The following is a 71,795-nucleotide window of genomic DNA, read 5'->3' on the forward strand; positions in this document are numbered from 1 at the left end:
GTGGTACTGGGGATTGAATTTAAGGACTCACATGTGCTAGCCAAGTGCTCTACCACTGAGCTACACCCTCAGGACCCTGATGTCTCTCTTTAAACAACTGCCTTCCTTAGTTTCTCTAACAAGATAGTAATGCCACTCTCTCATTTCCTCATACCTCTCTGCCCTCCCCCCTTTTCCCTTCTTTGTACATCTTCCTCTGACTATCCCTTAACTAAGCCTGTTGGGCAGATAACTATTTATGCTGGCAGTTATAGGAAGAGCTTAACTGTAGTACAGGCCCAAGACATGATGCTGCTTCAAGAAACCAAGATGGCTTCTCATAAGGTGGGGGGTAGAGTTTCTCAGGATTCAGGCATGGGTCTAGCTTGCTTCCTAACATGATTCAACACTAAGAACACTATTTCTGTTTTGTTGTTTTTGTTTTGCTACCGGGGATCGAACTTGAGTCCTTGCACTTGTGCAGCAGGTGGTGAAACCACTGAGCTAAATCCCTGGCCTACTAAGAACACTATTTCAAGGAACAGCTAAGCAATATGGAAGTGTTAAACTGAGTGAAAGGCATTTAACACAGTGAATAAAGCAAACATGGTCACTTCCCTAAGAGAATTTACTTGACAATTCAGAGACATGACTCACTTAAAAAGACAATAAGAACACATTATGAAACAGTAAAAAAAACATACACCAAATTGTGGGAAATAGGCTATCAATGCCATTGGACTTCAAGGAAGCCCCCTTAGTGAATTTACCACTAAAAGGAATCACTAGAAGTAGAACTTGAACCTAGCATTCAGGGAAGCATGTTTGATCACTGAAGGATACAAAAGCCTAGGGCAGTGATGGTGAACCTTTTAGAGCTTTCAGTGATGCCATAGGTTTGCCACCACTGGCCTAGGGTCAGGCAGGGCCACAAGACTGGATTGTGAATCTAACAGGCTCAGAGACTAATGCCAGACATACTCTGTAAGTTTAAGGCCCATTTCTAACCTCAGGTAATTGAAGACTAACTAAAATTTGGACCTTAGTTATAGGAGTAAGCTGGAGTGAAGAAGGTTATGTTATATTCTTCTTCCTTGATCTCAAGAAATAATTGAAAACAACTAAAGTGGGAGGCTCAAGCAAGAGTGGGGCAGAGCCAAGGGAAAAAGAGATGTATAATCTCTTTAGGTTCTGGCTCTACTCTGGACCTTAGGGAAATGAGTAGAAGCTTGAAATGATTCTTATGGTTCCTAAGGGCCTTAATCTTCCAGCTCAGAACATAAGGGCAGGCCAGAGATTTGGTGTTGAAAGCCCTGCTAGTGATACAGAACATGAATGTGCCTGAAGAGTCATTTAGTTGGAAGCTCCAGGGACAGAAGCCCAGTAGGAGTTTCAAGAGATATAAAAACCAGCTTTTTTGGGGTGATGCATGCCAGTAATCCCAGCACTCTGGGAGGCTGAGGCAGGAGGACTGCAAATTCGAACCAAGCCTGGACAACTTAGTAACTTAGCAAGAACCTGTCTCAAAAGGGGGGTGCGTGTCTGGAGCTGTAGCTCAGAGCACAGGTCCTATGTTCAATCTCAGTATGGGAGAGAGGGAAAGGTAAAGGGCAGAGGGGAGAAAGGAGGAAAGGAGAGAGGGAAGGAGAAAGGGAGGGGAGTGAGAAAAAAACCAAATCCCTAAGTCTTTATAACATCTTTCAACTCTCATAGGCCTTATTTGCAGGCAGATGCCATTTTGTCCTCATTTGAGGTTGGCATATTAGACCAACTTTATTTTATAGACTTTTGTTTGGCAAGTTGCAGGATTCAGTTGAGGAATGAACAGCTGAGCCTAGAAGAATAGCCTTAAATATTCAAAGTACCATTTTCTCTCCAGAGGATAATGTTCTAATGGTCCTGATCCAAACAGGCCCTCTCAGTGTCCCAAGCAAAGCTCCACACAGAAAGAAATAAGGCTCCACCCAAAAGCTCTACTCTGGGCTCACATGCTTCAAAGATCTTTGGACAAAATGGTCTCTACACACAGGTGGGGTTAAAACACTGAGATATAAGAGGATAGAGGCACAATACCAAGATTGAACTTGGACTATTTTCTAGAGAACAACATCTGGACCTAAAACTGTGTTCTCAAAGATTCATTTGAGACCACGGGGCGTGGTGGTACACACTTCTAATTCCAGCACTTGGGAGGCTGAGGCATGAGGATTGCCATGAGTTTGAGGCCAGCCTGAACTACATAGGGGGTTCAAGGCCAGCCTGAACTACATAGCAAGATCTTGTCTCAAAAAAAAAAAAAATCATTTGAAACAGACTAGTTGCACGATTCATTGGACTTTTACTCATTAAAGCTCTGCCCTTGGCAGTCTCTATTCCTCTCAAACCTCACCTGAAAAATATCTCCCATTGGGAAAATGAAACCCAAAATACATCAACATCAAGCGGGGTGGGCCCTGCTATGCTCGCTGCTTCTTTGCTGCTTTACTGCCTTCTGCCTGCCATGAACTGTTTCTCCCCTGCAATGTCCCTCTGCAAAGCCAGCTTGCCTTGGAGCCAGCCAACTATGAACTGAAACCTCTACAAACCATGAGATACAAAAAACCTTCATTTCTTTAATTTTGTGTGTCAGGTATTTTGTCTCAGCAATGAGAAAAGTAACCAAGACAATTGAGTACCCTTGAGAACATTGTAAAGGCTTCAGGATTCTTCTTCCTCTTTAGTTCCACTTAACTAGGAGTTTGTGCACACGATCACCTGGAAGGTCCAGCCCTCCCCTTTCTCCCAGCAAAGCAGCACTCAGAGCCTCTCTGCACTAGCTTGTGGCATGCTTGGAGGGTCATCTATGCTTTGGAGATCAACTGCAATGCAAGTAGACATTGCTTCCACCTCCCCTCTCAGCCTAGACCATTAAACATGGTACTTGTGCAGCTTGAGAGCAGAAAAGCATCCTGGCCTCTGAGGCTCTGGAGCCCAGATATAAGTCTCTGTAGCTGAGTAGTCATTACGCTTTCAATATAGGCTTGTCCTCAGGTTTCATGGTTTGAGTCCCTTTTATTTACAATATTGCTTTCCTCTTTCCCTACAACTCTAACTCCTTCTCTTTCCCACTTGCCTACCTGGTCTCCCTGCTTCCTTATGGACTGGTTTTATACCATGACTCTCCCACCAGGATAGAGAGAAGAGAGAGACACTGAATCCTGTGCTCTGGGTGGCTAGATGGTAGCAGGTGCAAAGGGGACATCTGTAGACTGGTTTACTGCACCCTTCAGCCACTAAGATATCTTGTGCACAAGGTCAGAGGCAAGAAAATATGGCAGTTTGGTGATCAGTTAGTAACAGATATGCTTACAATACCTTCAGTTCACTTGGGCTCAAAAAACATTCACTGAATGTCAGTAATGTGCAGAGATTGAAAAGAGCCCCTAATTCCTAGGTGTAAATGACTACTGTTTTGGTTTTCAACTCTGGCTCCACTTGAGAATCCTAGCAGCTTGAAAGACAGAAAAAGGAGACAGAACAAAAACAATGTCTAGCAGCCACCTCAGAGATTCAGATTTAACTGCTATGGAGAGGGGTATGGGCACCAGTATCTCTTTGAAAGTTCCCTAGATATTTAAAAGTATAGACATGGGTAAGAAACTTATGTGGCCCCTAAGAGGAAAGTTCTGAATAAAGGCTAAATTTAGATTTTAGCAGATAGAAATCACTGTAGGTTTCTGAGCAAGAGAGGAAATGTGAGGATGACTGTAATGTGTAGCACGTACTAGAACAAACACTGAACACAAAGAGACCTAATAAAAGCCTACTGCAATGGTCCAAGCAAAAGGTAATATAACCCCAAACTAAGTAGTTCCTGGAGAAGTGCCTGAAGAAAGGGATAGAATTCCTAGAAAGCACAGGACTGGGCAATTTCTGGACTGCTCGGGACAAAAAGGAATAGCCAAGCTAACTCTGGGTCACAGCCAGGGAGTCAAGCCCAGTTGGGGCCCCATTCCAACCTACACCAAAAACTTCAGAAGAAAGAATTCCTGATATCTTGGGAGTTAAGAATTGAAATGAAGAAGAAGAATATAAAGATTTGATTCTTCCAGGCAAAAAGTTTAATGACCAGTAACTTAAGAAATAAAGACTATTGCAAGCGCAAGGTCCTGAGTTCAATTTCTGGTACCAAAAGAAAGAAAGAAAGAAAGACAGACAGACAGACTAGACACATAGACACATTAAGGACACAAAACTTTAAGATGAAGCAAAATTTCATATATTCACCCCCCCCCACCATTCTGATATAGAAATAAATCATTTTTTACTCAAGATATTTACTGTAGTACCCTTACGTTACACATGAGGTGTCACAGTGTCAACATTATTTCTAGGCTATCTTAGAACACTAGGCTCAGCTCACAGAAAAAAAGAAATAGAATCAACTATAGCTTCACACACATTCCTAAGTGTTGCCCAAGTCAGAAAAGAATAGGCACCACAACGGAATTTGTGAGGTGAGGTGGCTAGGGGATGTTACCATTTAGTTGGAGTGTAATCTGGTGCTCCAGATAAAGGCTCTACTACCCTCAACTGAAAGCTTGTGGGGCATAGGCGGAAGCAAAGGGGTAACCCACTTGAGACAGCACCAGAAGACAAGACAGGACTTCATGCCCGTGGAAGACAGCAGCAGAGCAAAAACAATGAACAATTAAAAGTGAAGTGGGACACACCTCAATGTTGGCACATCTCAAATTCCTTTTCCCTTCATCTTTCCCAGAACAACCAGATCTTTCATTCAACTTGTTTATATGAGGCTTGATCAAATGGATCACTCTAGAGCCTAATAAAATAAGTTAAGTGTTACTTTATTACAGAGCAAAAATATCCTGAAGTATTTGTTAAATAACATAATTCCTGATAACATCATTCTTCAGGGTTTCTGAGCCTCACCATCTGCTCAGACATAGTGAGCTGCCCCTCACCCTTGTAATCAATGCCATTAATATTGCCTAAACCAAAGGAAAATCCCAAAGAGTTTCTAATTTTCCAAATTTCTGTATAGATGCCCTCATTTAGTCAAAAGGTAGATAATAACAAGTTGGCAGATAAATTAGAAGATAGCTGAGAGCAATGAAAGGTTAACAATTTGTGAATCTAGAAAGAAGGGTATGTGAGTGTTCATTATACCCTTTTAAAAATTTAATTTTGGAGTTAATTGCTTTAGTATTATCATGCTTATTTCAAGATTTTCCTAAAAAATATATCCAATTCTTTCATTTCAAACCAGATACAGAAAAATCAGTTCTTCCCCAGGTGATGCCCCTTTCCTGTTCTGTCTTAAAAAGCTCTGAAAGCTTTCCGGAAAGCTCATATTAAGGGGCTACAGTACACTGACATGATTTTTTAGTTTTCAGGTGTGTGAGTCAAATTCTCATCGAAGATCTGTGATGATCACTGCTCTGTCCACAACAGTCACATGGTTACAGCTCTGCAACAGAGAAAATGAAAAGTGAAGACCTGGAAAATTCTGAAAAGTCATTTTTTAAAGACTCCTCATTTAAAATACTCATTAGAGGATCTGGAAGCCAGACTGCACCTTAAGTGGCAGTGATGATAAAGGGTCTGGGAATCACTGCTTCCATCAAGTCCTATTTCTAGATTGAACCAATGTCTGCCCACAAATCTTTATTTTTCAAATGTACATATATTCTAGAGTTGTTTGCAAAATATACATTTATTTACAAGAATTAGTAGAGTCATTGTAGTTTTTTGGGTCATTATTTTAATTATAATAATAAAGTACACTTAACATCACATAGAAAAATGCTCACTTTGGGCATACAAAAGGGGTCTTTGTAACTGAAAACCTGTGCATTGGTGTCTCAGACTTTTTTTCTGAGTGTGTAGTCTCTATTTCAACATCCTTGTACCTACATATTCATTATAAATTTTGAACAGATCTGTTAGAAAGTTCTTCCTTTTATTCAACTGAAAGCTATCATTCCCTGAGGCCTTAGTTTTAGTGCTGGGAGTGGTATGAAGTATACCCAATACTGTTTTTTGGTTTTTTTTCGGTGCCAGGGATCGAACTCGGGTCCTTCTGCTTCGCAGCAGGTGGTGAAACCACTGAGCTAAATCCCCAACCCCCCCAATATATTTTTTATACATCAGCTCTCTACTACTTGAAGTTAGCCCTTAGATCCTTTCTGGGGTTTTTTCATTTTTTCCTTTTTTGTTTTTTTTTTAAATATATTTAGTACCGGGGATTGAACCTAGGGCCATCACACTGAGCTATCTTTTTTCTTTTCTTTTTCTTGTGTGTGTATGTGTGTGTGTTTTCTTTTTTCCTTTTTTTTGGTACTGGGGATCGAACTCGGGTCCTTGCGCTTGCAAGGCAGGCGGCAAAACCACAAAGCTAAATCCCCAGCCCATCTTTTTTCTTTCTTTTAGACAGGTTCTCACTAAGTTGCTAAGCTGCCCAGGCTGGGCTTGAACTTGTGACCCAGTTCTTTTTTCATGACAGGGTTCTGAGTCTCTTTTTCATATTGGTCACTTTTCTCTGAAACCAAAAAGAAGTAGCAATAATCCAGGGCAATGTGGAGAAAAGCAAAACTATCACATTTGATCTTGGGGTAAATTGAAACATAGTGTTCTTATCCACTAAACTTGTTATTCACAGAATAGAATTTAGGGGACGAAAACAACTTCCTAGAAGGGTCCTAAAATCCTCATTATCTAAGCAAAGTTCCAGAATCAAATCTATTTACTTTTCACTTACGTGGCTTTTCCCCTGTAAATTCAGATCTCTTAATGAAGTACAAGCTTACCAATGGCCATTGATGAAGAACAGAACTAACATTTAATAAGCCAGTTACCACCTTAGGTACTTTATACATATTACTGGGGGTGAGGGGCCGTACCAGGGACTGAGCCCAGGGCCTCACACATGGTAAGTATACATTCTACTGCTGAGCTGCACCTTCATTTAACATATTCACAGTGGGGCCATATATGCACGACTAGCCCACTGGGAAGCTTATACCACTCAATGAGACTGTCCCATGTCGCCCAATGGGACACTCATGCTTGTACCACAGATGGTTCAAGCTGCCTAATGGGGAAGTCATGCATGTACCACTGGTGGTTCAAGCGAGTAATTCTCTTCACTACTGTATAAAGAATGAATTATTTACAGATGAGAAAGATGAGGCACTAGAAGGGTAAGTAGCCTCAAAGGTAGACAGATATCTATATATCTATCTCTCTATCTATCACCATTAAGTGGCAGAGCCATGACTCAAATCTATTTTTATCCCACACTACTTTCCATGTACATACATCTTTATTATAGAGACCTGGAAAGGTAAGTGACAGGCTGATTTTCAATGTGGGTCAGAAAAGATGATGCACCTCATTGGATGACTGTTTCCTTGGCTTAAAATGCAGCCCAATGGGCCAGGGATTTAGCTCAGTGGTTCCGCCGCCTGCCTCACAAGCGCAAGGTTCTGAGTTTCATCCCCAGTAACAACAACAAAAAAAATACAGCCCAAATTTCTCCTCCATAGATACATACACAGAACAGAGGTGGATCTTTGCTGTGTGGATGAAATCCTTTCTGGCGACAGGAAGAAATCTCCTCTAGTCCATGATCAGTTAATTTAAAGAATCCAGTTCTGAAATAAGAAAAGGCAGGCTCAGAGTTGAGCAATGGTGTCCCGCATCCCTATCACATGCATGCATACACACATACACACACACATACAACTGCACATGAACACATATACACAGCAGGGGAGAGCTCTTTATGAGACAACTTCCACAGGATGCTGGCTTTACAGGCTTAGTGGTGAACAAGTCACAGTTAAAAGATGATTCATTACTGCTACCACATAAGTGTTGCTAAGAATTTGCAGTAAATAAACAGGAATTGGAATGAAAAAGAATTGAAAACTCTGAGATAATTTGTTTGATTTGAAATTCTTTAAGCCAACATCAAACTCTTGATCACTTCAAATTTCTTGTGAACTTTTTTTTTGAAAAGCAACAAAGTTGCTACTTGGGTATCTTTTAAAATAAGCAAGTTAGATATTTTAGAATATGTTGCCTAAAGGAAGCCTTCTAGAACAGCCAATTAACAGTATAACCTATGTAGTTTATAAAGAAGCATGATCTCAAGAACAGAGACCTTTTGCTCTGAGGCTTTCTTCCCTACTACCTCCTTGTAACCGCCAAAACTACATCCCGGGTACTCACTCCTGGAACTTGGGGGAGCAGACAATGGCTATTGACTCTGGCAACATCATCTGGTAGGAGCAGTGAGTGTGTAGGTCAACACTGGAAAGAAAGGCGGTCTGTGTGGGATGAGTCTGAGAAGAGAAAAGAAGCTGAGAACCCTCGGTGAATACAAACATCTACACCTGGTCCACAAAGGAAGGCCCAAGGAATTTCCAACAGCTGGCCTCAACCTCCTTTTCAAGTATGTACAAGGACATTTGCAATTATGAGGGATACCCTTGAAGTTCACAATAAGGAAATAAGTTCCTTTCCAGCTTTGTAAACAAATATAACATATGAAGAGACACTTATGTTTTTGTTTCAAAACACCAAGTTGTACATCATATATATATATATATATATATATATATATATATATATACACACACAATTTTTGTCAAAAAGAAAAAGATATGCTCCAATTATAAAGTCCTAGAAAACAAGGAATAAAATGAATAAGAGTTTACAGAATAAGAGGAATAAGCAAATTTTGGAAGCTGGAAGAATTTTTTGTAGTGAGGAATGCAGTGAGCAAGGGCAAGGGGATGAAAGTGACTAAGAAAATGAAGTAACTTAGATTTAATCCATTGGACAGAATAGCAGCTAAATAGGTGGGGATTTTTCTGGAAAGCAATGTGGGGAGATGCCATTTCAGTTTTTGGGTAGCTGGATATATTAGAGATCCCCTCACATACATTGAGCAGAACCCTACCTTGAGATTTCATGGAGATTTACGTCTGACAGAAAGAAATGTAGTGCTAAGGCCAGAAAAGTACATATATCATCCTCAGTTATAGACAAGATATGAAATAACACAGCTCATTTCATTTAATTCACTCATATGACCTGAGGAAGAATAGAATAAACTAAGAAGCAAGAATAAACTGAGGACCAAGAAGACTGAAAGTGTCTTGCTTTTCATTTGAAGGCAGCTTGAACTCTTGGTGGTGCTGGTAGTGGGGACAAAAATGAGGAGAGAAAACAGAAAGGGGAAAACTTTTCTCTCTGTACTATTCATAATGGGAACTCTGATCTCACTGGTTTATGCAATCTAATGGGTTCTGGAATTTTTGGTTGAGTGGTAAGCTGTAGGCTACAGAGATTGGAGAGGGGAGGTATCAAAGCAAAAGGCAAATGGGAAGCCATTAAACTAACAGGGTATGGAGAGGGTCCAGCTCAAGCCTTCCATGTGGGGGCTTGTGAGGGAAATATATATTGATATGTAATGTTGACATTTGAAGACTATTGCAAAGTGGAGATGAACTGAAGGGACAAGGCATAAGTCAACATTGTGGTCCACATGCCTGGAAATTGGCTAGGAGGCCCACGCTAGGTTATGTGTGTTGGACATTCACACCCATGCTGGCGCTTAGGTGTGGATTCTGATGAGATGACCTCTGTCTGGCCTGTGAAAGGCATCATGAGTACAGAGACACATGAGGAGAGAGGTACATATGTGTGGGGGTGTCAATACCGACATCAAAGAGGCAGAGCTGTACGAGACCGGAGTTGCAGACTTAGTTGGCCAAGAACTGCCTCTTCTGCAGGAGAACAGGAGATAGGCCAGGGATTGCAGGCATCTAGGATATGGAGACTGGCTTTGTGGAAGTCAAGAGTGTAGAGACCTGAATATGCTGTGCCTCAGGTGTGGCAGGCATGGGGGGCGGTGTCAGGTGTCAGAGGGAGAAGACAAGTGACAGTAACTGCCTCCCTTGGGTGTGAAGATAAGAGGTGAGCCCAGTATGGTGGTGGGGCAAGCAGGGACAACCAAGGATACCTGTAGAGCAAAGATCACAGGTACAGCAGGAGTGGAGAACTACAAAGGCATCTATGCTTGAGGGTTGGAGATAGGAGAAGACTATCTATAGAAGACTTTTTTGCTCTGGCTTCCTGTTCTTTTTTTTTTTTTTCCAGGTACCAGGGATCGATCTTGGGTCCTTGCGGTTGTGAGGTAGGCAGCAGAACCATTGAGCTAAATCCCCAGCCCATGGCCTCCTGATCTTAAACCAAACAGAAAGAATTAAGGACTTTGATGCTGAATTCACCCTGAGATCCATAGTTGTTATCATGATGGGCATCCATGGACAAAGTAAGTAGGTGTCCTCAAAAATGGTGAATGGTAGCCAGGCATTGGTGGTGCAGGCCTATAATTCAGCACTTGAGAGGCTGAAGCAGGAGGATCAGCATGAATTCGAGGCCAGCATGGGCTACACAGTGAGTTCAAGGCCAGCCTGGACTACACAGTGAGACCCTGCCTCAAAAACCAAACAGAACGGGGGGAAAAAAAAAACTAATAGGGCATGAGAACAGCCCTAGGGACTTCTTTGTGAATTTCTTTTTATCTTCTTTTTTTTGGTACTGGGGATCGAACTTGGGATCTTGTGCTTGCTTATGAGACAGGCGACAGAACCACTGAGCTAAATCCCCGGCCCTCTTTTTATCTCCTTAAAGCAAGCAGTACAAACATCTCCGGGTGACTCAAGCTTTGGTTGTTCTACAGTTTCATTATTTCTAACTAGCTCCTGGTAAGCTCTCTTTATACCAATGGAGAGTCACCAATTTCAAGTACAGATGGAAAATGTTGCCCAATATTTCAACATGATTTAAGTCAAGGACTTAATAAACCACAGTTAGATGGATGGTTCTTCTTCTTGAGAGAGGTGTTGCTAAACGGTCAAGCAGAGACAGGCAGGTCTGCTCACGCCCTACTGAGGGAGCCAGTTGCTCGGAATGCGCCAAATCAGCAGACAGGCAGGTCTGCGCATGCCCTATCCAGGTTGCCAGTTGCGCGGAACATGCCGAATCAGCCCTTGCCCCGGCAACAATCCACTGGACCGCCCCCCCCCCCCACGCTCCTCTGTACAGCCACCTGGTTGGTTCCACACTACAAAGACGCAGAGGGCACCAGAACACTAGACCACCATACTGAGTCCCGCCACTCCCGGCCCAGAGGTAGGGGCTTCTGAGCCGCCATCCCACTGCTCCTGGTCCAGAGGAAGGGGCTTCCCGGCCACCATCCCTCTGGCTGCTCCTAGCCCACAGGAAAGGGCTTTTGGGCCACCATCCCTACGGCTGCTCCCCACCCCGTCCCACCTCTCCCAGCTCAGAGGAGGTAATCCCTGCAGGCGCCAACAGCCCCGCCTGCCCAGTCGAAATGAGAAAACACGTAAATAAGTCTCAAAACCAGACTTCCAGATCACCTACAGCAACCCCAAAGGGAAATGAGATGGAACACTCTGATACTTAACCACCTGGACTCACTCAACTGGCAACAAAAAGGGATCTGGAAAAAATGAAATCAGAAATAATTTCTCAGATAACAGGAGAAATTGTGCCCCTAGTGCAAGACATGGTTAATAAATCTAGAGAGGAGCTGAGGAACATGATGGAATCCCAACATAGGAAACAAATGGAATCCATAAAACATATGCAAATAGATGTCCAGGAGATGAAAAACTCCATTGAAAGTCTAAACAGCAGAATGAGCCACTGTGAGGACAGAATTTCAGATATAGAAGATAAGACTGCAATTAATGACGAGGAAAAGAAAAATTGCTTCAAAATTATAAGGGAACATGAGAAATCAATCCAACAGCTGCTAGATGATGCAAAGAAGAATAACATAAGACTGATTGGAGTCAATGAAGAAACAGGAGAGAGTGCAGAAGACATAAAAAATCTCTTCACAGAAATAATGGCAGAAAACATCCCAAGCAGGGGAAAAGAGCTTGACATGCAGATAAGTGAGGCATATAGGACTCCAAATAGCCTTGATCAAAAAAAATCTACACATAGGCATATAATTGTTAAGATTCTAGAAATCCAATGGAAGAACAAAGTTCTACAAGCAGTTAGAGAAAAGAAACAAATCACATACAAAGGAAAGCCCATCAGAATCACAGCACACTTCTCAACACAAACCATCAAGGCAAGAAGAGCTTGGAGTGACATATTCCAAGCCCCAAAGGAAAACAGACACCAACCCAGATTGATGTACCCTGCAAAACTATCTTTCAAAATTGATGGAGAAATAAGATACTTTCATGACAAAGAGCACCTTAGGAACTTTGTGAATACCAAACCAGCACTCCAAAGAATTTTACACAATATCCTAGGAACAGACATTGAGGATCATAACCCCAGGAAGCAAAGCAGAAGGAACCCATCTGGCACGACAAGAAATTAAATGTAAAGGGGGAGAACCCCAAAAAAGAAAAAGTCATGGCAATGACAAGTCAATACGTTTCAGTTACAACCATCAATGTTAATGGTCTCAATTCACCAATCAAAAGAAATAGACTGGCAGAATGGGTCAAAAAGCAAAATCCAACAATATGCTGCATACAAGAAACACACTTAATTCAAAAGGAAACTCATAGACTGAAACTTAAAGGGTGGAAAACAATACTCCATGCGACAGGAACCCGAAAAAAAGCAGGAGTAGCTATTCTCTTTGCAGATCCAGTCGATTTCAAACCAACACTGATTAAGAGAGACAAAGAAGGACACTACATCCTTGTAAAGGGAAGAATCCAAGAGGAAGAGATGACAATCATAAATATCTATGCACCAAACATTAGTGCGCCCAACTATATAAAACAAATACTAATGGACATGAAAAGTCATGTATGCACTAATACAACTGTAGTGGGGTACCTCAACACCCCACTGTCACAAATAGATAGATCAACTAGACAAAAAATAAGTAATGAAATACGAGAACTCAATCGAACTCTTGAACAAATGAACTTAACAGATGTTTACAGAGTCTTCCACCCCACAAAATCAGAATACACATTCTTCTCAGCTGCACATGGGTCATTCTCCAAAATAGACCACATACACACAGAACACGTTTAAGTAAATGCAAAGGAATTGAAGTTATCCCGCGTATATTATCAGAACATAGTGTGATGAAATTGGAGATCCATAGCAAAAGAAACTCGAAAAATTTCATAATCATGTGGAAATTGAACAACACACTTCCAAATAACCAATGGGTCACAGAGGAAATTAAAGAAGAAATCAGACAGTTCCTTCAATTAAATGACAATGACAATACAACATATCAGAATCTATGGGACACAGTGAAAGTAGTCTTATGAGGGAAATTCATAGCAGTGAATATGCATATTAGGAAAACAGAACGAGCCCAATTAAACAACCTGATGCTGCACCTCAAGCTTCTAGAAAAAGAAGAGCAGGACAAACCCAGAGCTCATACAAGGGAGGAAATTATAAAGATCAGAGGAGAAATCAATGCAATGGAGACTAAGAGAATGACACAAAAAAATCAATGAAGCCAAGAGTTGGTTCTTGAAAAGAATCAACAAAATTGACAAACCCTTAGCCAAGCTTATCAAAAAAAGGAAAGAAAAGGCCCAAATCCATGCAATCAGGAATGAAAAGGGTGAAATTACAACAGACCCAGCAGAAATCCAGAGGATCATCAATAGCTCCTTCCAGAACCTATATGCCAATAAGATGGACAACACAGAAGAAATGGACAGATTCCTAGATACATATGAATTACCAAAGTTGAACGAAGAAGACCTAAAAATTCTGAACAACCCAATATCAACCAATGAAATTGAAAATGTAATTAAAAACTTATCAACTAAGAAAAGCCTGGGCCCTGATGGCTTCACTGCTGAATTCTACAAGACATTTAGAGAGGAACTGCTGCCACTACTGTTTAAACTCTTCAATGAAGTTGAAAGGGAAGCAATACTCCCAAATTCATTCCTGGAAGCAAGCATCACCTTGATCCCCAAAGCAGAGAAAGATCCAACCGAAAAGGAGAACTACAGGCCAATCTCACTAATGAACACAGATGCAAAAATCCTTAATAAGATACTGGCAAACAGAATGCAGAAGATCATCAAGAAGATCATACACCCTGATCAAGTAGGAGTCATCCCAGGGATGCAGGGATGGTTCAATATACGAAAATCAATCAATGTAATACACTATATCAATAGAGCCAAGGACAAAAATCATATGATTATCTCCATAGACCCAGAAAAAGCATTTGACAAAATCCAACATGCATTTATGATAAAAACCCTACAAAAATTGGAATAGATGGTCTCTACCTCAAACTGATAGAAGCCATCTATGAAAAATCAATAGCCAATATCATACTAAATGGTCAAAAACTGAAATCCTTCACACTAAAATCAGGAACAAGACAAGGATGTCCACTATCACCACTCTTGTTCAATATAGATCTGGAAACATTAGCCACAGCAATTAGACAAGAGAAAGAAATAAAAGGAATAAAGATAGGAAATGAAGAAGTCAAATTGTCATTATTTGCAGATGACATGATACTCTATATAGAAGACCCCAAGAACTCCACCAAAAGTCTTCCAGACTTAATAACCAAATTCAGTCAAGTAGCTGGTTACAAGGTCAACACACAAAAATCAATACCTTTCCTCTACACGAATGACAGACTCACTGAGAGAGAAATAGGGTAAATACTTCCTTTCACAATAGCATGCAAAAAACTGAAATACCTAGGAATCAACCTAAGGAAAGAAATCAAAGACCTCTTCTCTGAAAACTATGACACTCTGAAAAGAGAGATTGAAGATGATATCAGAAAATGGACAGACATCCCCTGCTCCTGGGTAGGAAGGATTAATATAGTGAAAATGGCCATACTTCCAAAACTGCTATATAGATTTAATGCAATTCCAAATGAGATCCCAGCAGCATACTTCATGGACCTTGAGAAAACAATCCAAAAATTCATTTGGAACAAGAAGAGACCCAGAATAGCAAAAGCAATTCTAGGTAACAGAGACATGGCAGGGGCTATCACAATCCCCAACCTGCAACTCTACTACAAAGCTACTGTGATAAAAACAGCATGGTACTGGCAAAGAAACAGACCTGAGGACCAGTGGAACAGATCAGAAGATGCAGAAACAACGCCAGACACACTCAGCCATCTCATCTTCGATAAAGGAGCCAAACACCCTCACTGGAGGAAAGATAGCCTCTTTAATAAATGGTGCTGGAAAAATTGGGCTTCAACTTGCCAAAGATTAAAACTAGACCTGTATCGTTCACCATGCACTAAACTAAAATCAAAATGGATTAAAGATCTAAATATTAAAATAGAAACTCTGAACCAGTTGGAACAGAGGTTAGGTTGAACTCTTGAAGACATCGGTGTAGGAAAAGATTTTATGAACAAAACCTCAGTTGCCCGTGAACTAGCACAAACAATCAACAAGTGGGATCTCTTCTAATTGAAAAGCTTCTGCACAGCAAGAGAAACCACCAGCAGTGTGAAGAGACAACCCACAATGTGGGAAAAAATCTTCACCTGCTCTTTCTCAGACAAAGGTCTACTATCTCGAATCTATAAAGAACTTAAAAAGATCAGACCTCCCAAATTTAAAGACCCAATCTGAAAATGGGCATCTGAAATGAACAGACATTTCTCAGACAAGGAAGTAGAAACAGCAAATAAATATATGAAAAAATGTTCAACATCACTGGTCATTCGAGAGATGCAAATGAAAACAACGCTGAGATTCCATCTCACTCCAGAAAGAATGGCTGCTATCATGAAATCAACCAATAACAAAGGCTGGCGGGGCCGTGGGGAAAGAGGAACCCTGCTCCACTGCTGGTGCGAGTGTAGACTGGTGCAACCACTGTGGAAATCAGTATGGAGATACCTCAAAGAACTAGGACTGGAAGTCCCATTTGACCCCGCTATTCCACTACTGGGGATCTTCCCCAAAGAATTAAAAGAGTCATACCACAGTGATATATGTGTGCCCATGTTCATAGCAGCACAGTTTGTGATAGCTAAAACTTAGAAACAGCCCAAATGCCCATCAACTGGAGACTGGATAAAGAAAATGTGGTTTTTTTTATAAAATGAAGTACTACTCAGCCATAAAAAATGAGAAATTAGAGACATTTATAGCTAAGTGGATGCACATTGAGGCAATACTCTTAAGTGAAATAAATGGGACACACATGTATAAATACCGAATAGTTTCTCTGGTGTGAGAAACTGAAAGTGTAAATAAGGACTACAATGTATAATAGGTCATGTGAAATAGGAAGAAAAGGGGCAAAGGGGAAGGAAGTGGGAGGGCTAGGGGAAAGGACAGAAGGGAATGGGATTAATATGAGAAAATGGAAAAATAGGAACAAAATCTTTGTAAATAGGGAGGAATAGAGGGGTTGAAGGGAGGGCTGGGCAAGGGTGAAAAATAAGAACCAAGAGAGATTATGTAAAGGTGCAAATTTCCAATGATGAATGTCATTATATTCTATACCTAAAATGTACCAATGATTAGAATAAATAATCGATAATGCCAAATAGGAAGAAAAGGTCCAAAGGGGTAGGGGTAGTGGGAGGGGCAGGAGAACGGAAAGAAGGGAAGTGAAAAATGATGAGAAATGGAAAAAATGGAAATAAAGTCTTTGTAAACAGGGAAGGGTGGAGGGGGTGAAGGGAGGGCTAGAAATGGGGAAAAAATAAGAACCAAGATGCATTATGTAAAGGTACAATTCCCAATGAGAAATGTAATTGTATTGAATACCTACAATGTACCAATAAAAGTGTTTAACAAAAACAACAACAACAAAAAAGTCAAGCATAAGTGTAGAGGCAAAAGTTGCTCTGCGGTTAAAGCATCATCCAGGGAGGACATAGGAGGTAGCAGCTACTCAGATTTCAGGGGCTCATTAAATCAGGCAAAGGAGCTTGCTTCTTTGAAAGGAGAACAAGATGCTGAAATCTTAGCGTAATCAGTTAAAGCAACATCTAAATAGGCATTCGTTTTCTTTCATTCGTTTCCAAGTATTTATGTTTTATTAGGCACATGATGGACAAAACAGACAACTATATAGACTTACATTTGCCTTAGAGGGAGTGTGACTCTTGGTAAAAAGAATGGGAAAATTAAGATCCAATATGACTGAAAAAGGACACCAACCTTCACTGACACAAAAAGCATAGAAATCCTTTTAAATTCTGTAAAATCTGTGGTAATGTCTCCTAGATCTTAATATTGTAATTTAAAAAATGTATAACTGATATTGTGTAAGAGGAAGAAAAGGTCTAAAAGAGCAGGGTAATTGGGAGGGGTAGGGGAAGGGAAAAAAGGGAAAGGAAAAAATATGAGAAGAGAAAAAAAAATGGAAACAAGGTCTTTGCAAATAGGGAAGGGAGGGCAAGGGAAGGGGAAAAAAATAAGAACCAAGATACTCATGTAATGGTACAAGATCCCAATGATGAATGTAACTGTATTTTATACCTAAAATGTACCAATAAAGTTAATGGGGGGAAAAAAAACACAAAAAGCATAGAAAATAAACAGGTACAATTGACTAGTGTTTTCAAACATGCTGCGCAAAACTTGAATCTCCTGAGAAGCTTACCAAAAGCACAGACTCTTGTACCACTTCCTGGAAATATCATCATGAGAGTGAACACTTTTTAAAAGCTCAGTACATGGTTCTAATACGTAGTTTTATCTGTGAAGCACCACTCCATAGAATGCTGATACAAGCTTACGCAGTGTGGAAGAGGTCTGCAGAGCAAAAGAGTGTCAGCTGAGTGCTGGCAGCAGATCCACACGGCACCTCAGAGAGTGTGTAAGAGCTTTGGTGACCATGAAGAAAAACAGTTTCTACTTGACGGTAACGTACTCCTTTAGACTAGGGAGCAAGGCCTGAGCCAACACTGTTCACCTCACAGTTAGAGCCTGGGATTCAAGACGGAAGCAGACGAGACCTACACCAGGGCTGGGGGTTTAGCTCAGTGGCACCATGCCTGCCTGGCAAGCACAAGGCCATAAGTTCAACCCTGGTACGAAAAAAAAGAGGCCTACACCAGCTAATCAAGACCTCAAATCTAAAATTGGGTGGCTTGAAAAGATAATAAAAAGATACAACAGGGCTTTGGTAAATAACTGACACTAAATAAATAACCCTGTTTTGCTCCCCTACCCACCTCTAAGCTACTATAACTTCTCTCCCTCCTTCCTTTTCCAGTCAAGTTTCTTGAACAAGTAGTTTTATGTTCACTGTGTCTACTCTGCTGTGGATCAAGGAAGGCACTTTCATAAGGAAACAATATGCCAAAGCAGGGGAGTGAGCAAGCAGAGTGAATGCTGAGAGTGCCCTGCATGTCTGGATGGGGGCACAGCAGCCACAAGACAAAGCAGTGAGGACTAACAAGAGCTAAGACACAAGGAGGAAGACGAGGCCCTCAGTACTGGTGGTGGTGGAGTTGCCAATAGTTTACGATCATTATGTGATCATGCAATGTTTTTTTCCAAGGAAGCTGATTTATAGTTGGCAAGGTGTAGAAGGAGAACTGATCTTTTTGCATTCTCCTCCTGAAATTTTAAGATCTGAACAAAACTTACGGTCTGCTTTTTTTTTTTTTTAATCTCAAATTAGAAAGAAATGGTACAGAAATACCATGGGGGAAAATAACTGAACTACTATCAATTTACGTTCTAAATTTGTTCATAGCTGGGCCTTCAATGATATGTAGAAACCTTTATTCATTTGTGGCCAAGTTCTACCTAAATCTAAATAGTAATTATCCCAAGCTTTCCTCATCTCCTCCAGTTTCTAAATCTATTTCTAGCAGCAGACCTCGACTCTTAACTTTACCAAAATCAAGATTGTCTGAAATGAGTCTCCTTGACTTATCCAAATATTTCAAAACTCTCTGTATCTCTTTCTTCCTTTAATCTTGTCTTGGAGGAATAGGTGTTTTCTTTCCCATAGCAAGATGAAGCCCTTCTGTACTTCTGATTTGATACTTTCCTACTATCACACTACCTTGTTTCTCTTGCCCTTTTAACCTTCCTCCACTAGCTTACTGGAAATAAAAACACATTCAGACAACCACACCCCAGAATATGGGTGAACCTTCAAAAGGTTGAGCAAAACAAGAAACAAAAAATATGTATTGTATAGATCCATTTATAAAAAGGTCAAAACTGAGCAAAGCTAAACTATAGTTTTTAGGGATACACATGTAGGTGGTAATCTATAAATAAAGCAAGGAAAGAACGATGAGAAAAGCAGAAGGCTTTTTCCAAAAAGGAAATATGACTGGGTAGGAGCAGGTCCCTGACAGCATCCTATTTTCTCACTTAGGTAGGGTACACATAAATGTTATTTCCTGATTCATTAAAGTGCATGTTTAGTTTAGGTTCAAGTCATCATGTCATTCTTCTCCACTGCTCTAGAACTAAGCTTCTTAAAATGGCAGTGCCCACTTCACTACTGCCACAACTTCAAACCCCATGACTTCTTAAACTTTACAGTCTATCCCCACCACTGCCCAAAACCCACTAAACCAATATCCTCAATGATTTCACCAAATGTAACAGGCTGATCCAATTCTACACCATGCTGGAGTTCTCTATATTACGTGGCACAGTTAGTATACTGAAATTCTTCCTTACAATATCCCTCCTATTGTGATTTCTGTCCCCTAACATGAACCTTACCTTCTCACACATCTGTTTTACTACCAACAACTTTTTAGCTCATGTCTCGAGTTGTCAGTAAACCTCTTGCTCTCATTTCTCCCTGCTTACTTTCAAGGTCAGCTCTGGGCAGAAGACTCCCAGATCTTCCTCCTGCTTTGACCTTGCTCCAACTGTCTGCTAACTATCTCCAACAACCTGATGCCTCACAAATACCTTAAAATCAACATGCTCAGAACTGAACCCCACTTCTAAAGTCATTCCTCCTTCTGGACTCTCTTTGTCTGCTTATGAGATGATCACTGCCACCCCCACGAGCCAGGCCTCAAATCTCTGAGTCATCATTGACTCTTACTCATTATCCTTTATTACTCATTCCTCAAATCCTCTGAAGCTCTACCTTCACTTCCTCCTTCCCAAACACACTGCCATCACCTTAGCTCTCATCTTATTAATCACTAAACTAATCTCTAAAATGATCTCTCCATTTCAACCTACCTTAAATTGCCTTTAAGTTTCCTAAAGTATGGCTCTGATCATATCATTGCCCAGCTCACAAACATCCCCTTCCCAATGTTGCCCCTTCACATGAAACTCTCCCTTGGCTCATCTTGTCAGAATTCTCATGAAGCAGTCCAGGTATGATCTCTCCTTCCTCTGAATTAATTCCATAGTGTCTTCCTGGCACCTCTTGTGGCCCTTAATGCACTCTACCTCATGGGAAGAGTTGTACATTGTCTATTTGTGCAATCTCCCTTGTGAGACTAAAATCATATCTTTTTGGGGGGGATCAAACTCGGGACCTTGCACTTGCGAGGCAGGTGGTGGGAACCACTGAGCTAAATCCCAGGCTAAAATCATATCTTATTTACATTTGTACCCCTTCACAGATAGGAAGGAAGTTTTCTATCCCCCATATACTACAATGGGGATGAGGAGCTATACAACAGTAGGCAAATCAGTAAATATTTATGCAATTGAACTGAAGAAAGGATGAAGGCACATGAGACCGTCTCACAGGTCAGTGTTTCCTGTTCTGACATATAAGTATGTGTGATCATCCTAAATTCAGAAATAAGCCAATTTACTTGTCAGCAACTCACACATCTCACACATGAAAAGCAGTTTGGTCTATGAGAGTGTGGGATTGGGAGCAAGAGGAAAAAATTAAGAGATAATCTTTAGGGAAGGAATTATATTTTACCGGAAGTCTTCACAAGATATCCAAATGTATACTGGCGGCAAGTCTGGTTTACATAAAGGTATATGCTGCTTCATAAAGACTGAATACAACCATCTAACTTCCTTGGTTCACTTAAAATATTTTGATTTATTTATATTTTAGGAACATCATTTGTATATAGGATAGTTTGCATTGACAGAGTTTTTATGGCCAATAAACATATATTTTAGGGCACCATCCTATCACCATTCACATTCACTGGGAAACTGGGACTTTAGGAAAATTAGTTTATTTTTATTTAAAAAAAATAAATATGTAAAGAAATTTAAAAGCCCTAAGTAGTTCCCAGAAATCAAAATTAAAGTGCAAGTTGTTAAGGATGCTAAGCATTGCCTCCAAAGGAGGAAAACAATAAATAATCTAGATAATGTTTACTTTGTTCCAAGAAAGAAGCAAGCAGTGTGCTTATTACACAATGAGAAAAGAGAAGACAAGCCCTTAGCTCAGATTTGCTTACATGAATCCAGCCCAGTGTGATGAGACCCTGCTGATCCTGTATGAGGAAAAGTTCTTCTTCATTCTCTGTGTTGCAATAATCAGATCCAGCACTTTGCTTGGGGATGAGAACGTGGGTAATGGTAAATTCATTCCTCATCTGCCAAAGGACAAAACAACTTGTCATGATGGCCTGATACTCTTGCAATCCGCTGTCCTAACAGTGAAAAGTTAAACATCTACACAGAGAAGGCCCTTTCCCATCCCAGTGTGAGTCTCTTTTGTGCTCCCTGAATCCCTCACCTCAGGGGTTCACAACCTTAGCTGCTCACATGCACTGCTGGGTGCTCTGTAATCTGACAGATGTTGAGACCAACCCCAGGGCTCCATCTGAGGCACAGCCTGGAAACACCACAACCTAGGTAAACACCACAGCCTGGGTAAAAACCACAGCCCTGTTCACATTTAAGGCAAGTTTCCCTTTCACTGTTATGTCCTTCTCTTCCTTTAAGGCTCATGTTAAGTCTCCTGCATTTCAGTCATGATTCATTCAGTGTTAATAATGAGTCCTTTAAGAATTTCCATTCAATGATCTTTCCTTCCTCAAAATTCCTAGTGCTCATATTGTACACAGTATTCAGCATGATTTTCATCATTTGGTATATGTTTTCCATCTCTCCAAAGTGACTGGACACTTTTTGTGGACATATGTGGGGTCATCAAAAACTACAGTGAATGTTTAAACAAAAAAATTTATTATAGCAAAAGATACATTGCCATTAATCACCCTCACACTACTCTCCCTCATTTTGAACACACTTATCTCATCATTCCTGTCACTTTCTAAAGCAGTTTACAGTGCATTCAAAGAGTGTGTGTGGGTAGTATTTTGAGAGGGATCAATAGCAGTGTCTTTTATTGTAACAATTTTTTAAAATTAAAAATGTACTGGATGTTTCAATCACACCTCATACTATATACTTACATATTTTATATTCTCATATACTACGATAAAGTAGGTGCTCAGAAGAGGATATATAGGTGTGACTGGATCTTTCATTAAGATTAAAATTTCTAACAATAGCATTGAAGTAATCAGTTCAATTCAAGAGACTCTGGAAAGCAACCAAATACAGAGTCACCAAATCTAAGGGGCTGTATTACGTATAGTCCATGGCTGCTTCTGTGAAGGGACTGGCATAAAGAATAACTGACCCTGGCATCTTCTCTGAGTCACAGAGGCCAAGAAGAAGACACAGTCTCAGTTCAGAAAAGTTTGTTTGCTTTTACCAGTTTTCCGCAGAGAATTCCACATGTTTCTATTCCCCGGGCAGTGTTGGCACTGGCTAACTGAAGAAATTGTGGGCACAGCCTCCCAGGCACCACCACATGACGCAAACCGTCGATTGCAGGAACTGTAATGGAGAATGGAAAAAAGTCTGAAACCACGGGGCTGAGTTTCCCCAAGCCGGCCTCACGGCTGGGAGCCTGATAGAGCAATTCTAAGTCATTGGGATTCCCCCAGCTTCAGACAGCTAGTGGGCATCTCACCCTAACGTCACCAAAGGGGGATTGTAAAGTCTCTTCTTCAACTTCTGGCCATAGCTAATTGGGAGCTGTGATGGTTAACTGTAGCTATCAACCTGACTGGATTATGGAATACCTGAGAACTGGTAAAGCATTATTTTGGGTGTGTCTGTGACGGTGTTTCTGAAGGAAGCTGGGGTGTGGGTCCTCAGAGTATGGAAAAGCTACCCTCAATATGAGTGGTGACTACACAATCAGCTGGGGGGCTGGATAGAACAAAAGAGGCAGAAGAAAGGCAATTTCCTCCCTCTCTGTCTCCCAGAACTGGGATATTCTTCTCCTGTCCTTAGCATCAGGACTCCTGATTTCTGGACTCTAGACTCCAGGACTTGGACCAGTGGCCTCCTGGTTTCTCAGGCCTTAGTTTCTTTACGATGTAGATTTAGCTATGCTACCAGCATTCTAGGATCTCCACCTTGCATAAAGCCTGTTAAGGGGTTAAGCCTCCACAATCATATAAGCCAATTACCTTAAGAGCTATGGGGCCATGGCAGACTCCATCTAGATTTCAAAGGATGTTGGAGATAGCCTGGGAGACCAGGCAGAGAATTACCAAGGGCAAAGCCACCAAAAAGAGTCCCACTAGGACAGTGCCTATTGCAGTCTCAGATGCAGGACAGCCCCTCAAGACCCCAGAACTACAGGGCCCATCAGCATATGAATCCAACCTGCAAAGCTGCAGACATGAGACTCCAACCCTTGAGAGCTGCTGGGTGGACTAAGCCCAGCAAAGCCACAGAGACGGGGCTGTCTGAGGCCTTGAGGGTCCAAGCCCCACTCCAGTGTGCTAAGGATGAAGGACATGGAGTCAAAGGAGATTATTCTCTAGGTTTAAGAGTTAATGTTTTCTCTGCTGGATTTTAGACTTACTTACGACCAGTGAGTTACTCCTTTCTTCTTGTCTATTTCTCCTTTCTGGAAAGGAAGTGACTATCCTACACCTATCCCACCACTGTGTTTTGGAAGCACATAACTTGTCAATTTTACATGCTCACAGTTGGAGAAGGATGAATTGTGTTTTATATCTCACCTATATCTAATTCAGATGAAACTTTGAATGTTAGACTTTTGAGTTAATGCTTTTGATACCACATTAAAAAAAAAGAGTAATCTTTAATTATTCAAGGTAAGACAAGAATAACTACTACTTTTTTGTTTTGTTTTTTCACTATGTAGTCCACGCTGCCCTTGAACTCCTGGCAATCCTCCTGCCTCAGCCTGCCAAGTGCCAGGATGACAGGTGGGTACCACCATGCCCAGCTGAAATTACTACTTTGAAAAAATATCCTGAGATATTTGGGGATTCTCTGACAGAATCTAATACAAAGGATTAAAAAAAAAAACCCTTCTTGGGCCAGAGATTTAGCTCAGTGGTTTCGCTGCCTGCTGTGCAAGTGCAAGGACCCAAGTTCGATCCCTGGTACCAAAAAAAATCCCCCCAAAACAAAAAACAAACAAACAGAAAAAACCCTTCCTATTCAACTGAACTTTTTATTTTATATCTCTCTTTTATCTTATAGTAATATCAGAGTATGGCTTTCAAAGAAAAACATCATTATGTATTCTTGATAGTGGAAAATTATTTGGATAGTTATTTATTTGTGAATTTAGTCTTTTCAATGAAATTTTAAATACTAAATTCCAAGTAACAAAACACATAGTCCTGTTTCCCCAAAAAAGCATGAAGGAAGCTACTCAGAAATCTGCCTCGGGATGCTAAGAAAGGACACAGTTCCTGAAGACCACAGAGAAATGCTGTGAGAAAGCCAGCAAGCTACAGGTAGGAAGTACCATCCACATCCATATTTTCATATTTAAAGAGGAAAATGTGGTTGGGTACGGTGGTATATATCTGTAATACCAGCTACTTGGGAGACTGAAGCAGAAGCATCGGGGGGTTCAAGGCCAACCTGGGCCACATAGCAAGATCCTGTCTCAAAATAAAACAACAAAATAAAAAACGATGTTCTCCTTCTACACACGTGACAGCAAGATCTGTATTGACAGAGAGGAGACACAGACTCGGAGACTCACAGCCACACAGCAGTTTGATGACAGCATCTCAGGAGGATGAATTAAGGTTTGGCATAGGCACAGCCCTTTCTTTTCAATTCAATAATCGCTTACTAAGTGCATACCAAGTAGGCACTGTGCTTGGCCCACAGGGAACACAAATATGAATAAGACTCAACTCTAACCTGCAGGAAGTTAAATCTAGTTATTGACAAATGACTACACTAATAGGTAAATGATCTAAATTGTATTAGAGGTAAAAAGAGCTCTGGGAGTTTTACAGAGAACAGAATCAATCGGATTAAAGGGACCTGGAAAAACTTCAGGAAAAGCAGGGAAGGCAGAAATAGTGAAAGGAGAGTCTAGACAGCAGACAAATGTTAACGAATCTCTTTGGGTAAGATAGTCCAGGGAACATCCTGGAAACTTGACAGTCTTTTTTAAATGACTACTTGAAAGTTGATTCCTCCAAAATTTATTCTAATGATCAAGGTATACTCATCATTTTGCCCCTATTATTTTCTTGATCACCAATCACTGATGAGAGAAGGAAAGACTGTCAGTAGTTTTCATGGCTGAACTGAGTAATCACCCACTATATACACTGTTTACCTTGACTAACTAAAGTCCTTAAAGATTAGGAATGTTTTCAGGGCAAGCACAGTTCAGTAGCCCATTTTGTTTTTAAGAGTCAGTCATTGAATTGCACAGGAGTGTTATACATTTAAAATTATTTTTACAGGGCTGGGGATTTAGCTCAGTGGTTCTGGTGCCTACCGCGCAAGCACAAGGTCCCAAATTCAATCCCCGATACCCCCCCAAAAATTATTTTTACAAAAATCCAACAGTGGTCTCTAATTCATGAAACATTTCAAATCTTTGTATAACCCTTAAAAATCAAGAGTCCAGCTGGGCATGGTGGCACTTGTCTGTAAATCCAGCACTGGGAAGGGTGAGGCAGGAGGATTGCTGTGAGTTTACAGCCAGCCCTGGGCTACATAGTGAGTTTAAGGATGTCTTGAAATACATAGCTAGACCCTGTCTCGAATTTAAAAAAACAAAACAAAACAAAAAACCCAAAGTTGAGCGTCTGATTTTCCATGATAGTGTTAACTTTTCAGAAAATTAACCTGGCTGTCTAAATTATATGGTTTTAGCAAAGGCCACTGTTAACAAGATAGCCAGTATGATAGCACACAGTATGACTCTACTTAACAAATGAGCATCTGTGACCAAAGCCTAGGAAGTGACATCATGGGGGTACTCACAGGATGAATCCTTAGAATAACACTCTGTCTACAAAAGGGATGGAAGAGAATATCAGCAGATGGACTCACTACTTTCAGAGTTGCTCAGCGCTCCAGGTTTCAAGGACCTGTCCACCACTGGTGGCTTGGCTGGCCTTAGAGTTGAATTACAGTCTGAAGGCTGTGTTGATGAGACAGGCGAGGTGGGGAACACATCTAAAGAGGGCTTTTCCAAGTCAGGCACCAGTGGGCCACCTAGGCCAGTGTCCACTTTCCCAAACTCCTGTACAATTTTTAGTCGCTCCTTTTCCAGTTCCTGGTTCCGGATCATCTCTTCAAACGCATGAAACTGTTCCTGTTCCAACTGTTGCTGCTTTTGTAGTGCTACCCTCTGTCTTTCCTTTTCCAGCTCTTGCTGAATGGCCATGTTCCGGGCAAATTCCTCCGCCTCCTTCTTCTATAAAGAGATTAAAAAAAAAAAAAAGTTCATGCTAATACTTCATACCTCAAAAGAGCAAGGCTTCTCAGCAGGGAGATTTCCAAAATGCACTTCTGCTCTGGTCTGGTTTTCGAATACTAAATTCATGCTTCCCTGGAAAGCTCTATGGCCACTAAATACAGTCTCCACCTCTTTCTACCAACCCACTGTATACGTATCTTCAAGGACCGTTAAAGTCTCAGTCCCCTCAGTATATTCCCTTAATGAGTCCACCTAATGTATTTTCTTCTTTACTGAAAGCTTGATGCACCTATACCCCATAACCTGTATCACATACAGCTTTATTCTCTGACGATGCCATGTATATATTCCTAAGTAAGGTTATAAAAGTAAGGTTATACCCAAGTAAGGTTAAAAATAAAACCAAATCCAAACTTGTACCTGCTCTGTTGGGAGTCTCTACTGATTTTGAACACAAAATGAGGCCTCTAAAATTTTTCTGATGATCAGTTCAATATAGAGTGACATATAAACCAAAAAGAAATATCAAGTAATAACCTCCACTAAACTGTTCACTCAGTCAGTGCCTTAGAAATGTACACCTCATAGCTGTTCACTGCCCTGCTGATTTTCAACACTATAGTACAGTACAAAGCCTAGAAAATTTACAATAACCTATAAGAGCCTGGAGTACATATTCACGGGTGACATAATACCACTACAGTGTCCCGGGTATTTCTCCCCATGCTTTTACTGACTCTTCCTAACAAGAATCATTGGAAGATAATTTGAAAAATCAATTATTACAAATATTTCTGGGTATAATCAAATGTGAGTCAAATCTAGGTTTTAGTGAGAACTTTTATTATTCTTGAGGTCCTTGCTCTCGGCATGGCAGACAGGCAATAGTCTTCTGTCCTTCAAGTCATACTCTTGGACAAGTAGGCCAAATCTATTAGAATTCTCAGCCTAAGCACTAGTTTCCTACTTTTTTGAGTAACTAGCCTTTGCTCCCAAAAAGTAAACTGTTACATTAAAGTAACAGAATCTATTGATAGCACATTATAATCCCAGGGCACAGTTTAAGAAGACAAACAATTTCCTTTTCCTTTTCTGTGCTGTTATGTACTGACCTTTTCTTCATTATATTGTGCATATTCTTTAGTATATCGTTTTAACAACTCTGCCTTCAGCTCTTCTGCTTTGGGAAATGCAATTTCCTTTAATTTCTGAGATACAAAATAGAAACTGAGAATTAGAACAATTCTGATACCAGTTAAATAGAGGAAAAAATGAAATTGTAAAAGGCAACAATATTTCAAAAAAAGGCCTTATAATACCACCTACTATATCATACTTGCTACTTCATAACTATTCTGGTGAGACAGTCTTAGCTTCTATGACAGAATTTGATGCTTAGATGCAAAGACTGTTACTTTTATCTTCAGTTTGTACTGCTTTGAGGCTTTTCCATAGCCAACAAAGAAAATGAAGACCCACCTTTACTATATCTTTCTTTTCAGGAATGATAGCTGATTTGTAATCTCGATGCTTTGGTAGTTTCTCAATAAAGAGCCTAAGGAAACAGATCACAGTGATTATGATGCAAAAAACTGTCCAAATGTCAGTAAGACTCTGAAGCAATGCACACCCTTTTTTTTTTCTTTTTGGAGACAGGGTATCAGGTGGGCCTCAACCTCACAGTGATCCTCCTGCCTCAGCCTCCTGAGTGCTAGGATTACAGGTGTGTCCTTCACACCAGGCTTCAATGCACCCCCTTTATTCTGTGGTTTCCAGAGTTGGGGGGAAGACAGAACAGGCATACTCGGGCACATCAAGTAGCCTAACCATCTCCATCCCTTGAAGGAGCAAGAATCCTTTTCCTCCTCTTCCAAATCAGGTGTGTGGCAGCAGACACTAGACTCCCACAACAAAAAGGATGGCAAAAGAAACAAAACATCCAAAGTGTACCTTCAAAGAAAGATATTCTTCCTTTGTTGTGGCACGATAAGCTTTCAAAGGAGGCCTGGGCCTCTGTCTCAAAATGTTCTTCATTGGACAGTTTGGCAGCCAGAGGTAAGAGGCTGAGAGAAAACCATATGACCTTTAGCTCTGACATTTTTTTCTTGGGATTCATATTCCTTCATAGAAAATATTTCTTTGCATCAGAACAAGTATGGAAATGCTTAGAGATAGCATGTGTTACAGGCTTGTGTTAGGGGCATTCTATTTGTATCGTATACATAATGATCTTTGATGAAAAGTGCTTAAACTTCAGATGCTAGATTTTTTTCTTTTAGTTTTTGACTTTGGCCAGAAAGCTCAGTGGTGAAAATAAATGGCATCAATTTACAGACCTCCAAGATTTGCAGTATCTACTTAGGAACAATGAAAACAATTCTAAGTCCAGTAACTGATCATAGAAAGAAAGTGGCAAACTCAATTTCAACGCTAGCAGGCTGCTTCCACAAGGCCCTTGGAATGTCTGGAATATAGATGTCTTTTAATAGAATTAATTGTAATATGTAGAAACTGAGATCCAAAACAAATAAATTGAGGGTAGCTTGCCCACAGTATAAAATGCTGTACTGCAGTTGTGATAAACTCTTTTCTACCTTCTGCCCATGGAGTAGGAGTACAGGGAGAAGAAACCTCAGGAAGGAAAGAGAAGACTCCCCATCCAAACGAACCCTCTGTAGATAAGCCCTTCTCCTTCAGTTCTATGTTAGGCACATGAAAATTTCATTTCAATCCAGTATGACCAGGTTCCTCGGCAGGGATGAATTCTAAACTCACAACTGTTCTAAAAATCTTCCCTTTGTATTAATGAAAAAGACATAAAAAAGTTTTCTCAAAGTCTGTATTTAAGGCAAGTACAAAGCATAAAATCCTGAAGAGGCTATTGAGATAAAGCATACTTCTTATATTTTAGAGATTTATAATTTAGTATCTCTCCCAATTTGGCCCCAAAGACAAAGTTACATATTTTCTCCATCAGCAGGATGAAAATGCTTGGTACTGAGGCCCAAATTATCCATGAGACACCACATCACACAAACACCACACACTCTGCTCACTTTTGCTCTCATTACAGAACTAGACTGTATACTTCCTATGGCCAGAGATTACTGTTTCATGCTTCTTTGTAAATCCACTGTACAGCACAATGCCCTGTATAAAAAGGCAATCAATAAATATCTGGTGTGCAAATTAAAACAATGCTGAGATTCCATCTCACTCCAGAAAGAATGGCTATCATCAAGAAATCAACCAATAACAAATGCTGGAGGGACTGTGGGAAAAAGGAATCCTTCTCTACTGCCGGTGGGAGTGCAGACTGGTGCAACCACTGTGGAAATCAGTATGGAGATTTCTCAAAAAACTAAAACTAGAGATTCTTTTTTTTTTTTTTTGGTACTGGATCCGTGTGCTTGCACAGCAGGTGGTGAAACCACTGAGCTAAATCCGCGGCCCTGTAAAACTAGAGATTCTATTTGACTCAGCTATACCTCTTCTTGGTATCTTCCTGAAAGAATTAAAAGCATCATACCACAGCAATATATGCACACCCATGTTTATAGCAGCGCAGCTTGTAATAGCTAAATCTTGGAAACACCCCAAATGCCCATCAACTGACAAGTGGATAAAGAAGATGTGGTTTTTTTATACAATGGAGTACTACTCTGCCATAAAGAAGGATGAGGTTCAGACATTTATAGCTAAATGGATGGACCTTGAGACCATACTCCTAAGTGAAATAAATCGGACACATATGTTTAAATACTGCATTGTTTCTCTAGTGTGAGAAATTGAATGTGGAAATAAAGACTGAGATGTGTAATGGATGTTGGGAAATTGGAAGAAAGTGTTCAAACGGGAAGGGGAACAAGGGAGGAGGGAGGGAGAAAAGAAGGAAGGGACAAGAAAAAAGTGAAAATAGAAGGAAAAAATGGAAACAAAGCTTTTGTACATAGGGAGGGGAGGGGGATTGGGGGGAAATGGGATAAAATTTACTTTAAAAAAAAGCATTGGAATTATCCTTAAAAAATACGTTAATGAAATGGTCTTATAACCCCTGAATTAGCTGCATGAAAAAATAAAGTATGAAAAAGTGTATACAGGGTGCTACTTTATATAGAAGAATGGGGTAATACATATGTACATAAACATGTATGTATGTATGTATTTATCTTTCTTGTAAGTATATAAAGAAACACAGAAAGTATATAGAGAAACTAATAAAAGTAGAAGGCAGGGGAAATATAGTAGACGACGAAAAGAGTGGGACTGAAACTTTTCACTATATACTTTTTTATATACTATTTTGACTTCAAGTAATTGGAAGTCAGTGTTTAAGATAAAGCTCCCAGGCCTGTACATGAATGAATACCTTCTCCTTATTTCAACCACTGCAGTCAATTTTCTGAACAAGGACAGGCAGAAAGGCCCCTTGAAAACAGACAATGGGCAACATAACCACAAACTTTATCGGGTCACAGCACTTAAGAGATTAGGCAGGGTGGTCTGGAGCCATTCTGCCTAGGTTCAGATCCTGGCTTTGCCATTTACTAGCTCTGTGACCTTGGCTAAGCACTTAAATCTCACTATCTCTCAGTTTATACTAGGAATTATATAAAACTGGGTGCAGTGATGCACACCTGTAATCCCAACACTCAGAAGGCTGAGGCAGGAGGAGGATCTACCAGTTCAAGGACAGCCTTGGCTACCTAGTGAGTTCAAGGTCTAAAACACAAAGCAAGACCCTATCTCAAAAAACCAACCAATCAACCAACCAAACAAACAAACAAAAATTATGTGTATGGAGACAACTAATACTACCTGATAGGGTTGCTGTGACACATAAAGAAACAATAAAAGTGCTGAGCACAGTGCCTAGCACATAGTCAGTATCTGCTATGTGCTTACATGGTTATTTTTACTAGCAAACAAACAAAAAATATGCATAAGAAGCAGCAGAAAGATGCGCACACTAGATCTAGAAACTTTCTAGGCAAAGAATAACAGTGGTGCAGATGCATACATTTCTCTGGGGTTATATCTGGTTACAACCTAGAGAGAGGAAATGAACCAAAGTAAGCAAAGATGCATTGGCAAAAACACAAGCAAAATAGCCTAATAGAGCAATAGAAAAAGAATACTAAATGGAAAAATAAGTATAAAAGGTGAATAAATATAAGAAATAGTGCTTGGCTTCACTCATGATGAAAGAAATTAAAATGAAGATATCATTTTCATCTATCAGACTGGCAAAAGATTAAAGGTTGATTACACCTGGTATAAACATAAGGGCATAGGGAAATGGATCTTCCTACACTGTTAGCAGAACTTTAAATTGATACAACTTTTTTTTGTAGGGGAGGGAAATGATGGGAAAAAATTATTCAAAACTTAAAAATGTAAACACCATCTAAATTCACAGTCCTAGCACTAGGAACTTATCATACCATAGTACAAAGATATACACATATGCATACACATACACACACATATGACTACTCAATACAGAATTATTCATAAGATCATTTGCAAACAGGCAGGGGATTAAGAGAGAGAGGGAGGGAACAGGGAGAATGGAAGGGGAAGTACAAAGAATTAAGATGCATTACATACATGTACCAACTCCTAATGAACATAATCATTAGGTACTGCAAACATACGCTAATAAAAATTTAAAAATTATTCATAAAAGTAGGGGAAACAAGAACTTAAATGTCTATTAATATGGGATAATAAATTATGGAATACTCAAATGTGAAAACAATGTAATCATTCTCTTTTCCATTCAAAAGTATTTATTGAGCATCTACTGTAGGGTACAATATTATTCTAAAGGTTGAACAGTGAGTGACCTAGTCAAAAATTTCTCTCCACTACAGAATGTACATTATGGTGGGGAAACAGACAATATACAAAACAAAAAGTAAGTTTGAGAATCAGTGCTAGGTGAGTCATTATTAACAGGGAAGGGGGGATAGAAAATAATAAGGAATGGGGGTGTGTGTGAAATTTTAGATAGAGTATCTAAGAAAGGCACCAGAAAGAAGGCAGCATTTGAGTAAGGGCTAGAAGAGAGTAAACCATAAAAAGATCTGTAAGACTGTTCCAGGCAGAAAGAATAGCCCTGAATGAGATGGCTTGGCACGTCCTCATAAGGAAGGGTAATACTCTTGAGAAAGCAAGTCACAGAACAGAATACAGGTATGATGACATTAATGTCTCAAAGAGAAAAGATACACATGTGAGCCCTTTTGTACTTGCACATGCATAAACACTGTCTTGTACACACAAGAAACATGACAGTGGTCACCTCTGGTGGATAGGACTTCTCTTATATATCTCCCTTGTAGTGTTTGAAAAACCATTTTTTCTAATCACGAGTTGTGCATAAAAACAACTCAGTCAAAAAGTCAAGCAAAAATTCTGTAACATGGATAAATTAAGGACCCTTGTCCCATTTCTTCCAGTCTTAAAAGTTAATCAGCAAAGTAAGCACAATCAGAGATAAACCCTTCTTCAGTGTATAAACTTTAATCCTGGTAAACATTTTCAACAACAGTGGCAGTTCATTTTCAGAAAGAGGATTTGTGTTACAGGAGACTCACGCAGCAGACAGGAATTGCGGGAATACTCTAGTCTTTCTGTGTAGCCTAGCTGATGACCATAAAAAGCTGTGAAAGAATCCACTGCCTGGTTTACTGTCTTTGCTCATTGTCAAAATATGTACTGATTTAATATGTTGAAGATCTTTCTTCTATACTGGGGTCTGCAAAAGGCAAAGCATTCCTACACAAGGAAAGCACTAATGGGGGAGATGTGCCTGAGATCATTAAGATGTCTGAAATGCCCCAGGAAAAAGGACAGACTGCCTTTTAAATCCTGAATTAAAGTATCTACAAAAGGTGTACAGCAATGATTAAAGTGGGCAGGCAGAGGAATGGTGAGGGTAGATGCCTAATCTCTCTCTTCAGTTGTAGTAGCTGGCAAAGTGAGCTGCTGTTACTGATAGAAATATGCCCAGTAAAGTACAGTAGAAAAACAAGCTGAGAATCACTGAGCTAGAACTTCTTTATAAATCCTGTGCCTGTCAGTTTACAGAATCAAAATCACTGTCTTGAAAACAGCTATAAGAAAAGTGAAGGTAGCTACGTTTATTGCTTTAGGCCAAGGCAACTCAATGAAGTCCCAAATAAAACCCCAAATCCAACAAATAAGGTAAATTTCTCCCTTCCCCAACTCTCCTCCAGGTCTAGTTTGTCATATTAAATGGTCCTATAAATGAAACACCTTATATGGGTTTAGACGCTCTGCATTAGTCTCACTGTTAATACTGATAATTATCTGTGTAACTCAAAGTAACACAAGGTCACATAAAAAAATCAATTTCCTAAGTACCCCTGTATTCTTAATATTATTCCCTGTTGCCTTCTTTGGAATTTATTGCTATAGTTAAACTCACTCTGACCGAGGATTTACCTCAGTGGTGCCATGCCTGCCTCGCAAGCGAAAGGTCCTGAGTTTGATCCCTGGTACCAACAACAAAAAAAAACCCCTCATTCCTTCTAGACCATCAGTCTCGCCTTCTCCATAGGACCTTTTCTTTTCATTCTTTTGTTGTTCTTGTTGTTTTTGTTGTTGTTGCTGTTGTACTGGGGATTGAACCCAGGGCCTCAAGCATGCTAGGCAAATGGTCTATCACTAAGCTACATCCCCAGCCATTATTATTTTCAGACAGGGTCTCTCTAAGTTGTCCTGGCTGGCCTCAAACTTATGGTCCTTCTTCCTTGCCTCCCAAGTAACTGGGATTCAGGTGTGTGCCAGTAATTCTGGCTCACAGGGTCCTTTCTTGACAGAAAAACATGCTCTAGAATCTCTCATTTTCTTTCATCTTTAGTACATGTTTACAACACATAGCGAATACATTCACTGTGGGAAGTTAGTACATATACAGTACATATTGCATCTTAATCCTTTTTACTTCTCCTTACTTCCTCCTCTCCCTCCATCTCTTGATCTCCTTCCTGTCTACAAAAGGTCTACCTCCCTGTTGACTATCATCTATCTTTTATTTTGTTCTTTAACTTATTTATACCTTGGGGCTTGGCTAAGTACAGCTAGTAGGCTAAAATCTATCTAGCCATCTGTTTTTGTAAATTATGCGTCACTGGAATCAGCCACACACTTTCATTTAAGTACTGTCTATGGCTGCTTTCATACTACAAAGTAGAAGTTGTTACAGAGATCAAAAGGCCTACAAAGCCAAAAACTTTTACCATCTGGCCTTTTAGATAAAAAGTTTATCAACTTCTGGTCCAACACACTGCCTCCATTTTCCTATTATCCATTCATCTTTTCCCCCAACTCTGGCCTAGCATCTCTTTAATCCTTCTAGTAAAGTTGCTTATCAAAATCACCATTGACATCCTGTTACCAAAACCAAAGCCCACTCTTTTGTCTCACCCACCTGACACTCTCCTGCAAACACTGACCCCTTTTGATTCCCATGACAACATTTCCTTCTGGATTTCATCCTGGGTCTTGAGCTTTCCTTCAAGTCTTCTCTGTTGGTTTTCTCTCCACTAACCAACTTCAGGGTTCTGTCCTAGGCTCCTTCTTATCTCATCATGAAGGATTTTTGATCTTCTTATGTTCTACAGATGCTTCTGGCATAGGAAAGCCTATGCTCCATTTCAGGATAATTTTAAAGATATAATACAAAATGCACAAAATAACAAAAGAAACCTATTTTACTAAAATACAGTTTTCAAAATATAAAACAATTATAATACGTGCTTTTTTTATTAATGTATTTATTAATGAATCTAGTCATGAGTCTAAAAATTCTTTACTACAGTAATGAAATGTACTGCCATAATGAAAATATAGGTGCTATTTTGGGATCCCAGCAACAACTGTAATGTGATATAAAAATATCTTGATTTCTGTGCATGACAAAATTACAAATAATATGAATATTACTTTGGTTTGAGGCCTCCATTCAAAATGGATAGAAATGATAAATCTCAGTGAGTGGTCAGTAAAAAGAAGAAATATTTTTCCCATTCAAATTCACAGACTCTTGGAATTCTACCAGTGAATTCCTGTGAGGTTCCTGGATCCCAGGTTAAGAACCTCTTCACTAGAAGGCCTCAGTCATTCCCATGGTTCAGAACCATCTGTAGGCTAAAGTCAACCTTGTTTGTATTTTCAGCCCAGATTTCTTCGAGTGCATTCAGATTGGTACACACAACCTCCTATTTGACATCTCTACTTGTATATCTCAGAGATATCTCATACTAAAGAACCCATCCCTGAATTCTTGGATCTCCCCCCTCAACCCCTTTTTGATACCACTCTCAGTAAATGGATGACCAAACTCCAAATTGCTTAAGGCAGAATCCTGAGGCCAACCTTGATACCATCTTCTTTTCCAAGCTATCAGTAAGTCCCCCTGGACTCTACCTCTATGAATCAAATCTATCTACCTCTTCCCATTCTGAACAATACTTCAGGCCCCCAGCCTTCTGACTGCTGCAAGAATTTCCTAGATGGTCTCTTGCCTTCCCTTAGCACTCCCTCCAACATTCATAACACAACAGCCAATATTCTCATTTTAAAAACAGAAATAAATTTAGGCCACAACTTCACTTAAAACTTTTTCATGGTTTCTATATACATTCCCAAGATAAAATGCAAACTCTTTACCATGGTTTAGAAAGTCTTGCAGGAACCAAACTAACTTGCCCCTCCAACCTCCTCTGGGGTTTCTTCCTCCTCACTTTCTATACTCCAAACACAATGATCATTCAATCCCCACAACATGCTAAGGTCTTTCTTACTAAGAGCTTCCAAACACACAATTACCTCTGTTTAAGTGCTCTGCCCTATGCTCCTGGAATGACTAACTCAATTGCAACCTTCAAGTCTCAGCTTAGATTTCACCTTCTCAGACAGACCTTCCCCTGACTACTTAATTAGATACCCTTGGTGATCCTTTCACAGCACTCTTTTTGCCTTCCTACCATCTTCCTTATCTTGTAACTATATTTATTTGCCTACCCGCTTGTCTTCTCCCTTATCTAGAGAAGAACACTAACAAGAACAACAGCCATTCTACTCATTACTGTGTATCTAGGACCCAGAACCAAGTAGATTGTAGATATATTCAATATGTATTTGTTAAATGAATATGGTCCTTGGATCAAAAGCATTTTCCATATAGGGCAGTAGGACACACAAGATCTTTCTGAAAATACCTGGTAGAGTAAGTAATATCATGATTCTACTGAAGTTTTTCAATTAGTAATTCTAAAGGAATTGTACCCCTGGGCTTCATTCTGAGAACAATCTAACATAACTGGAGAAAATACAAGTATATAAAGGGAATATATAAAGTGTATATATAAACATATAAAAGTATATACAGTGGTACCTTGGTTCATGAACATTATTCTTTCCATGATTCTGGTCACAAACCAAGTTGGACGAGAACTGAATCAAATTCAATGGTTATCATTCAATGGCTATCACTCTAGTCTTGTTCTTTCATAATGCTAGGACCTTTAAAAATAAATTACATGTGTTTGTATAGCTCTTAGTAATTTACTGGGTATTTCACCTAATTTCATTTGACCTTCACAGTCCTGTGTGCACTGACCAGGCCATATCATCTTCCCATTCTCTGTATGAGGAAAGAAGTTCAGAATTTAGTGGTAAATATTGTGATCTGCAGTGTGCGGTGATAAAACCAAGGTTTTGTAATTCCCAATTCAGGAATCTAGGACCTGATGGGGAAATTTTACTTGGTTCTCATTCAGTTTGGTTTGTGACCAGAATCGTGGAGAGAATTGAGTTCAGAACCAAGGTACCACTTATAAAGAGTAGCCAAAGAAACCAAGGAAATTCAGAAAATAAATTTTGTGGTTAAGAATGAAAAACTCCTATCAACAAAGGAAATGTAATAACAATTCTATTAAATATTATAACTATCAAGGCCACAGGACAATATGATGGCATTAATGACTACAAAATTCTGAGGAAATAGGTGATACTTCTAAATTAAAAAAAACAACAGGTGGGGCATGGTGGTGCACACCTGTAATCCCAGCATTTGGGAGGCTGAGGCAGGAGGATCACAGCGAGTTTGGGTCTGAGACCAGCCTGGACTACAGACTGAGACCCTGTCTCAACCCCTCTCCAAAAAAAGACAATAGCAGTCCTTTCCTCTACTCTGAAATTATAATATTAATCCCAAGCAGTTCACTCTTCCACATGCTTTTCTCTAAAGCATTAGTTCTCAGTCAGTGCAATTTTGCACCTCTGAGAGCATTAGGTAATGTCTGGAGACATTTTTGGTTGTCATACATAGGGGAGGGGTTGATATTGGCACCTAGTAGTAGAAACCAGAGATGATGCTAAACATCATACAATGCATTGGACAGCCCCAGCAAAGGCTGATTCGCTGTCAAAATTAGATTTCCTGCTCTAGAGAAGTACATGATCCCTCTAGAGGAGTAATATGATGTAATTGCTGTGTATATGGATCTCTCTGGGAGAACGTATAGAGAAATAGTAAGAGTGACTGTTTCTAAAAAGGAGAACTGAGATAGGAAGAAAAGAGTAGGTAGGGAGATTTACTTTGTAACTACATACAGACCCCCTTTATACTTTCTGAATTCTATACACAATGTATATGCCACCTATTTAAAAAAATAAAATTAACCAAAAATAGTAAGTGTGGCTTATGACTATGATTTTAGAAGAGTACAGAACACCACTAAATGGAAAAACCAAAAGAACCTAAGTTCTGGAATGAATCCTGAATTGGGAGGTACAAAAACTTGGTTTTATCACCGCACACTGCAGAGCACAATATTTACCACTAAATTCTGAACTTCTTTCCTCATACAGAGAATGGGAAGATGTGGCCTAGTTAGTGCACACAGGACTGTGAAGGTCAAATGAAATTATGTAGGTGAAATATCCAGTAAATTACTAAGAGCTATACAAACACATGTAATTTATTTTTAAAGGTCCTAGCATTATGAAAGAACAAGACTAGAAATTATATAAAGCCTTTAACATTATTCCTATCCTAAATTACATACCTTTTCTTTATTACTGGGGCTTTAAGAGCTGTTCACTGTTAATAGTACTGAAATCTTCTATTTATGCTGCCTACCCTAAGATGAGAAATAACTCAAGGTAAAGGTCTTATTATGATGAAGCCCACTAACTATAAGTGGTCAATAATTATTTGATAACTTACACAATTATACCAAAGGTTAAGAAGAGGAAAACCTTTTCTTATATCATTTGATTTGCTACAAAGTAAGTAGAAGAGAGGAATTTGGCTTGGCTAGGCCTTAACAATAATCCTATGACTTGTAGCCTTAACAGAGAAAGGATGGTAAAAGCATTCATCAATACATAACATGTCTAATTGAATTACCAACTTTCCTCTAACAGCTGGGCCACGTGGGCATAACCCAAAAAGCTGTCTCTTACTCATTAAATCACTGAGTCATGAAAACATCACCATCAGTACTCATGTCTTTGAATGGCAAGGACAGTCAATACGTAGGAGCTGCCAGCAAAAATGATTAATACTGAGGATGCTGTAAAGTTCTCTAGTTTTAGCAATTATGAGCACAAGTGATGCAAAAGTAGAGTGAGAGAGGCATCAGTCATTGGAAAAGAAAAAGGAAACCGTAGGTGTCTTACGTGATATACTTGTTATAGAGGATGAAGGCATGTTCAATGTTGCCTTCTTCAGAATAAATGGATGCCATTCGAATAATCTCAACTCCAGAGCGGAAGTACCGACGGGGTGGAATGTCTTCACTCACTTCCACTGCACTCCCCACCTGAGAGAGAGCCCTCACCCGATCTTCGGGTGGGAGGCTCACATCTCCATGGTCAGACATCAGGACCAAGAAGCTCTGAGACAGAAAAGAGAAAACAGATGGTATAAAACCATGGCCCACATCATCCTAGCACAGTTTAGCACAGAGCATTTTATGTCACCAACCTTCACCTTAAAGAAGATATTAGAGAAAAAAATACCATATGCTGTGGCTTAGATCAAATAAGGTGTTTCTCTAACAAGATGGCTGAGACTCTCAAGGAAGCCTAAATTACACAATTGAGAGGGTTAGGAGACTCAAACCCACAATTCTAGCGCCATAATTAAGAAGTACAAGGAATACAATTCGGTCATGGGGGATTCCATTCTACCCAAGTGAGATATTCCCTGTCATCAAGTGGCCCTGCCTAGAGCACCACAAGAGTGGACAGTACCTTATATTTTTTCCATTATTTCTACCTTCAGCTACCTATTTCCATTTATCCCAGTACCTGGCAGAGTGCAGTGAAATTTCATGATTGTTAAGTGACTTCAATTTACTAATTCTGATTTAACCTAAGAGTAACCAACATTTTCTGTGGTATACCTTTTCATATTTGAGTGCCCTGTTCACAATGCTAACTCTGTTCACTAAGCCACTATACCAGTCAGTCTGTAACATCATTGATTATTATTTTGGCAAGCTATTTAGATCTTGAAAAGGATAATTTACTCATCTTCAAAAACTAAGCACTCTTTGAAAAACAAAAAGCACAAAGTCATCTTGCAATGAGAAGGGCACAGGGACAGTACTCTAATCTGGGAGTTTTCCCTCCCTGGGGGTAATTCCACAATCTTTCTAGATATTTTTTCCTGTTCCAAACAGTTTCCAAGTTCTAATCAGATACCATCATTTTCCATCATCTCCAAAAAGTGTCAGGGAATTTGATATGCACTGAATTACAGTACACCCTAACCAGCACAGCCTTGAATAGAATTTAGTAGAAATCATCTCAGAATTCATGGCCTTGATTCAACTGGCCCTATTTTGTCTTTTCCATCCATATACCTTATTCCTCCCCAACAGAGATCTTTTGCTTTAATCAGGATTCCAATCTGTCCAGGAGTCCTCACATTTCAGTTTCATTTGTTTGCCACTGTTTTCCTATCCAAACCTTTCCTCAGAGATAGTCATCTCCAGGCCAATTCTATCTTGGGTTTCTTCAATATTCGGGTCACATTTCCTCTGTAAAACTTCCCCTCCAAAACCTCATCAATAACACAAAAACCGTGGGGACTCTTGGGATGCAGAGGCATTCTATCTCCCACGAAGCCTCTTTCAGATCTAAAACCTCCCCACGTTGCTTAATTGGTAAACCCAGGGCAGTCCATCAGAGTTAACTGAAAATGGGTGCTCATGGCATCCCAGTACCTCTAGGGAGAAGTACAAGTGGATTGAGAAAGAAACCCTTTCCCAGGGCCAGCAACCGGCACTGGGCAGGCAGCACGGAGTTGAGCAGAACTCCACAGAGGAAATGCTGCATTCACAAATAAGGGAGGGTGGGTGATCTGAAGGATTTGGGAGTGGGAGTTCGCGGAGGCGGTGAAAGAAAGTAGCAAAAACGCGCCAAGAGGGCATTACAGTATACAGGCATCTGACAGCTGCTTGAGGCGCCCTTTTTGATGGCCCTCAAACCCAAATTGCCAATCCGGAGCAAAACCATCTAAAGTTTTCCGGTCGTTCAAACGCAGTAGGCGAGGAAGCACTGGGCCTGGCTGGGTAAGCGCCAGCCCGCGGGAACCGGAGCCGTCTGGGGCCTGGGTGCAGCAGGCCAGGCAGGGGACGCGGGGGAGGACAAGGCTGCAGGCTCCACACTCAGTGGCGGATCCCCTCAGAGCGCGGCCAGGCTCATAGTCCCTGCCCCACCGCATTCCCGGGACCCCTTCCCCACCTTTCCTCGAGGATGACACTCCGAGCTTCCGGAAACGTCACGTCCGAGCCACGCCCACTCCGCCAGCTTGTCAATTATTCTCCTAAGCGTTTAGAGGTGGGAGCTGGTGGGTGGGACTAGAAGCCATAACTAAGGAACATCCGGCCAATGCAGAGTGAGTTCTTCAGTGGCCATCTTGGTAAAGGAAAATGAACCCGGAAGAAAGCGGAGCCCAGCGGTTAAGGGAACCAAACACCAACCTCGTATTTGTTTTTAAAATTATTTTGATTTTAGGTAGAAGTTTTCTGCCAGATAGCCCCTTCATCACCCTCATATAAATCTCACGTAGAGATTATTGATCCAAGTAAAACTGCAGACTTGGCAAAACTAACCAGGATTTGAACATTGGGGGACAAAACAAAATTGAATTTATTTTTCAGGTTGTTTGTGTTATTTTCTACTCAAAACTTGGTAATCGGAAATATTAGGGAATAGTTTTATTGCTTAGAAAAGAACATAAGACTATTGACAACACCTAAAATGCACTCAGTGATTAATATTTAAGGGTCACTGCAAAACCACCCGGGACAGGAAGACCTATATGATACAGTTCCTGTATGTAAGACCAACACAAGGTGATTATAAACCCCAGTTACAAAGTGACACATTCTACATGTGTATTGTGTATGTATGTTTGAATCTATCTATCTATCTATCTATCTATCTATCTATCTATCTATCTATCTATCTCTTTCCAGTAGGGTTCTACAAGCCTGCTATTCATTCTGTCTTAGAAGACTTTGTATGTCACCACTCTGAAACCTTATGCTTGGCTTTGAAAGTTTGGCTCTGGGGATACTTTTTCAAAATGTATTTGGGAACCTGCCTGTGAGTTTGTCAGTATGATGTTACATCCTGGCCTTCAAGATCTGGTTTAAAACCTCAGCTTTGGTGTTACCTCCTCCACCAAGCCAGCCTTCAGAGCTCGCAAACCCTGTTATGTATGTCTCTCTTGGAATTCCCTGAGATGATGTTGTGTGGTCATTGACTTTTCATACTTACTGTTCAAAGCACTTTTTTGATCATTCTTCTACCCGCCCCCCCCATAAGCATTAATGTGTATGTCAATGCTATGGTCCCCTATTAACTCATGGATTCTCTGCAGGTAAATCTGGGAAGACAGTTGTGCATAGTGCTGTACTGTGTGCCCTATAAAAAATGCCCCAAACTCTACTTCTCTGTTGACTCTTTCCACTCAGGATGTAAACATGGTTAGTTGGGCCTAATGAAATTGATGCATTGGAGATGCTGGTCATAGCGCATCGGGGTGGGGTTCTGTTGATACAGGAGAAATCCAACTCCCAACCCACTAGATGTTAGTTGTGCTGAGTTCATGCCCAGTGAAATCGAAGAATGAATTCCACGGGACAAAAGGAGGTTAAGAGTAGGAAAGCTTTACTGGAGAATAGAAATAGCTTCTGAAAAATCTGGGTGTGGTGGTGCACACTTGTCATCCCAGCACTTGGGAGGCTGAGGCAGGAGGATCACCTCAAGTTTGAGGCCAACCTGGCCTTAAACTGAGGCCCTGCCTAAAAAAAAAAAAAAGGAATAGTTCCTGAAAGACAGCCGGGGTCCCAAGTGGTTTGCAGTCGAGGTCATTTCTCCTAGAATGTTTTATAGGGCAAAATCATGAGGTAAGTACAACATGGATCAAACTGTAATCAACCAATAAGATTACAAATATAGGGCCGGGGATTTAGCTCAGTGGTTTCGCCACCTGCTGCACAAGCACAAGGACCCGAGTTCAATCCCTGGTACCAAATAAAATAAAATAAATAAAGATTAGAAGTATAGGGGGCGGGGATTTAGCTCAGTGGTTCCGCTGCCTGCCTTGCAAGTGCAAAGACTTGAGTTTGATCCCAGTACCAAAAAAAATTTACAAGTATAGTCACTTAGCTAATCCAATAGGGAAATGTAACACATAGCAAGGGCATATGGCTGATATCATTAACCTTGGCTTATCTATGACTTCTAAAAGAAGAACATTTGAGAGAAGGGATGGGCCTGAGTGTTCTGGTCACCCACCCAGGTGTTTGATGTATATCTGGACTTAATGGACTGGGTGATACCAATTACAATATGAATTCAAATTTCCATTCATCCCTTAGGAAAGTGTGTAAGTCTGTCCATCATGATTTTTAGTCTTGAAGCCTTGCCTTCTTCAGATACGCCACCAGGTACAATGCTGATGACTCTACCTACTATCACTGACTTCCTTGAGAGCCCAGTCCCTCTCTGACGGTATATTAAATTTTACCAAACTTAGCTGACTATAATACTGGCAGAAGCCAATACAAGATAAAACCTAGGCCATTCTGCCTCTCAAGTATTTACTAAACATTTGCTATATATCAGTCTGTTCTAGTGTTGGGAATACAACAGTGAACAAATCCAGTAGGTGGATCCTGTTATTGTAGAAGTACTGTTACTGTGGAAGCCGAGCAGGTAGGGTAGGGAGCAGGTACATCTACTTCCATTGAGCAGTCTTCAAAGTATCTCTTTTCTTTATTGTTTAACTTAACACAGCAACAGAATTTATAAACATCCTAGATGTTATGATGATGATGAATAGACTTTAAGAAGCTATAACTGTGTGAGGACTCACATATAAGAGGGATGTGCACAATCATAAACACAACAATCACCACACATATACCGTTGCTGATATAAGTAAATTAAAAACTATTAGAATTTCTTAAAGTAATGGTTAAGAGGCTATAGGAAGCAGGATCTAGTCCTTTTATGGTGGGAATTTGTAAGTTAATCATAATTTGGGATCTGGGGACCAGAAAAAACAAGCAAGAAAAACTTGACCAAGGAGAACATTTGACATTCTTCATTTCTAGCTTAACTGGAAAAGTGGAAAACAGAACCATTTTGTACATGGAACCAGAAATTAAGGTTACAAAAATCCTGGTAGGTTCTTGGCATAACTGAGGAAAACATCTTATCTATCCCTGCCCCACAGGTTGGAGGCCAAGAATTGAAGGTATCCTATCAGCAAAATAGGTTTCAGCTGTTCATCTGGTAGACCATGGCCAGGATAGAAATTGAGGTGATCTTTCTAATTTGCACCCCTACATTGCTGTGAACAACTTCCCCAAATATAGCAGCCTCCATCTGATTTCTTGCAAACTTCAATATCATAGTCTCCTGCACTCCTGCGTGCTCATTCCTGGGCAGCATCAAGAAATTAGAAGGTGAAATTCTTACATTGATATGTAGTATCAGGGTCTAAAAATTTTATTTTAGATGCACGCTTAGAGAAGCCTTCTGGAGGAACTAAAAACAAGGAAGACTTTAGACAGATGTCATTTACCTACTTTGTACTCCTGTGGTAAATGCCATATCCAGAAGGTCAATTTCATTAGTATAGGAAGGGCATCCAGTCTTACCTAGTACAATGCATTCTTACAGCAGCATCTTCTGATCTTTTTAAAACAAAAATCTGATTCCATCTTACCTGAATTTAAAATCCTCCAATGACCTCCCATGGCACTTGGAATAAAAATGCAAACTCCTTACTCTGTATTGCAGTGAATCAGCCCCTGCCACCCCTCTGATCTTGTCTCCCACTTTCTTTGTCACTTACTCTCCAGCCGCACCATCTGCATATCAGCTGTTCTGCTCAAGACCTTTGCACAGCTGTTTCCTCTTCCTGGGGTGTCTTCACCAGGTGGTTCCATCTGAGCATTCATGTCTCAGTTTACATCACTTCCTTGAAAAGAACTATGACTACTACTCCATTAACCTTTATCAGTTGGTCCTGTTTTCCCTTCATACTCCTTATCACTGTCTGATATGATTTGGGTTGTTTATTGTCATTCATTTCTCACTGGAAATACAATTTGCAGTAAGACAGGAGGGATTTTCTTTTGTTTTGTTTTGTTTTTACTTACTTACAGCTATATTTCCAGGGCCTAGAATGGCTTTTGATCCCAGTTGATATAGTCTTTAGTGTTCAAGTATTTTTGACACAAATTGTTGTCTCACTGTCCCCAAAATGAATTATAGGGATGGACTAGTCTATTATGATGCTGGCTGAGATTAACAGTGAAAAACTGACCATTATATTCTTGTGACAAAGTCTTCCCTATAAGGCAAGCTAGAGCAAGAAGCAGAAAGCCTCAAGGACAAACATCTTTAAACAGTTATTGAGATCCTCAACAGGATTCTAGATGAGCTCCATGCACTGTGCCACGACCCCAGCCTTTCTTGAACATTGCTAGGGTGTTCAGAAAGCAGAAAAGGATTTGTACTGAAGATAAATGGTTCACATTGTTAACATTTCTACTTGTGAACCTACTGGGAATGTAAAATTTGAAAAGTAAAAACTTGGGAAGAAAAAGATGTGGGATGAAATGTTTCCAATATAGGGAAATGTAAATACACAGGAGTATTTTAAGTCTGTTCATTATTACTGGACGCAAATTATGCTCCTTTTCAGTAGGAGTTGAGATAGGCTACCATAAAACCAGTAACATTGAGATGAACTTCTGGTTTGGAGCTCCACCTACAGTTTGTTTGAAGACTGTTATCTTCTGTCACCAAGAATGACTAGCTTGGAAAAAAGTTCTTATGTATGCTTGGAAAGATCTTTCATGTGTGTGTGTTGTTAAAATTAATGGTAAAATGTGAGCATGAGGAATCAGTTTTATTTTAGACACATTTCTTCCTTTGTTACCTGTGAGTTAGCTATGAGTTACATAATTTATTTCCTAATGTGTAATTCAAAGCCTTTCTTTTAGGTAAGACTACCATTCTCAAGGATGCAGATTTCAAATAGAGTTAAATAACAGAAGAAACTTTAGGATTATTTGTGAGGCACACTTTGGGTGAGGGATTTTACCATTTTATATTTGGTTTACATTTTTCTTTTTAAAAATATTGGCCAGACACTGTAACTTTTAATGAGGATGAATTGCATGCCACTATATTTATACTCTGAGAAAAATCTATTTAGTCAGCCATTCAATGAATATGTATTGAATACATACTATGTGTCAGACACTGTTCAGGCATTGGACATATACCAGTGAACAAAGCAGACAAGAAATTTCCTGCCCTCAAAAATCTTACATTTAGATAAATAAAGAGCAAAATAAAAGATAAATAATAGGAAATGGGGAGAGATCTTCTGCAAATGGGAAGGGGACTAAGAGATGGAGGGAGGAAAAAGGAGAGAAAGGGAAGGAAACATAAAAAGAACTAAGATGTGTTATGTACATGTGCCAGTTTCCCACAATGAATGTAATCATATGTACTAATAAAAATAAAAACTATTTCACATTATCTGTTATACCTTTTAGTCCTTATTTACACTTTCAGCTTCTCACACTAGAGAAACTATTCGGTATTTACACATGTATGTCCTGTTTATTTCCCTTAAGAGTATGGGCTCAATATGCATCCATTTAGCTATAAATGTCTCTAGTTTCTCATTCTTTGTGGCTGAGTAATACTCCATTTTATTTTTAAAAACCCCACATTTTCTTTATCCAGTCTCCAATTGATGGGCAATTGGGTTGTTTCCAAGTTTTAGCTATCACGAATTGTGCTGCTATGAACATGGGTGCACATATATTACTGTGGTATGATTCTTTTAATTCTTTGGGGAAGATACCCAGAAGATGCAAAGGGGAAGGGGAAATGGGAGGGGTAGGTGAAAAGAAAGAAGGGAATGGAATTAATATGAGAAAAAGAAAAAATGGAAACAAACTTTGTAGATAGGGAGGGGTGGAGGGGTTGAAGGGAGGGCAGGGGAATGGGGTAAAAATAAGAACCAAGATAGATTATGTAAAGGTGCAAATTTCCAATGATGAATGTCATTGTATTGTGTACCTTAAATGTACCAATATAATGAATAAAAGAAAAAAAGACTTTAAAAAACAGTCTTGGATTTAGTTATGGCCAAGAGATCATGGATTATAAATAATTAGCAAGATAAAGAAGCAAATTATATAGTGTATTAGAAGGTTGAAAATAGTACAGGAGAAATGGTCCATGGTTAAGGGAATCAAATTGGGGGGAAGGAGAACATAGAGAAGTGATTGCAATTTCAAATAGTGTGGTTAAAGAAACTCTCATTGTTGGGCCAGGGATTTAGCTCAGTGTTTCCACTGCCTGCCTCGCAAGCGCAAGGTCCCGAGTTCAATCTCTGGTACCCACCCCCCCCCAAAAATCCTCTCATTGAAAAGTTAAGATTTGAGAACAGACTTGAAGGAGGCAAAAAGAGCATTCTAGGCACAGAACAGCATGACTGGAGTGACATGAGAGAAAGGGAGCAGAGCAGTAGATGAATGGCAAATGCCAGTGAACCAATGCAACCTGTTTTTGTAACAAGGTTTCATTGGAACTCAGCAATATTTGACATCTGTTAGATACTGTGTGACCTCTGGCTAGTAGATTGATCACACTTTCCACATAAGTCATCCTACATTCCTTTCAATCATGTCATGTCTTTGGAGAGCTGGGGTTTGGAATAAAATACAGAGGAAATCAATGTGCAACAGGAAATGAAGTGGGCAGTGTCCCATTTGATTTCAAAGTCTGACTTAGTACAGTGCTCAATAAGTATATGTTATCACATTAGCAAGTGGTTATTGGAGAGTGAAATAAAGTTGTTTTCCTTAAATTTACCTGAATTATTTTTGAAATGGCTAGTGTTGCAGCATTGCATGCATGTCCTCTGGCTGTTCTCAAAAGTCACCACAAATTTGGTAGCTTAAAAAAACTGAAATTTATTCTCATAGATCTGGAGGTCAAAGACTGGAATCTGTATCTCTGGGTGAAAATAAAGGTGTGAAGGACTATACTATTTCTGCAGGCTCTTGAGGAGTTTTTATTCCTTGCCTCTTCTAACTTGTGGCTGCTGGCAGGTGGCTGCATCACTCCAACCTTTGCCTCCGTGATCCATTATCTTCTCTTCAGTCTGACTGCCTCCATTATTAAAGGACACATAAGTTTACATTTAGGGCTCATGCTGATGATCCAGGATTTTTCCTTGTCAAGATCTTTAATTCAATCACATCTGCAAATACCCTTTTTTCAAATAAGTTATGACTTATAGGTTCCAGGGCTTGATTTCTTTGAATGGCCACTACACAGCCTACTATAGGTATACATTCTTATTAAATTGTTGGCATTTAACTACTTAATAAATGTGACTGTTAAGAATTTATTTTGGCCTAATAGTGAGACACCAAGGGCTTGGTGAATCTAGAAGGTCTGGAACCTCTGAGTTAGAAGGATACTGCAATACTCCATGCAGGAAATGATGGTAGTGGTAGTGGCTCATACTAGAGTGGAAGTGGAGAAAGTAGTTTGAAGTGAACGGGTGGTAGATATAATTTGGTGGTGGTGGGGCAAATAGAATTTGCTGATATATTAGGTGTGTAGTTGGGAGGAAGGATCAGAGGTTTTTGGTCTGAGTCACTGGAAAGATGGCATCATCATTGACAGAGACAAAGAAAATTGCACCTAGACCAGTTTTTTTTTAGGGGGGGAGGAATGAAGATTCAGCTCTGTACATATTTTAAATAGTAGATTCAAAGAGAAAGAAAACACAAGTTTACAATTAGGGCCCACTTCTGAATTCTCCACGTGCCTACCAGGCTTACTACCTCTGTTAGTAGTCAGATGTCCCTCCCAGATGAGCCCTTTGACTCCTGTATTTAGATTTTTCATCAAAATATCTATTGTGCTAGTAGAGATATGAAGTATCATGTTAATCAGAGGGTACTCAGAAGGCCTTGTCAGCCTCTGAGTCTTAAGTAGTTTTGGGGAAATGGAACTTTTCTTTGGAGGACTAAAAACTACAAGGCCTTAAATTTAAAACAATTATGTCAAAGGATAGCAGGATTTTAGACTGATGGAAGCAGCAGTGCAGTTTTGAATCTCTTCAAATCCTCTCAAAGAAATAGACCAAACAAAAGTAAAACCCAAGCTGGGCATGGAAGTGGATGGCTATATCCCAGAATTTGGGAAATTAAGGAAGACTTGAGAATTTGAGGCCACCCTGGCCTAATTAGCAAGGATTGGTCTCAAAAACAGAAAGGGAGAGAGAGAGAGAGACAGAGAGAGAGAGAGAGAGAGAGAGAAAGAGAGAGAGAGAGAGAAAGAAACAGACAGACAGACATGAGTGGTCTTTACCACAAAGGTAGAGAACCAAGAACAAGGGCCAACTACCAACAGTACACACCAGACCTCTCTGAGCCCTGCACTTACACCAGAGGGTGCAGTAGACTGGAGCAGCCAGGAAAGTGAGCTACAGTCTCAAAAGCAAAGCTTTATCTGTATTTATAGCCACTCTCCATCACGGGCACTACTGTCTGAGCTCTGCCTCCTGTCAGATCATCAGCAGCATTAGAGTCTCAGGGAGTGTGAACCTTACTGTGAAGTGCATTTGTGAGGGATCTAGATTGTGTGTTCCTTAGGAGAATCTAATTCTGAATGCCTCCCCCACCTTATCCCCACACTCCCTGTCTGTGAAAAAAATTGTCTTCCATGAAACTGGTTCCTGAAGCCAAACAGGTTGGAGACTGTTGTTCTAGGGGAAGGAAGTTTGGCAATGTTTATATTAGGTACAAGCCAACAGGAACTGGGCAGCTGGGGAGGGGGTATAAAAATGAAAGAGAAAATAAAAGAATGAAAGACATGAAGAGCATGGAGATGTTCAAGAAAAAAGGTAGTTTGGGCTAGAATGTGGAAAAAGACTAAAGATTTCAAATGAATGCAGAAAGAGCACCTAGTGAAACCTCAAAACAAGGCTGCTTTAGCAAATGTTTAGGTTACTGGATTAAGAACAAAACTAAGGCTAGAATAGGGTATCACTAAGAAAAAAACCCCCAGCTTATCAAAAAAATCACATTCAGTTGTTTGGTTATTTTTATGTTGTTTCTAAATACAGATGGCAGTTGACATTTTAAAATATGAACATTTTAGAAATGATTCATTCTATAAACATGCTAATGTAAGTGGTTACTTAGTGCAACGAAGAAACAGAATTTTCAGTTTTCTTTTTTTTCTTTTTTTTTGCAGTACCAGGGATCCAACTCAGGACCTTGTGCTTGCAAGGCAGGTGGCGGCACCACTGAGCTAAATCCCCGGCCCTACATAGATTTCTTTCTTTTTTTTTTTTCATTTTTTAAAAATAAAGTTTATTAGAACATAATGTCTGAAGTTACCACATTTATCAAAAGTCAACACAAAGCTTCCAATCATAGATTTTTTTAACATGCATCGAAAGGACAAATTCCTTTTCACTTTTAAGTTTCACGTGAATACTACCTTATATCTTTGCAATAGGTTTCTTCCTAAAACAGAGTACACACTGACTACATACAGTACACAGTAATTAGTATATATATATTATTAGTAGCTTGTAGACCTAAGAATCAAAAGAATAACCTAAGACTAAAATGTCAAGCTCCATATCTCTAATTCCACCTTTGCCTAAAACAATTTTGCAGTTTTCTAACTCCTTTGCAGTTTTCTACATTAGAATTGTTTAAGCCTGGGCTATAGCTCAGTGTCAGAGCACATGTTTACCATATACAGTACAAGGCCCTGCATTCAATCCCTAGCTCCAAAAACCAAATCCAACCAAACCAAACTGAAACAAAACAAAAACCTATAATCTAGAACTGATGTTTTTGTTAGGAGTGCCATTTTCCTGCAGGTTGAAGATGGTTATAAACTAGGTTTTTGTTTTTTTAAATCAAACTTAAACATGTTTTACTTTTCTTTCCTCACAAGAACATAAAAATCACGAAGGGGAACTTAACAGGAAAATTTTTATAAGTAACACAATTTTCCTTTTAGTAGTCCTTGGGTAGTTATGACAGAATAGTTTCCACTTTTTGTTTGTTTCTTTGAATGGGGATTTTGGTCCGAAGTTTTGTTTGTTCCTAGTATCGGCTTCTGCCTCCCCCTCTATCAGATCGGCTTCCTCCACGGCCACCACCTCTTGGTGCTCCACGGCTAGAACTGCTGTAGGAATCATGTGGAGGAGGGTACCCCCTTTCCATAGAAGGGGGAAGCGCTCGTTCTTGTCTGCCAACCCGATCGCGACCACTTGAGTAGAGATCACTTCGGCTGCTTGAGTAACTGTCTCGACTTCCACCATACCTGTCGCGTGAGCTGCTGTAATCATCATAGCGACTGCTTCCACCATAAGATGGCGGGGGCCCGCGTGTAGGTGGAGCACTACGTGAGTTACCGTAACTCTCATATGAATCTCTGTACGAACCTCCGCTTGGGTGGTCTGAATAGTCACGATCCCGACCATAGCCATCTCTATCACTATAGCCTCTTGATGGATAGTCATCACGTGAACTGGAATGGCCATAATCACGGTAAGTATAATCTCTTGGTGGTGGGGCATAATCTCTTGAATCACGAGAACTTGGGTAATCTCTGCTTGAATAGCTGTCTTTAGTGGAATATCCATCATCTCTTGGAGACAAATAAACATCTCTACGGGAGGGCAGGGTTTCCCTTCGAGGTGGGCCTCCGTAACTATCTCTTCCACGTGATACAGGGGCTCTTCCTCCCATTCCACTGCTGCTTCGAACTGGTCCTGAAGGTGCCGATCTTTTAGGAGGAGGACCCCCACTTCGTGGTGGTGGCCCTCTTTTCACTGGAAGGGGTCCTCTGGAAGAACTCATGTTAAAATTCATGGAATAGCTACCATCATCCATGTGCCCTCCATGTGAGGGAGGTCCCCTAATTCCCCCACTTCCTCCTCTTCCTCCTCTAAGACCTCTGGGAGGACCTCTGCTTCTTGGAGGTGGAGGTGGCCCACGTCTACCACTTTCAAATGATGGTTTGGTGGCTTGTTCCACCTTGATGGCTTTTCCATCTAAGGACTTTCCATTCATGTCCCGAGCTGCATCCTTAGCATCTGCTGGGCTTTCAAATGTAACAAAAGCAAATCCTCTTGATTTATTGGTTTCTCGGTCTTTCATCAAGAGTACTTCAACGATTCGTCCATATTTTCCAAATACTGCTTCAAGGGCTTTCTCATTTGTTTCTGTATTAAGCCCACCAATGAAGAGCTTTCCTGGGCGATCTGCTTCAACCATTTTGTTTTCCTGGTGAGTCTGCAGAAAGGTAGCGAAGGTCTCAGGCTCCTACCAGCTCTTGGATAAGGGCTAACCACACAGCCCTGGACAAGTGACAGTTACCCAGTAGGGGCACAGAAGTGAGGAGCCTCTAGCAGTACTGCGCAATGAGATAAACTAGGCTTTGATGATAAATAAAAACTTTCCTGATCCTGTTTAAGTATTTTTTTCTGCGTGTAATTTGGCTATATTAATTAAAATACCTAGAATAAAACAAAAATACAAAAAAATTAAAAATACTTAACAGTGATACATGCATACCCATGTTTACAGCAGCACAATTCACAATAGCTAAATCTTGGAAGCAGCCTATATATCCATCAATAGATGAATGGATAGAGAAAATGTGTTTTTTTATATACAATGGAGTACTACTCTGCCACAAAGAAAGATACACTTGAGTCATTTGTAGGAAAATGATTATAGTTTGAGACCATAATGTTAAGAGAAATAAATCAGACACACAAACTTAAACATTGAATGGTTTCTCTTATAAGAGAAATCCAAGGTATAAATGAAGAGCAAAATAAAAGATAGATAATAGGAAGAAGAAAAGTAGATTTTTCTAAAAGGGGAAAAGGATCAAGAGATAGAGGAGGGGGGAGGAAGAAGGAGAGGGAAAATGGATGAAAAAAAGAATTAAGGCCAGGTGTGGCAGTGCATGCCTGTAATCCCAGCACTAGGGAGGCTAAGACAGGAGGATCACTCCAAGTTTGACGAAAGCTTGGGCTACATAGTGAGTTAAAGGCCAGCCTAAACTAAATAGTAAGACCCTGTCTCACCCCCTTCCCAAAGATCTTATGTACATGTACCAACTCCACACAAGGAATGTAAACTTTATGTATTGCAAATATGTACAAAAAAATGAAGTAATCAAGAGCTCAGTGGGGGGGGGGATAAAAAAGAATTAAGATGTATTATGTACATGAACCAATTCCCCACAAGGAATGTAAACATAATGTACTATAAACATGTACTAAAAATACCTGTCTAGTGTGATCCTTGGTGGGTAGAGAGCTATGAATGATCATAATAATGGAATTCCTTTACACTTGTTTTGCTCTCCAGTTTGTACCAGATTTTTTTTGCCTTCTTTTGTTCTTGGTTTCTTTTTGAGATAAAATATCCCTACATTGCCCTGGCCTCAAAATTTTGGGCAGGAGCAATCCTGCCTCAACCTCCCCAGGGGACTACAGACATAGGCTGCAATGCCCAGCTTCAGAGAAGTCTTATTGAAATATTTGTCCACATGAATTGTAGCTACCTATATTTTTCATTTACTGTCTTTTGCTCCTAGTTACACATTTTTAAACTGATATTATTTCTCTGTACATACTGGTTAGAAATTCATTCAAAGGCACTTTCTATTTGGGGCTATTTTTGGTTAATAGTACTTACCAAAATAAAATAGATAATGGCCACTTGCCTAAAATTGCATGTATAATAGTACTTCATTTATGAGTAAACTTTCTATGCTTTGATGCTTGCTGAATTGGTAACTATATTATGCTTTGTGGCTTGTATCCTCAATTTTCACTATTATCTATATTTTATTGTAGAGAAAGATTAGAGGGACATAGGCAGGGACTCAGGGCAAGATTGGGATGGCTGATGATGGTGGAATCATCACATGCGTATTTTTGTTTTTCCAGTACCGGAAATCGAACTCAGGACCTTGCGCTTGCCAGGCAGCCATAGCACCGCTGAGCTATATCTCTGGCCCTCATCACATACTTATATATGGCTGACGATGACGACTGTAAATTTATCACATGCTTATCTGTGTACCATGTGCTTGAAAAAAAAGCACCCTATTGTATTCTTATGAAAATATTACTTATGCTTAAGGAACCCCTAACTGACCTTGTCCCCTTCCCAGAAACAAAGGCTAAGACCCGGATTGGCCTAACGACGTCAATCAACAAAACAATTTGCCCCTATAAATATGTACACATCTCATATTCACCTGGCATCCCGAGCAGGATGCCACCTATCTTGCAGCACCACTCCGCTGCAAAAATAGCTCTTCTTTCTCTGCATTCGCCACATTTTAAACTTTTGTTTCCACTGCATCAGTCTTGACTCCCTCATTTTCCGCTAAGAGCCCCACTTCATTCTTCGCTGGAGTGAGGTCAAGGACTGGGAAGAGAGGCGGAGGGTCATTACCGGGGATCCCTAGCCCACCAGCTCAGACTCCCTCCACCCCTCCCTGACGCAACATTGGTGGTGGGAGGGGCTTTTTTTTTTTTTCTTTCTGTGCTAGGGATTAAACCCAGGGCCTTCTCGTTGAGCTATGTTCTCTAGCCCTTTTAAAAAGTTTTATATTGAGACAGGGTCTCAGTAAATTGCTAAGTTGCCCAGGCTGGGCTCAAACTCCCAGTACTCCTTCTGGAGTCTCACAGAGTGCTGGGATCACAGGTGTGTGCCACCGCGCTCAATTTATTCTTTTTAGTTCTGTGACGTTATATGTGTTTCATTTTTGTCTGTCTTTCCAGAACTTACTATATCTTCATCCACACAAATCATATATAATATGTGACTTTCACTCATGGATGAATTATCACTGATTATTATTATAATCCTTTATAGATGAGTAATCTGAGAGTCAGAAAGTTTAAATATCTTTTTTCTCCCAAAAACCATTTCTTGAGAAACTGAATTCTCAAGTAGCCATTTTGACTTAATGATCAAAAGCTAGCTTGAAGAAGGTGCTGTGGTCACCGAAGTCCTGTTTACAAACCTCGCGTCTCGGTGCGCCTAATGTCATCAGGAGTGGCCGGGACGCAAGCGCAGTAGCGGCACTGGAGCTTTTTCCGATCCAGCCTCTAGCTCTGGCGTGGAGGTCTTGAGAGCTGAGGCTCTGACCCCGTGTGAACTCATGGTATCACGCCTGCAGTGGCTGGGGCCGCTGATCGGGACTTTTCTGCACATCCCTCACCCTAGAGGAAGGGCAGAAGCTACATCCCGGAAGGGTAAAAAGCCCTGGCTCCGGGGCTTGGCCTTTCAGGCTGGTAGCGTCTGGGCGCGGGCTCCATCTCTCGCGCTGGCCCATCCGTCCTCTGCTGATAGGCCTTGGCTCTCTGCCTCGACACCCGCAGTAGCTGAAAGAACAGTGTCGGCCGCAGCAGCGTCGAGAACCAGACAAGCGTTGGGGGAAGGAGCTCAGAGGGCACCAGCTCGGCCAGCGTCCCTGTACCCGCCCGCCCGCCCGGCCGGCCGGCCTCGCCCGGCAGGCGCCCGTTACCTGCGAAGCGGCAGCAGTAGGCCCGACGGGGCTGTGCGGCGTCACCTGGGGTTGGCAGCACCAACACCTGGAGCTCCCGGCCTCTGCCCGCCCCCTGGAGCAAGCGCGCAAAGCAGCCCCGGCAGCGCCACCCTGTGGCCTGCGGAAGGCTAGGACCAGAGTCCAGCTCACAAGCACGATGACACTATTTTAAAATTCAGGCAAGTGAAATAAAGCCGGACCTGGTGGCGCACACCTATAATCTCAGCACTCAGGATGCACAAGATCAGCCTGAACTACACAGTGAGACCCTGTCTCAAAATCGCATGGTCTCTCTCTCTGCTCTCTCTCGCTCTCTCTCTCTCTCTCTCTCTCTGGTACTGGGGATCGAACTCAGGACCTTGCGCTTACAAGGCAGGCCCGGTGCCACTGAGCTAAATCCCCGGCCCCTTGCATGGTTTCTCTTATATGAGAAACCCAAAACATAAAGAGCAAAATGAAAAATAAATAATAGAAAATAAGGAGATAGCTCTTTCCCAAATGGGAAGATCAAGGGTGTGTGTCTGTGTGTGTGTGTGAAAAAAGAACTAAAACGCCTTATGTACGTGTACCAACTCCCACCAGAATGAATGTAATCATTATGTACTAATAAAAAATAAAAACTGAAAAAAGATATTCTGTTAACTTATTTTTGAAATAGTGTAAAATAAAAATAATGCTGTTTGGGTTTTTAAAAAAATATGAACTTTGAATTTTGAATGGCTTTGGACTTTCTTGATATTTTTAATAGTTTTGACATTAAACTCCTTTTTGATGGTGTTAAGGTGAAAATGTCAGATGGTGATAGCAGAATAACACATTTTTCCTTTTGTTGGTCACAAATAATTTACTTTGGAAAGTGATTTTAGTGAGAAAGATGAACTGAACTACCCCCTCATATTTTACAAAATAGAAATCTTATATATTGGTTAAGAAATGAGAAGAGAAGAATAAATTAGCAAAACTCAGGGTGTAAGGTTTACATAAAAGAGCAAAAGACAAAGCTTATGATCGCTTCTCGGCCTTTTGGCTAAGATCAAGTGAAGACAAAGCTTATGAGTGAGGCAGTCCCAAATAGAACCAAAATGAAACAATGGGCCAGTGCAGTTGTGTCTTTGTTTTGCATATTTAAGGTGTATGTGTCATTTTTCCACTTCGATTACAGTTGTACTTTTTGTGTTCAGTATCAAAAGTGAAGATTGGAGGGCCAGGGATTTAGCTCAGTGGCACCTTGTCTGCCTCACTAGTGCAAGGTCCTGAGTTCATCCTTAGTACCCGCCCCCCAAAAGTGAAGATTGGTCTGGTCTGTAGCTCAGTGGCACCTTGTCTGCCTCACTAGTGCAAGGTCCTGAGTTCATCCTTAGTACCCGCCCCCCAAAAGTGAAGATTGGTCTGGTCTGTAGCTCAGTGGTGGAGTGATTGCTTTGTGAGGCCGCAAGAAGATAGTAAAAAAGGCATTTCATTTGTTTCATTCAGAAACAAATTTTATTCTTGTAGCTTATTGTTTCACTCCCTTTTTTCTATGATTAAATCAATTCTGATGGGCACTGTATATTAAGATAAATGAGTTTGTGTGCAATGTTAGCTGTCAATACCTGATTAAGCCTTCTGCAGTTTATATCATTGAGTCTAAGGAGGAGGGGGCTATGCAAATTTCCCTAAAAGCAATGAAAACTGGTTTTCTGGTTGGTGATTCTGTATGTTCCTGAAAAACATTCTTTTTTTGGGTAACGGTAATGTTATAGTAACTTATACATGTTACTTTTCAGAAAATTGTGTAACTTACTTTTAGTATATCTATCTCAACTCTATATTTCTTGTTTTGTAGACAAACTTGCTGATGTCCTCAATAATAATTGTTTAAACAGGACTGACTACCTCATCTGCAGGTGAGTGCCAAATCCAGAGGTAAACTATATTTAACTGTATTTTTGCTGGATTGCAATACTAATGTAAGCTTGTTGGAAAAAGACAGTAAATATAGAATGGATACCCATTGGATTTTGGGGGGTGTGGGGTGTGATTGTGTAGAACATAATCAAATTTGCACTTTTAACCTATCATTTTACTACTGAGTGGAGAATGCAGTGCAAAGAAATGAAATAGAAACAAGCTCAGTTCAGAGGCTTTTGTAGGAATTGAAACATAATAGTAGCTTAGACCAAGATGTGGCCATTTTGGTGGGAAGATGTGGTCATATTCTAGAGATATTTAGGTATTATTGCTAGAACTTGATGGAGTGAAGATGACAGTAAGAAAGAAATGGCTGCTGGGTATGTGGTGCACACCTGTAATCCAAGCACTTGAGAGGCAGAAGCAGGAAGATGGCTTCAAGTTCAAGGCCAGCCTGAAAAACAAAAAACAAACAAAAAAGAGAAAAGGAAATGGCTCACAGTGATGGTGACTCCTGTTTCTGGTGCATGTGGGATTTTTAAGATATGATATTAGTATTTTCCCCAATTTATCATTTGCTTGTTGTTGGTTCACAGTAAGTATTCAGTCATATTAAGGAATTATTGCTCTGTTTAGAGTATATAAAGAATTTTTATCAAAAATGCCTTGAATTTTTTCAAATGCCTCTTAAACATCTGCCAGTTTGAACCTGTATTTTCTTTTTTTAGTTAAATTATTACAGTAATATATGCCCTTTAATTGCTTGGTTTTTTTTGTTTTTGGGGGGTTTTTTTGGTACAAGGGCTTAAACTCAGGACCTTGTACTTGCAAGGCAGGCACGGTGCCACTGAGCTAAATGTCTGGCAATATATGCCCTTTAAAAGTTGGACCATCCTTATATTCTGGGAATAAATACTTTTGTGGTTATGGCATATTATTTTTTAGGATTTTTGTCTCCATTCTTAAGTGAAGTTTTTTTTTTCTTTTCGGTATGGGGATCAAACTCAGGACCTTGTACTTGCCAGGCAGGCACAGCATGACTGAGCTAAATCCTCAGCCCTAAGTGAAAATTTTTTTTGAAACAGAGTCTTATGTAGTTCAGTCTGGCTTTGAACTCACTATGTAGTCCAAGCTAGCCTTGAACTCATGGTGATCATCCTGCCTCAGCCTCCCAAGTGCTGGTGGGATAATAGGCATGTACCACCATGCCTGGCAACTAGTTTTTTTTTTTTTTGGTACAGGGGATCGTACTCGGGCCCTTGCGCTTTCAAGGCGGGCAGCGGAACTACTGAGCTAAATCCCTGGCCCCTGGCAAATGGTTTTTTTGAAAAAACTTTTTTTCATAGATATAAACAACTCAAAGTATATTGTTTTGTTAGATATTTGATTGTTGTAGACAGCATGAGGCCAGAAAATACAATTGAATGTAAGTATGAGGATTGTCACTATTTTTCCTTTTTTATAAAAGTTACAGGTAAAAATGTAATGAATTTCTCAGATTTTGAAAAAAAATTTATATTTGTTCCAGCATAAGATACAACTGCCCCCCCCATCATACACACACCTCCCCAGAAAACAAAAACTCTTGGGGCTCTGTTGTAACTCAATGGTAGCATGCATGCCCAGCACAAACACAAAAAAACAAAAAATAAAAATAAAAATAAATTTTTAAGAGAAGAGAAAAACCCTGAAACTATAATAAAGTAATCTTTTGCCAAAAGTTTATAAAGGGATGCATCTGGAAATATTGAGATAAAACAGCCCAAATAGTGGGCTTTCTTTGAGAAATATTTGTTTTTCATTTAACTATTTGTAACAGTTCATCCACTCCTCAGTATTCAGTATGTTCCAGGGACATTGCATAGAAGGATAAAACTACATTGAAGATCTTTAAAATGGCCCTATTTTTTATATTTCATACATGAGATTTGTGGTTAAGAAAATGTCTTTTTTTGTCTGCAGCCATACCACCCTGAATGCGCCTGATCTCGTAAGCTAAGCAGGGTTGGGCCTGGTTAGCACTTGGATGGGAGAAAATGTCTTTTTTATAAAATTCAAGTTGCATATATCCATTCTTCTTATAGCTTGTATGTTTGCTGGGGGAAACCTAACCAAATAGGAATGGGAGAAAGAAGACTGTTTTCATAGGCCAAAATACAGAGTGACCAAATTGGCTACTAAATTTTGAAACCAGTTGATTTCTATTCCAGGCTGTGTTCTGGGTGGGTCTTATGCTACTGTACCTCACTTGACCAGGTCTCAGTGTATCTGCTGCCTCCAGGATTGATGTGAACCCTGGCCACCCACCTTGTAGCTTTCCCAGTGTTTGGGAGTCACCTTTCCAACTGTAATCTTAGGTGACCCAAGCATGTTGGAGAAGTGTCCTGAATTGTATTTTCTGACATGCCTGCCTGGTTGGTCAGGAGACAAGAGGCCTTTTTCCATGAGAGACTTTTTGCCATTCCTTAGATCAACCCACACCCTTCTTATGCGATCTTATACCTTTTCCAAATTGTATTCCTTTTATCCTGGCACCAGACTTTGTGTCTCCTGCCATTTTAACCCATTCCTGATTCTTCTAAGCCCATCTGATCTCTCTTCTTTGGCTTTCCTAGACTATAATCTTATTTCTTTCTCTTCAATTCTTATCCTGTGTGCCCATGTTCTCCTATCTAGCTTTAAGTTAGTCCTTTCTAATGCAGCCATTGATCCCCATCTGTACCAAAAACCTCACAGTGTACAGCATCTCAGAACTCAAAAAGGGGCTTTATTTCTTTTTCTTTTTTTGGTACCAGGGATCAAACTCGGGTCCTTGGGCTTGCAGGGCAGGCGCCGGAACCACTGAGCTAAATCCCCTGCCCTAAGGGGCTTTATTTCTTATCTATTGCTTCTTCTGCACTTCTCTCTTGAGTGGTATATGATTATATTAATCTTAAACAGTATATCAGAATAAACATGTTTCTATCCATCTCTCTGATATATCTGTGTGGAAAGCCACATGGTAATCAATGTGCCATGGACAGCCTTAGCAGCTCTCATCTTTATTATTATTTTTTTATTAATTTTTTTTGGTACCAGGAATCAAACTCAGGACCTTGTGCTTGCAAGGCAGGCATTGGCACCACTGAGCTAAATCCCCAGCCCTTATTTTTTTCTTAATTTTATTGGTATATTTTAGGTATACAATATAATGACATTCATCATTGGAAATCTGCACCTTTACATAATATGTCTTGGTTCTTATTTTTTCCCCATTCCCCTACCCTCCCTTCAACCCCTCCACCCATCCCTACCTCATCTTGTGTACCCGTAGTACTGAACAATTTCCCTGTCTTTCTCCCTCTGCCTGCAAAACTGCAGTTTCCCTGGAGAGGTGTGTTTGGTGGCCAGCTCCAACTCTTGCTGAGCCTGCCTCTTTCTGGCTTCGAGTTCTGGCCTCTGTTCTTCTGTATCAGGGCTTGATATTACTGGTTCAGGAATACTGGGTTCCCTCCTGGGAATTGGTTGTTAGTGGAAATCTTGAAGGAGAAATGGGCTTTGTGGCTTAGGGACCAGTGCTTGGTCTCAGAAGTGGCAACAAGCTCCCACCAGAAAGAGGCAGAAGGTGATGTTTCATGGGGTGCAGGCCTAGAAGTGGCAGATTGAGGAAAGCCAAGCTGAGTTGAGGTGATTGAGCCCAGTTGGCTGACATTGTCCGGGATTGGCTGAGCAGGTGTGACATGGGAGACGTGTTGGCAGCAGCTGGTTGGGATGGCTGAGTTGTGCTCATAGCAGAAGGTCAGGCAGGGTAAGCTACAGTGGGCCAATGTGAGGCTTGGGGCTGTGGCCTTCCAGACCTGGGTCACTCTTGAGGCTTGTCTGGGCTGGGAAAAGGTAAAGGTATTAACTTGACCTTCCCAGGTGGTGGTAGCTGACACAGGGATGGAGATGGAACCCTTTTTTCAGGCTGCCATGTGGTCTCAGAAAACTGATCTGAGCCCTGTTGGACCCCTTCCCATAAGGAAGTCCCATGAGGGCCCCAGACACCATTTGTTGTTGGTGATGGCTTAGGGTCTTTGGTGCTGCTCAAGGTTCCCAGGGCCTGGGAGGAGAAGAGCCAGCTCTCTTGTCAGTCTTCTTCCCCATTGTGTGGAAAACCTGCACCAACTCCAGCACGTGCGTGCCTACGCAGTTGTGAAGTTTTTAAAAGACCTCTTGGCCAGGCACAGTTTGGTTTCTCTCATGCTTTGTGCTGGGAATGGTTGGCTTCTCTTCTCCCTTGACTTTATGCCCCAACTGCTTCCTCTCTTAGGCTTTCCTGAAATTTTTTTCTCTGGTCCTCTTGGCCCTTGCTTGCTCACAGCCCTTAGTTTGCCTGGTCCTGCTGGATGTTGCTCTCAGAGGTTTGCTGTTGGAATGCTTGGCAGTGTTCATGGGAGCCCTGTCACTGGCCACTGCACTGGAAACAAGCACTTCTCCCTCTGACAGACCCTCAGGGTCTTTCAACTGGATTTTAGCCTCAGGAGCTCCAGTGATTGACCTAGAGGCTTTTTGCTTGTTCTTCCTTATTTGGTGCAAGAGACTTTTTGCAACACCTGATTTCTGTACTGATTCACCTTGATGGGTCCAGCATCTTTGGCTTCAATGGCTGCGGGATGACTGAATTGGTCAAGAGCATCCAAAGAGTGGAAAAATTGGGGAAAGTGAATGTCTTCCACCAGGGCAGCAACATCTGCCCAATCTGGGTTGGACTCACTTCCCTTGTCAAGTGTCCCTGTGTCCTTGAGAGTCAGGCAGTTCTTTCCGTAGTGGGCATCTTCAGACCAGGCATTTCTTGGCTCAGAGGTTTAATGGGGGCCAGCAGCTTGTGAGATTCAAGGACTGCTAAGGGGAGTGGCGGAAGATCTTGCTCACCTGGTAGGATCTGGTAGGCATCCAGAGGCTTTGAAAGCTTGGTTTCCATCTCATCCCTGTTCGTTTCTGATTGTTCCTGGCTTGGAACCAGTGCCAAGAGATGAGAACTCTGTACTGGAGCTTTCATTAAACTTTCCCCAGGCTTGGGGTGGACTCCTCTCAAGAGTCTGGATACTTCTGCTACCTCCGGGCATGGGAAATCCTGGAGGTTTTGGCAGACACTATGTGGGACTTCGGGCTTGCAGTCCCAAGGATGTTTCTGGCTCTGGAGAAATTCCTCTCACTGCAAAGGAATCAAGGAAAAAGTCAGTCCCTGCCAAGTGAGGTGCTTCTCCTACACATCAGTACAATCAGCATCCTACCAAACTCAGCAAGGCATTTCCATGAGCGCTTCTTAAGGACCATGGACAGGACCCTACATTGTTATTGTTTTGTTTCTTTTTGCTTATCACCTGATGTCTTTGTTTCAAGGCTTTCCTTTTATGTCATAGGATTGTTATTAGTCAAAGGAAACGTGATTTTTAGAACATGACATGTGGGCACAATGGTAGAGCACTGCCTACTATGCATCAGGCCCTGGGCTCCATCCAAGCACACCATACCTGATCCATATCCACAAACACACATGCACATATGCACATGCACACGTCCACAACCCCACACCCACATGTGTGCAAGAACTCATACATGGACACCCTCAGAGACAGTATTCCTCTAGTGTGGTGCCCTCCTTCAGGTCCACTCACTGCCTTCCATGCCCTGGCCAGTATAAGAACACTTCTTGCTGTGGACTAGGAGAGAGGGCAGAGGTCTTCCTCATGAAATATATGAATAGGACAGTTACTGAGCCACATACTATGTATAGCATCTCTGGAACACAGGGTCTTAAAATTTGGTGAAAATGGAGGAAAATGAAACTGTCCTTATCACCATAAGTTTCAAAGTGTCTTCCAAAGGGACCATAGCAATGGATGAAGAAAGGGAATTGTTTAGGGAGTAGTGGTATAGGGGGACTGATCCACAAGGGTGCTGAAAAGTGTGGCCTGCCTCAGTCTGTTCCTGGGGGTCTCTTCAGTGCAGCAGGGATGGCCATTGTGGTGTTCTGCATTTCCACCTTATAGATTCTGGAAGTGGAGTGAGCTGAACAAAGGTAGTAGTAGTGGATAAAGTTTCAGGACTGAAATTCTGCCTATCTGTGTATTCATCACTACCCAGCTGCAGATTGATCCTTCTAAGTCCTGATTCTAGGAATCAGGCTAACTTGATTCTTTTCCCTTCTTGCTCTTGGTACTTACCTTGGAAAATTTTCTGTTCTGGCTTGTGCAGACCCAGACTAGTACATGGCAAAGAAGTGGACACTGGTGTTCGGACACTTGTGGGCTGAGCCTCCATTAGCACCGTTACTATTTCTGGTTGAGGGGCAGAGGCCCTGATCCCTGTGTATGACACATCTGGCTTTCTTGTTGGTAGGCAGGGTGCAGGCTGTGTCCCTGATTCAGAATGTGTGGTGGTGTCCCCTGGGCCAGGCTGGCAGACAGTGATTGATACACTGGGATGATGGCATTGGCATGGGCCATCTTGGGTGTGGAAGCACCTGCTGTGCTGTGGTCAGTGACAGTCAGCGTGAAGGCCTCCAGTGAGGGAGACCTGTTTTCAGAGCTTCCTGTGATATCTCACTGCCACATACCTGGATAGGAGATAGCTGGAACTGACATCTGGCTGTGCCCAGTAACCCCCCAAAACCTAGTTGTGCTAGAATGTTGGTAAAGATAGGCACTAGCTGGAACTGGCTGGGATGAGGTGGCAGAGGCCGAGAGCCAAACTGAGGGCTGGAGCTGAGACTCTGGAGGAGTTGCAAGCCATTAAGGAAGTGGCTTTGCTCATCACAGGAAGTGAGAGCACTGCAGAGAACTGGAGGTTCCAAGGGATGGTGAGTTTTGGACATTTTCAGTAGGAAGCTAGAGGGCCATGAAAACATGGTTAAGAGTGACAAATTCTTACTATATCTGAGTACCAGTATTATCTAACTAAGGCCCTTGCTTTCAGGAAGCCTCTGAGATTCCAGCAATGAAACACTTTCAAATGGCCATTAAGTGCTGGAGCAGTTTGGAATTCTTCCAATGACTGCCTTTTCTCCCACCTTGTTCACCAAAGACCCAGGGGGTCCTGGTGGTACGTGCTGTCCAGAAACAGCCTCTCTCTACCCTGTGCTGCCCTTGAGCCTGCATTTGCCCAAGTCATAACTATGAGTTGTAGCATTGAAGCCTTTCTGACCTAGGAAATTCATAGAGTAGTTGTAACTTTATCAGTTTAGGAGTGAGGAAATGGAGTCAGAGAGGTCCCATTAACCTGTCCAAATTCTCCCATAATTTCAGTTTTTGGACCAGGTTATAGAACCTGTCTTACTTGCCAGGACTTTGTGCTGAGCAAAGACTTAAAACTGAAAGAAAAAGAACTTTTAACAATGACATTTTTGTTGTTCATTAGAAAACAGTATTGCTATTGTCAGTGTTATCTTCCATTTCTCATTTTGTTCTTGTCTCTGTGATGCCTGATTAAAATTAGGACTTTTGGCACCATGTTCCTGAAAAGCTATTTTCCATTCCCAAGACCCTTGTCAAGTCAAAGGGGCATTCATTCTAAGAGGATATGGACCAGAATGTCAGGGGAATTGTTATTTGAATGATGCTGTGAACTGGACAAACTAATGTTCAGTGTAGGAGCTGCCTTCCTGCCCATTCTCTAAGTCAGCTGTTCTTGAAATGCTGGTCATACAATAAAACAAAGAAGCTAATGATTTCAGTGCTATGAAGTTTAATATGTAAAACTTCCTCCTTGCAGAAAACTCAAGAGCCCCTGATTGATTCATGTAACTCAGCACCACTAAACCTGCTGGGTGACACTTTGGTATGCCTCCCATGGATTTGGGCAGGTACAGCTATTGACCTATACATAACCTCCTATGGGATTTTGGCTGGGTGGGGCTCTTGACTTGTATACACCTGGCATGAGATTTGCCCAGGCATGGCTATTAATCTATGTCCACTTTCTGTAGGATTTTGGCTGGGTGGAGCTGTAGGCCTTCTATGTACCGTATGTGGTATTTTGCCAAAAAGTACTCTTGGATACATATGTGCTTCTTGTGGATCCTCCCTTGCCAATGATTCATAATTACCATTGTGATTCTTTGTTAATGCCCATTGTTAGCCTTACTAAACCTTATCTCTCACAAAATCTGTCTCTGAGTATTTTCCCTGGTCTCTTGGAAACCTCCTCTATAGTCTCAGCACATCTTGTTTATGGTTGACACAACTGGTTCACCAGCCAGGATGCCAGAGAAATTCCTGTGGATGCTAAGATTATGGTTACTATAAAAGCTGGGAGAGAAATCCTGGGATGTTTATCCACTTCCATGTGATAAGAAATGGCTACCATTATGTTTTTTTGGGAACCACTGTGTATGGGGATTCCCTGAAAAGTCCCCTGAGACTAGGGGAAATGTTAGCAAGCAATAGGATTTATAGAAAAAGAAAGATCTGTGTGAGACTACAATGGCCATGAGATGCCCCTTCCTCATGGCAGTAGAGCATGAGCTTCAAGCTCAAACATTTCCCGTGTAAGTATAGGTGAAAGACAACTGGGAAAAACTTATTACAGTGCCAGTGCTAGGGGTGACATTGCCGTAAAGATAGAGACAGAGAGGGCCAAGGATTTAGTTCAGTGGTTCTGCCACCTGTCTCGCAAGCACAAGGACCCAAATTCGATCCCTAGTACCAAAACAACAACAACAACAACAACAGATGGAGACAGAGGAGGAAGGCCCAGACTACCAGACTGAGCTCTAGCTGGAGCCTAACCCCAAGCTGCTGTACAGAATAAGTCAGGCTGGATAGCAGCACAGAAAGCTGGATAGCAGGTGAAAATATATTTTTCTACTTGCACACAACCTTCACTGGTTCCTGGTGCCTGTTAAAACTGAGGCTGCCAGGCATGGTGGCACATGCCTGTAATCCCAGCACTCAGGAGGCTGAGGCAGGAGGATTGTTGTGAGACTGAGGCCAACCTGGGTTACACAGTGAATTCAAGGCCAGCCTGAACTACATATCAAGATGTATGTCTCAAAAATAAATGCATACATACATAAGAAAGAAAAGAAAAAAGAAAGCTGGGGTTGACTTCTGCCTTAGGATGCCAAAGGAGAGGAAGCAAACTTTCCTGGAAGCCTATGAAGAGTTAACAAGAGGCCTTTGAGGAACATCTCAGCTGAGTTCTGTGGTGCAAGTTGATGTTTTTATTTAGTTGACATGACTACAACATTTATAAACATCTTGGGATAATTTAAAAGCTGTATTCATGTGGTTAACTTGCTCTTCTGCTGCATTCTGTTTGTACTAAGATATTTTTCTCATTCAAGAGCACGTAAAGACTCAAAGGCTTGCAAGAAGAAGAAGGAGAAGGAGGAGGAGGAGGAGGAGAAAAAAATAGGCCTTTAAAAAATCCAAGTAGCTGTAAGGGTACAACAGAAAACCGGTGTGTGTGAGGATACATTTTTGGTAAGGAAAGATTTTGTATGGTAAAATAATTCTTTGTCCTAGAGTAAAATGATTAGTTGGCTCCAAAAAGGACAAGGAAAGATAAGGGCAAAATCAGAAGGTTACATTAAGTCACACAAAATTTGTAGAGAATGAAACATAGGAGAAACATTTTTATGTGTGATTAAGTTGGTTATAATTATAGTATGAGAGTTTTCTAAAATCGAATTTTGATGTGCTGATATGATACTAGAGTCTAATCCTCTATGTTTAACATTTATCTCCTTGTACAAAATTAAGAAGAGCTGCCCTAGGAAACAAACTTTTGTGATTTTTTTTTTCAGGATAATTTTTCATGTTTTCTGCTGTTGCTAGTTTTTAATTACATGGGGGAAAATCTGCCATTTGAACAATTTGGCCACCTACAACCTGATCTGTGCCTTTTTGATATAAGTAAGTTCATTAAGTAATAACTCTGTAGTCATTAACATGGTTTCCTAAACTTGTGAGAAGTCTAAAATTATCTTTTAATTTTTTTTGTTGATGTTAGCCTGCATAGAATTGTTGCAGTGCCACATTGATAATCAAAAAGATTGGATATTAATCATCTGAGGAATATATCTGTAAACCAAAAAATCCCATTGGTCCTGATGTAATGTTGTCAGTCGTGATTGTTATCTTAAAATATTGTATAAAATAGAGATGTTTCCCATTTAATGACCTACCGGTTTAACGACTCTTTGGACTTACGATCCACTGCTCGGACTTAGGACTTGTCTTTTTTTTGTACAGCTCTGTATATCTTGTTTATAGAGCCTCAGTGTCTTTTTGTATACATCTTGTTTATATAGTATAGTACTGTAAGTTTTTCTGATTGTACTATCCAGTACTGTACTTTTATGTTCTGTGTAGATTACAGTAGTGTATGCAAGAGTTATGTAAATAAAAGCAGTCATTAACTTGGAGTTTACCATTTCTTCATTCTGAATATTGTAATGCATATGTTTTATACAGTTCCTCATTTAGCAACAGATTCATTTAATTACCCAATTGCAGGCACAGAACTTAGTCGTTAAACAAGGAATGTCTGTAAGTAACTGAATTATCCCATCAGTTACTACATTCATCAGAATTCTAACCATGGCTGTTCTAAGTCTTTTTTCATTCACAGTTTTGATTCTTCTCTGAAGTTTTTACAATCAGATTCATGGGAAAGACTCTGAAGTACTACCGACAAATTGGTTCTTTCCTTGATTATCTTTGGTAAAAATTGTTATTAACAAAAATTGTGTCTTGGTTCAAAACTTATACAAACTGAATTGATTTTGCTCTTGTTAGTTTTGTGTCATACTCCAGGTAGTCTTAGCTTAAGAGCTCCTCCTTCTAAACCTCTTTGTTGTTCAAGTGTAGTGAAAAGGGTTATGACACTGACTTTCAACTATCAATCACTTCCCCTCCAGTATCTGACCTATTAAGAACAACAACCAGAACAGTATCTGGCAACAAGGGACAATTTTTAAAAAAGTAACTACAGAATGATTGATCAGTGATGCCTTCAGAAAGAAGCTCATACAGATAAGAGAAGACGTAGGGAAAGCATGAGCACTGTCAAAATCAAGATGGAGTCACTTGTGTCAGCCCTACCAAAAATTAAAACCAAGAGGTTGTGAAGGGAGGGTCCTTATGCATGAATGCCTGTTGGTAACTAGCAGAAAGGATTCTGTCAAAATCCTAAGTTTGGTGAAGTCAACCTGAGCCTGATTTAACAAAACTGCCAGTGGAAAATCCCGATCTTGAGATATTCACACTAAACATAATTTTATGGACCAAAGGCAATACAAAGCTAGTATTGATGGTAGTCCAGAAAAACAATAACTAAATGGATTGCTGGTTGTATAGTGAGCTGTCTTTGTCCTCTTCTACTATTCTCCTATGACAATACAACCATCTGCTTTGATGCAATAGAAGCAGATGTTATGATGGAGTAACACTCACTGTGCTGGGGCACAACTGGACAATTGCTCTAAGGACTTAGACTTAAATTTACCTTTGTTTAATGACACTAAATATGTCTTTTACATAGGCAAACCAATGCTACAGGATACTTTGTTTGATGACCTGTGGTGGCTAAGTGTCATACAGGTGGAAGCAAGAGGAGGAATTCCTCTCTGTCTTGAAAGAAATAATGGCAGTAACATCTCTCTACCCTCTGTAAATGTGGGATGGACTCCCACCAGTCAATGCAGAGTTACCATTGTACTTGCAGATACTGACTACATGGAAAAATATTTTATTCAGTCTGCTTATTGTGTTAACAGGGCTTGTCACAATCTGTTTTCCTCTGTATTGATGTTTTTTGGATTTGGTTTCAGTGCACATCCTAGTGTGCCACCTGAGGGACACTGTGGAAGATGGGCATGATAAAATTGTAAGAGCATTCAGGCACACGGGGGTGGGGTTGGAATATATCATCCCTAAGAAAATTGGGACATTTGGTACCATGGCCCTGAAAATACTTCTCTTTCATTCCCAAGACTTGCCAACTCAAGGGGCAATCCTTAGCAGACAGGGACCAGAATATCTGAAGAAATGTCTGAAGAACACTGCTAACTTAGCAAACTACTATTGTCTGTTGGAGTGGCCTTCTGGCCCATGTGCTAAGTCAGCTGTTCTTTGGAATGCTGGTCATGAAATGATACAAAGAAAGCTAATGATGTCACTATACATAGTTCAGCCTAAAAACAAAACAAAAAAGTACAACCCTTCCTGTAGAACCTAGAGAGCTGCTGAGCAGTGCCCCTATCCAGGCACGACTAAACTTTCTGGGCCTGCTGTTGATTGGTATGGTCTCTCTCTTGGGTTTTGATAGGTGGGAAGGTTGACCTGTTTGCGCATCCAATAGAATTTGGCCAGGAAGTACTACTGAACCCATATGTGCTTCTTGTGGATCTCCCTTAAAAATGTTGAATATCGTTGTGCTTCCCTGTTAATGCCTGTTAGCCTTAGTAAACTTTATCTCTCAGAAAGCCATCTCTATGTATTTTCTTTGGTCACATGGAAACCTACCCCACTACCTCAGCACACCTGGCTATGGACAAGACAAAGTTATATGCCACTTCAAGTTCACTTACAAAGTTCACTGGTTGGTAAATTTAAAGAGGCATTCTTTATCCTCTTCAAGCCTAACCTCTAAGTCAAAATGACTGAGAGTTTCTCAAGAAATCCTTTTGGTTTCTCAAGAAAAAGTACCTTAAACCTTCTGACCTTCATGTTACTCATCCATAAAATGGTCATAATAACAATGATAGTGATAATTCAGCCATGAACAAAAGTAACATATTACATATGATTTATATGGATGAAAATATAGTCAGTTCTGGGAAGACTGAAAGACAAAAATGAAAAGATAACACCACAAAACTCAAAAGAATACTGTATAGATATTAATGACAATTGAAGTAAAAGCATCAAAGCATAGTGAATTTACTAATAAATGAAGTTGTGTTAACATGCAATATTATGAAAACATTTTTATATTAGTAAATATAATAAACCAAAAACACCCCAAAATAGGTGATTTTGAATAAACTAGTACATACAGAAAAATAATATCAGTAAAAAGTATGTACCAAGTGTCAAAAAACAATAAATGTGAACATCTAGGTTGTCGTGATTTATGTATTCCAATAAAACCTGCTATTATGGTGAGCATAGCAGTGAATGTCTGTAATTCCAGCACTTGGGAGGCTGGAGCAGGAAGATTGCTTCATGCCAGAAATTCTAGGTCATTGATTACTGTAGCTTTAGAAGAAGTCTTAAGATTAGGTACTAAACCTCTTCCAACACTGTTTTTTGTTGTTGTTATTGTTGTTTTGTTTTAACTTTTCTAGGTCCTTTGTACTCCTACGTAAATTTTAAATTTCAATATCCAATTCTTCATTTAGAGCAAGTATACACAGACCTGAATTTTTATATATACCTTGTGTTTTCTAATCCTGCTAAATTCAAATGCAAGTTCTAGGGGCTCCTAGAGATTTCTTAGTATTTTCTCTGTAGATCATCATTTCATCTACATATAAAGATTTTACTTCTACCTTGCCAATCCTATCCTAATTGTGTCATTTTATTGCCAGACTATTTTGGTTGGGCCTAGGTTTCAAAGTTTAATGGACAGATAAAGAGTAAGCATATCTGCCCTTGTTCCCCACCTTAAGGAGAAAGCATTGTATCTTCTCCATTTACACAAGGCATTCTCACTGGAAGGATGGAGTACATGTCTTTAATCTGTTGAGAAGGTTCTGTTCTACTTCTAGTCTCCTGATAGCTTTTACCATGAACAGCTGTGGAATTTAGTCCAATACTTTTTCTCCAACTAGTGACAGGATCATATGGCTTTTTCCTTTCCTCTCTTAAAATGATGACTTTTGGGGGTGGATCTTCCAATGCTGAGCCAACACTGCCATCCCTATAACAAAACCACTTTCTACATACTGCCAGATCTGACTTCTAATAGTTTGTTTTATTAAACAAATTATCTATGTTCATACTTTT

At 40.5% G+C, this 71,795-nt stretch overlaps 3 protein-coding genes and 1 long non-coding RNA gene across 9 annotated transcripts in view; 1 reads left to right on the forward strand and 3 right to left on the reverse strand.

Moving 5' to 3' along the window:
- Positions 1 to 4,810: 4,810 nt before the first annotated feature.
- Stambp (STAM binding protein) lies at positions 4,811 to 41,655 on the reverse strand. 4 transcript variants are annotated; one of them, XM_004844715.2, is made up of 10 exons: positions 41,503 to 41,655; positions 39,430 to 39,647; positions 28,189 to 28,264; positions 27,822 to 27,917; positions 26,340 to 26,706; positions 22,693 to 22,817; positions 21,425 to 21,562; positions 8,215 to 8,327; positions 7,535 to 7,634; positions 4,811 to 5,449 (listed from the first exon to the last, which is right to left on the reverse strand). In XM_004844715.2, the coding sequence occupies exons 2-10, from the start codon at positions 39,630 to 39,632 to the stop codon at positions 5,393 to 5,395; spliced, it is 1,275 nt and encodes a 424-aa protein (XP_004844772.1). In that variant the 5' UTR covers positions 39,633 to 39,647; positions 41,503 to 41,655; the 3' UTR covers positions 4,811 to 5,392. The 4 variants fall into 4 exon arrangements, with proteins under 4 accessions (XP_004844772.1, XP_021113964.1, XP_021113965.1 ...); XM_021258305.2 differs by having other exon boundaries at positions 40,620 to 41,510; XM_021258306.2 differs by lacking the exon at positions 41,503 to 41,655 and adding an exon at positions 35,171 to 35,384 and having other exon boundaries at positions 39,430 to 39,614.
- An 8,759-nt stretch (positions 41,656 to 50,414) lies between these two features.
- LOC101712830 (RNA-binding motif protein, X chromosome-like) lies at positions 50,415 to 56,043 on the reverse strand. 2 transcript variants are annotated; one of them, XM_004844718.4, is made up of 2 exons: positions 55,909 to 56,043; positions 50,415 to 52,867 (listed from the first exon to the last, which is right to left on the reverse strand). In XM_004844718.4, the coding sequence occupies exon 2, from the start codon at positions 52,623 to 52,625 to the stop codon at positions 51,450 to 51,452; it is 1,176 nt and encodes a 391-aa protein (XP_004844775.1). In that variant the 5' UTR covers positions 52,626 to 52,867; positions 55,909 to 56,043; the 3' UTR covers positions 50,415 to 51,449. The 2 variants fall into 2 exon arrangements, with proteins under 2 accessions (XP_004844775.1, XP_087060463.1); XM_087204337.1 differs by lacking the exon at positions 55,909 to 56,043 and adding an exon at positions 55,405 to 55,589.
- Positions 55,967 to 71,795, forward strand: part of LOC147829823 (uncharacterized) — a 23,722-nt gene continuing 7,893 nt past the window's right edge. The window contains exons 1-4 of one of the 2 annotated variants that reach the window (XR_015448563.1): positions 55,967 to 56,108; positions 57,755 to 57,815; positions 67,127 to 67,697; positions 68,416 to 71,795. The exon at positions 68,416 to 71,795 is cut by the window's right edge and continues 7,893 nt beyond it. This is a non-coding gene — a long non-coding RNA (uncharacterized LOC147829823). Of the gene's footprint in view, positions 56,109 to 57,754; positions 57,816 to 67,126 lie in introns of both variants that reach the window. The other variant, XR_015448562.1, reaches the window with a different exon arrangement.
- On the reverse strand, positions 61,114 to 66,704 carry CUNH2orf78 (chromosome unknown C2orf78 homolog). The gene is given in 8 exon segments (XM_087201745.1): positions 61,114 to 61,382; positions 61,663 to 61,921; positions 62,110 to 62,437; positions 64,117 to 64,359; positions 64,456 to 64,542; positions 64,544 to 64,611; positions 64,614 to 64,670; positions 66,660 to 66,704. Coding segments are annotated over 8 exon segments (1,356 nt in total).

This window comes from Heterocephalus glaber, unplaced genomic scaffold (genome assembly GCF_053883595.1).
Source record: "Heterocephalus glaber isolate CG9 unplaced genomic scaffold, H.glaber_assembly_v1.0 deba00000470, whole genome shotgun sequence".
Lineage (NCBI taxonomy): Eukaryota > Metazoa > Chordata > Mammalia > Rodentia > Bathyergidae > Heterocephalus > Heterocephalus glaber.

What these genes read in the sequence shown, in the direction of transcription:
- Stambp (XM_004844715.2), bottom strand. Translation starts at nt 39,632, where the DNA reads ATGTCTGACCATGGAGATGTGAGCCTCCCACCCGAAGATCGGGTGAGG. An exon ending in CTCTATAACAAGTATATCAC is followed by an intron (nt 28,265 to 39,429) that starts GTAAGACACCTA and finishes CTGTTTCCTTAG; the next exon opens with GCTCTTTATTGAGAAACTAC. An exon ending in CACAATATAATGAAGAAAAG is followed by an intron (nt 26,707 to 27,821) that starts GTCAGTACATAA and finishes ATCTCTTTATAG; the next exon opens with AAGAAGGAGGCGGAGGAATT.
- LOC101712830 (XM_004844718.4), bottom strand. Translation starts at nt 52,625, where the DNA reads ATGGTTGAAGCAGATCGCCCAGGAAAGCTCTTCATTGGTGGGCTTAAT.